This window comes from Bufo bufo, chromosome 3, assembly GCF_905171765.1.
Source record: "Bufo bufo chromosome 3, aBufBuf1.1, whole genome shotgun sequence".
Taxonomy (NCBI): domain Eukaryota; kingdom Metazoa; phylum Chordata; class Amphibia; order Anura; family Bufonidae; genus Bufo; species Bufo bufo.
Window position 1 is genome coordinate 120,750,796 of NC_053391.1, and position 72,089 is coordinate 120,822,884.

The window sequence follows — 72,089 nt, forward strand, 5'->3', positions numbered from 1 at the left end:
GGGAGACCGACTGTCTCCGCTCCCAATACAGTGTCCTGTTGCTGGGGAAAGGAGACTGGGCTCTCTATTCCCTGTAGGACACTCTGCCGCTGGGGGACAGGACCGACTGTCTCTTTTCCCTGTAACTCAGCCTGCCACTGGGGAATGGAGACTGGGCTCCCAATTCCCAATAACTCCCATTGCCGCTGGGGGACAGGACCGACTGTCTCTGCCCCCTGTAACTCAGCCTGCCGCTGGGGAATGGAGACTGGGCTCCCAATTCCCTGTAAATCACACTGCCGCTGGGGGACAGGACCGACTGTCTCTGCCCCCTGTAACTCAGCCTGCCACTGGGGAATGGAGACTGGGCTCCCAATTCCCTGCAGGAGCAGTGGAGAGACCTCGGTCCTGTCTCCACCGGCCACCTGGGGTTCTTCCCAGTAAACATCCACAATATCCTCCCAGCTGAAGGGCTCTGGAACTGGGTCTGACTTCTTGCTGTCCTGCTGAGCCTTCCCAATGGAGTGGAAGAGATCTCGGTAGTCCTGCTCCAGTTCCCACTCCAAGGTTGCTAGGTGAGCCAGGTCTTTCTCTACCTCATGGGGGTCATCCCAATCCTCCCTAGCCTCCCTCTCATAGAAAATGTCCTGAAGTCTGGACACCCAAGTGGCTTACACTCCTAGCAATCAGTCTCTAACAGCATACAGTGAATCCCCCCAAGAACGAGACGAGGCTCCGTGTTGAGGGTCAAGCAGTGGTCACCCAGAGCTGTGCGTTTATTGATCTTATATAACATTGTTACACACTAGTACCACCCACAGGGTTTTGTAAAAACAACCAATAAACACATACAATACAGTAAAACACTCCCACACAAAATCCTCCCCTCTGCCTGTGATACAATTACCTTACACAATGGGTTGATGTAATTATCACAGGCAGGAGAAAACACAATGTCTTCTGTCCTGGAGACAACCAAGGAGTAATTCAATTATCTCTCAGGACAAAAGGAAATCGCCAATACACACGTGGGGACAATAGGACAGACATCACTATTTAAATATACAATGTCCCAGCCATTACAGTAACATAGACATTTAACATATCCCCAGATGGCTTGGATCTGAGCGCTCAAAATATCCAAACAGCGCTCAGATGCCACAAACACAGTCAAATCGCCATGGGGTTTTAGTTTAGCATGGGCTGATGAGAGGGCCCATAATCCTGGGGCAAGAGGCTGGCAACCAGGCCCCTTCAAAACCCAGTGGCGAGGTTAGTTTTGCCACAGAAACCACACGAAAATGACCCCATTTTGGAAACTACACCCCTCAAGGTATTCAAAACCGTTTTACTAACTTTGTTAACCCTTTAGGTGTTCCACAAGAGTTATTGGCAAATGGAGATGAAATTTCAGGATTTCAATTTTTTTACATATTTTCAATTGTAATCCATTTTTTTCAGTAACAAAGCAAGGGTTAACAGCCAAACAAAACTTAATATTTATTGCCCTGATTCTGTAGTTTATAGAAACACCCCATATGTGGTCGTAAACTACTGTACGGGCACACGGCAGGGTGCAGAAGGAAAGGAACACCATATGGTTTCTGGAAGGCAGATTTTGCTGGACTGGTTTATTTACATCATGTCCCATTTGAAGCCCCCCTGATGCACCCCTAGAGTAGAAACTCCAAAAAATGACCCAATTTTGAAAACGACACCCCTTAAGGTATTCAAAACTGATTTTACAAACTTTGTTAACCCTTTAGGTGTTCCACAAGAGTTATTGGCAAATGGAGATGAAATTTCAGAATTAAAATTTTTGGGACAATTTTCCATTTTAATCCATTTTTTCCAGTAACAGCCAAACAAAACTCAATATTTATTGCCCTGATTCTGTAGTTTACAGAAACACCCCATATGTGGTCGCAAACTACTGTACGGGCACACGGCAGGGTGCAGAAGGAAAGGAACACCATATGGTTTCTGAAAAGGCAGATTTTGCTGGACTGGTTTATTTACACCATGTCCCATTTGAAGCCCCTCTGATGCACCCCTAGAGTAGAAACTCCATAAAAGTGACCCCATCTAAAAAACTACACCCCTCAAGGTATTCAAAACAGATTTTACAAACTTTGTTAACCCTTTAGGTGTTCCACAAGAGTTATTGGCAAATGGAGATGAAATTTCAGGATTCCAATTTTTTTTACATATTTTCAATTTTAATCAATTTTTTCCAGTAACAAAGCAAGGGTTAACAGCCAACTGAAACTCAATATTTATTGCCCTGATTCTGTAGTTTATAGAAACACCCCATATGTGATCGTAAACTACTGTACGGGCACATGGCAGGGCGCAGAAGGAAAGGAACACTATATTGTTTCTGGAAGGCATATTTTGCTGGACTGGTTTATTTACACCATGTCCCATTTGAAGCCCCGCTGATGCACCCCTAGAGCAGAAACTCAAAAAAAGTGACCCCATTTTGGAAACTACGGGATAAGGTGGCAGTTTTGTTGGGACTATTTTAATGGTACATTTTCTGAAATTTCATCTCCATTTGCCAATAACTCTTGTGGAACACCTAAAGGGTTAGCAAAGTTTATAAAATTAGTTTTGAGTACCTTGAGGGTGTAGTTTCTTAGTTGGGGTCACTTTTATGGAGTTTCTACTCTAGGGGAGCATCAGGGGGCTTCAAATGAGACATGGTGTCAAAAAACCAGTCCAGCAAAATCTGCCTTCCAAAAACCATATGGCGCTCCTTTCCTTGTGCGCCCGGCCGTTTGGCCATACAGCATTTTACGACCACATATGGGGTGTTTCTGAAAACTACAGAATCAGGGCAATAAATATAAAGTTTTGTTTCACTGTTAACCCTTGCTTTGTTGATAAATTGATAAAAATGGAAAATTTGTCAAAAAATTGCTGTTTTGGCACCGTTTTTTTTTTTTTTACTTAGTTCATTTGAGGGGTTAGGTCATGTGTTATTTTTATAGAGCAGATTCTTACGGACATGGCAATACCTAATATGTCTACTTTTTAAAATTTATTTAGGTATTACACTAAACAAAAACCAAAAAAAACTATTTTGTATCTCCATAGTCTGAGAGTCAGTTTTTTTTAATAGTTTTTAGCCGATTGTCTTAGGTAGGGGCTAATATTTTGCAGGATGAGAGGACGGTTTTATTGGCACTATTTTGGGGTGCATATGACTTTTTGATCGCTTGCTATTAAACTTATGCATCATCTGCATAATGCAGGCATTTCCGAATGGCCTCAAAACGGGAACGTGTCATGGCCATACAGTACAGTGGGGTCTGGTAGAGTACGTCCCCACTCGAATTCTTCCTGACACTGGGTTTTTTGACTAGGCCCATGTGCAGCACGAGGCCCAAAAACGTCCTCATCTCGGCTGCACTGACCGGAGTCCAGCCACCGGACCTAGCCAAAAAGGAGCCCGAGTGTTGAGCAATGAACTGTTGGGCGAACAAGTTTGTTTGCTCCACCATCAGATTCACAAAGTGGTCACTGTAAAAAAAACGAAAAAAGTAATATTCAGTGAAGCCCACTGTGGGAATCTGGATTCCTGGTTGGCCAACAAAGTCAGGAATCATGGGCTCAAAATCTCCAAGACAAGTTCACCGGTAGGGGGCTCAGGTGGACTTATCTGGTGGGCCTGAAAACTAGTACGAGCCCCTGGGCGGCTCAAACTAGTGTGGGCCACAGGGTCCCTGGTATGGGGGTCCCCTTGCTCTGCCTGGTGGCGTCTCCGCCGCCTTGGGGGCTCATCATCATCACTAGATGATGAGGAGGATGCGGATGACAAGAGGAAAGTGGGGTCATCCTCGTCCTTACTGGGGCTCTCTGAGTCGGAAGCAAGCAGGGCGTATGCCTCCTCGGTCGAGAACTGCTGGCGGGCCATATGGGAGTGTGTGTGTAAAACTTTATTTAGTGAGTGTGTGTGTGTATGGGGGGGGGGGACGGGTGTTCACGTTCACTACCCTAACCCACCCTAAACCTAACAGAAAAATAAAAATGTCAAATTAGAGCCTCAAAAATTTGAAAAAAAAAATAATAAAAATGATTCAAACTCGCTGATCAGCAGTCCGAAGCTGATCAGCGGTAGGGTGGGCGATGCGCTAACAGTGGCCGGATGCTAAGAGTGCTGGCCACAGTCAGCACATGCACACACAAAAAAAAAAAAAGCGCTTGCGCCCCCGAAAAATGTGTGTGTGGGGAGGGGGGCAAGCTGCAGCACCCCTGGGGGGTCTAGTGTCGCACAGCTGAGTGTGCTGTCGACCCCATACACCCGTTCAGGGTAAATCCCAAAAATATAACTTTTTTTTTTTTCCTAAAACTATACCTGCCTAATTTAACCTTTCCCTGCAAACTGTGAGTGGCTCACGTGGGGGTGCTGGAGGTGCTGGGGGTGCTGGGATCAGGTGGATGGACAGGCTCCTCTCTCCTCTCTCCACGGAAGTACTCTCCATGGACCCCACTGATCCCTAGAATGAGGGGAGAGAGTAGTGTGCATATCCCAGATTTACTAATTTGTCAGCCACCTAGAAACTGTCTTCAAAAGTGGTGCAAACTGGTGTATTTTGGTGCAAGTAGGGTTTTACCAAACTTTTTCTGACTTTTTTGAAAAGTGGGTGGTATTTAGTGGAGAGGGGTGGAATTCTCATAAAGGGGACGTGGCCTAATATGTATTGTTTTGCACCGAAATTGCACCACAATTGGCGTAAAATTCTGGCTGTTTTCATAAAACACATGTGGATGCATAAAAACCTTGGCTTATGAACATTGCAGAACATTGCAAAGAAAATGTTGCTTTTCCAAACTAAGAACTGATAGAAAAATTTCACACAACTTTTTTACTTCCGGAACTGTGAAATTAGTTGTTTTTTTAACTTAGTTGCTATCTCTTGAGTTTGCTACTATTTGTAATTCAAGGATAGACTGTGTCTACTGCTTATTAGCAGCTCTGGCTCATAGACAAAAATCCTTCTATACAGGGAGCGCAGAATTATTAGGCAAGTTGTATTTTTGAGGATTAATTTTATTATTGAACAACAACCATGTTCTCAATGAACCCAAAAAACTCATTAATATCAAAGCTGAATATTTTTGGAAGTAGTTTTTAGTTTGTTTTTAGTTTTAGCTATTTTAGGGGGATATCTGTGTGTGCAGGTGACTATTACTGTGCATGATTATTAGGCAACTTAACAAAAAACGAATATATACCCATTTCAATTATTTATTTTTACCAGTGAAACCAATATAACATCTCAACATTCACAAATATACATTTCTGACATTCAAAAACAAAACAAAAACAAATCAGTGACCAATATAGCCACCTTTCTTTGCAAGGACACTCAAAAGCCTGCCATCCATGGATTCTGTCAGTGTTTTGATCTGTTCACCATCAACATTGCGTGCAGCAGCAACCACAGCCTCCCAGACACTGTTCAGAGAGGTGTACTGTTTTCCCTCCTTGTAAATCTCACATTTGATGATGGACCACAGGTTCTCAATGGGGTTCAGATCAGGTGAACAAGGAGGCCATGTCATTAGATTTTCTTCTTTTATACCCTTTCTTGCCAGCCACGCTGTGGAGTACTTGGACGCGTGTGATGGAGCATTGTCCTGCATGAAAATCATGTTTTTCTTGAAGGATGCAGACTTCTTCCTGTACCACTGCTTGAAGAAGGTGTCTTCCAGAAACTGGCAGTAGGACTAGGAGTTGAGCTTGACTCCATCCTCAACCCGAAAAGGCCCCACAAGCTCATCTTTGATGATACCAGCCCAAACCAGTACTCCACCTACACCTTGCTGGCGTCTGAGTCGGACTGGAGCTCTCTGCCCTTTACCAATCCAGCCACGGGCCCATCCATCTGGCCCATCAAGACTCACTCTCATTTCATCAGTCCATAAAACCTTAGAAAAATCAGTCTTGACGTTTCAGCTTGTGTGTCTTGTTCAGTGGTGGTCGTCTTTCAGCCTTTCTTACCTTGGCCATGTCTCTGAGTATTGCACACTTTGTGCTTTTGGGCACTCCAGTGATGTTGCAGCTCTGAAATATGGCCAAACTGGTGGCAAGTGGCATCTTGGCAGCTGCACGCTTGACTTTTCTCAGTTCATGGGCAGTTATTTTGCGCCTTGGTTTTTCCACACGCTTCTTGCGACCCTGTTGACTATTTTGAATGAAACGCTTGATTGTTCGATGATCACGCTTCAGAAGCTTTGCAATTTTAAGAGTGCTGCATCCCTCTGCAAGATATCTCACTATTTTTGACTTTTCTGAGCCTGTCAAGTCCTTCTTTTGACCCATTTTGCCAAAGGAAAGGAAGTTGCCTACTAATTATGCACACCTAATATAGGGTGTTGATGTCATTAGACCACACCCCTTCTCATTACAGAGATGCACATCACCTAATATGCTTAATTGGTAGTAGGCTTTCGAGCCTATACAGCTTGGAGTAAGACAACATGCATAAAGAGGATGATGTGGTCAAAATACTCATTTGCCTAATAATTCTGCACGCAGTGTAATGTCTATATGACTTATTATGGACATATGCCACAAATAGGTTGTTGATGTGGGACAAAACCTATAAAGCATGTAAAAAATGTGATACATTCTAATGTAAGTCTGTCAAACCTATGTCAAAAGAAACTCTTTGGCAAATGTTCCACCCATAGTAAGTTCCACTACACTTTTTATACCTCCTAAAAATATATTTCAGTTGACCCCTATCTGCTAGTGTCCCTGATTCGAGTGCCACATTTTATCACGTGCTGCCAAGGGGCATCTTGTATGAGGTCATACACAAGTCAGAGAGCAGCTTGTCTACAACAATCTGTAGGTTTATTGTTGGAAACTGAGGTTCTAAACTGATGCTTGCATGACCATTATGCACAAACATGTTCACAATGACATCTTCACACTTCATTGAGTTTGGACAGAATAAGCCTAAAGCAACCCATATATACAATAGACATTGTTGTTCTGGACGGAAGTACACACATTGGAAGAGATCTGGGCAGTGGGCTTATGAGGAAGTAGCTTGTAACATCTGAGAATGAATAGACAGATGGCAATTTACTGAAACAGGGTAGGAATTTACTGTATAGGAACAAACCGTTTGGTAAAATGTAGCTAAACCAGTAAGAAGAATGCTAAATTTAATTCTAAATAGAATAATGTTAATATTAATAGAAATGTAGTATTAAACCCATTGTCAATCATCAGTCAAAAACCGCAAACTCAGATGGCAAAAAAGGATGAAGCCATACTGGCCTTGCCCATATCTATACAAGAATGAGAACGATGTAACTAGCAAATTTGTTGATCTCTTCATTTAAAAAAAATGCCTATATCCATCTGAAAAGAAAAAAAAAGCTGTAAAATTGCCACTAGGGGTCTCACTTCCTCCTAATGTGCAGTCCTCTGCCTGCCCTGGTAACAGAGACTGAGAGAACGGCAGATAGGAAATGGCTAGCTGATAAAAACTGCTTCTACACTGCTTCTGAATTCAATGGAGTGTCATGCCTTTCTGTAAGTATGATCTTTCACTTCTTATCTGTTTTTTGAGCTCTGGAGTTGCAGGCAAACATTGTGGGAAGTAAGGGAAAGGATGTCACAGCAGTACAGCGCTGGCAGATTTCACAGAAGGGAGATGTGCCTGGCTTCTGAGTAAAATGCATCTAGCTGTGCAGCTGAAACAGGGAATAGTATGGCTGAAAAGAAAAAGACATTAGGTAAGCCCCAAAAAGCACCTATTCCTTCACAGTTATGATTGTACAAAGAAGCACAGCCATTATGCGAACTTGTTTTGAAAACTCGGGTACGCTTTAAACTTTCTGCAGTCATACTCCTTTTGGTTAAATGTCAAGTTCTCACCTGATGAGTTGAATCCGCTAAGCCTTGGGTCTGGAAGAGCAGGTCTTTTGCAGCATGAACAAGATGAGCTGATTCAGCAGGGCAGAAGGGCAGATGCAGCAGACTTGAGAATATGATGCCAAAGGATGGTGTAGCTGAGTAAGTGACATACTGTAGCACAACTGCAAATGCAGCAGGGATATTAGTGTAGCAGAACAATAGTAATCTACTGTATATGCTAAAATTGCCCTTGTTGACAAAGCTTGCATTGGTCAGACAATGTTTCATTAAAATCAAGTTGAACAAACACTGTCAGTGGATTGTATATTTGTAGCAAAAAGAAACAGACGGAGGAGTGAGGAGAAATAAAGAAAAGGTTTGGCGGGACAAGTGTCGCCAAACACTTTTTTGAAAGAAAACATAGGGGAATTTATCATGGTGGGTATTTTTTAAGTTATTCTTGCTTGAGTGTGTTGGCCTACTTTGCAGCAAATTTATCAAATGGAGCATGTGGTTTGATCAATTTGCCTTTTTAAACCTAAGACTTTTGTCTACGATTGTAATTCCAATTTTTTTAATCCACTCCCATACGGGTAGCGTTTGCTAATTAACATAGCTAACCACACCACTGCCCCACTCACTTTTTAAAAGTGGTAAGGGTGGCATAAAACAGCAAAAAGTTGAGCGCTTTTTTTGTGCAAAAGGGTACTTGCAAGTTCTGGCATACACAAATTATACATTTCCCACTAGAAGAGGTTTAATGGTCAGATATGGAGAAGATTACTAAGTGGCCTCTCCCTAAAGAAAAGTATACTGGACTCTTTTAGCCCAAAAGGGATTGAATGAGGACTATAATTTCAATGTATATTTGTAGAATTGGCACTTGTCATTAGTGTTTACATGAATGGTGTACTGTCCACATGTTTTATGAAATACGGTATATGATAGTAATTTTTCATAAGTGTATGTGGTATTAAGAGTTGCTAACACCTCCCTCAGATCTGGGGGTCTAGACTCTTTCCAGTGTCTCACTATCACCAGTTTTGCAATCACTAAAATGTGTCCAACTATAATTCGTTCTGATGGAGGAAATGTATTTATTTTATGCACTTATATAGCGCTACTATATTCCACAACGCTTTACAGACATTAGCATCCAACTGTGCCCAATGGGGCTCACAATCTAAAGTCCCTATCAGTATGTGTTTGGAGTGTGGGAGGAAACCAGAGTACCGGGAGGAAAACCCACATAGACATAGGGAGAACATACACACTCTATGCAGATGTTGTCCTTGGTCAGATTTGAACCTAGGACCCCAGCGCTGCAAGGCACCAGTGCTAACCACTGAGCCACCGAATCTATAGTTAAGAAGAGGAGAGCTAGACCCGGAGAAGCCTCCACTCTATAATGCAATATTTCCGATAGTAAGGAAAAAAACTGCAGTCCAATAAGAGAGGAGAATAAGGCAGGACCATAGAATGTGGTACAAGGTTCCTCTCTGGCCACAGAGTCTCCAGTAATATGGTGAAGTATTTGGGAAGATAGGGTGTAACCTGCTAGGTGTGTAATACCAGCTTAGGAGAGCTTTCATGGCTGCCTCATATTAAGTGGTACACCTGGAGGTTCCAGTAGAGAGTTGCTTTACTACAAGCTTCAGCTGAGAACTCACAGCCCATCTTCTTTTCCAGGTCATAATAGATGTTTTTTTAAGAAATGCTGAGGACTGTAATAATATGTCATATATAGGTCTCATTATTTTAGCCCTGTTATAAAAGATATTAAAAATATCTATAATTGCCTTGTTAAATGAGGGGGAACACCTATCCAAAGATGTAAGGAAATGTTGTATCCACAAGTATTTACAGAAGTCCTTGTTTGTGATTTGGTATGAGTCATGCAAGTCAGTAAAGGACCTCAAGATCCCCTGAGAATAAAATTGTTGGACCATGTCGAGACCTTGGAGTTTCCAGTTGGACAAGGTCATATCCTCCATCAAAATTTACAAGACACCAAAGGAGCTAAGGATATATATTTCCGGGAGGGTCTTCCCATGGAGATGTGGAAGCTACGCCAGAGGGCAATAGAATGATGTACTATATGCAAGGGTCCAAGATTTATATCTGGACTCAGCAAGAGCTAATCAATAAGACCCTTAAATCTTCGAAGGGTATAATGCTTTGTTCTATTTGAACCCAGTGTTTACCTATAGATCTCGGCCACCAGTCCCTCAAAATAGAGAGGTTTGTAGCCATGTAATATTGTCCTCTTCTTCGACTCATGAGTGTGTGCAAAATCCTTGGTTTCTTGTTATCCCGAATGAATGTATTAATAAGCTGTTGAGACTTCTGGAAAAATCTAGTAGGCAAGGGCGACGGAAGAGTATGAAAAATGTATAACACTTTTGGTAGAGTGAGAGTGTAGCTATTCTACCAGCCCATGTCATATTGAGCAAAGGTAGACAGATCATGTTCAATAGTCTTGAAGAGTGGTTCATAATTGTGGGAATGTTGTCGGGATCTAGTAAGATGTATACCTAGGTACTGTATTTCAGTTTCTTGCCAGTGTAGTTGGAAAGTGGATTTCATTAAGTGAAGAGTCTCCTGGGGAAGATTTATGGGTAACACTACTTTCACCCCAGCGTTTTTGCTGGATCTGTCATGGATCAGCAAAAACGCTTCCATCATGATAATATAACCGTCTGCATCCGTTATGAACGGATCCAGTTGTATTATCTTCAACATAGCCAAGACGGATCTGTCATGAACTCCATTGAAAGTCAATGGGGGACGGATCAGTTTTCTATTGTGTCAGAGAAAACAGATCCGTCCTCATTGACTTACATTGTGTGTCCTGACGGATCCGTCTTGCTCCGAACCACATCGCGGACAGAAAAACGCTGCTTGCAACCAAATGGAACGGAATGCATTCTGGTGCATTCCATTTTGTTCAGGTAAGTTTCATTGTCAATGGGGACAAAATGGGGACAGATCTCAATAGCAGAAAGGGAAAGCGCAAGTGTAAAAGTAACCTAAGATCTGAGATTTGAACACATTATTTTTATAATATGATAAGGAGCCATAGTGAGCGATAACTTCTAAGGTGCGTTGTAGTGAAGAGGCTGGTTGAGTCAGTGTGAGGATGATATCATCCGCGTAAAGAAAAATAAGGTCTTGTTGGCCCCCTATGGTGATACCCTTGATTGTTTCATCCAAATACAAATGTTGGGCCAGGGGTTCTATGGTCAAAGCAAAAATCAAGGGAGACAGGGGGCAACCTTGGCACGTCCCGTTGCATATCTTGAATGATTCAGAGACAGCCCAGTTGGAGAAAACTCGATGGGGTGTTGTATAAATGTTGAATAGCAGAAAGGATATCTCCCCTAAATCCCATGAATTGTAATACCGAGAAGGCAAAGGATCAATTTATGCGGTTAAACGCCTTCTCAGCGTCTAAAGTGACCGCCACCATCAGAGTTTTGCTCTTTGCAGCATAGTCCAAGATGTTTAGAACACGCCTGGTATTATCAAATGCCTGCCTGAGTGCAGAAAGTATGGGAAAGGAGCACATTGCTTGTTGGAACAGCTATTCTAAGCAGGGGATACCAGTGTGGAGAATACTTTGCAAAACTCACTCGAGATGCCGTCTGGGCCTGGGGATTTCCCGAAAGGCAACATTTCTATAACTTTAACAATCTCAGCTTTGGTGATAGGAGCACAGGGAGAGCCCAGATATTCTTCCGTAAGAACTTAATTTTGACCTAGCTAGGAATTCTTGTAGGGAAGTGGGAAGTGTATCTAAAGGGGGTTGGTGTTCCCAAATATTGTAAAGGTTGCAATAATATTCATTGAACTGGGCCGCAATATCCCTGGGGTCAGTAAGTTTGGCTCCAGTAGCTGAATGTTTAGGAAAAGGGATTCTAGAGAGTATGTTGAGATTTTTAGTCTAGATGCTAAGAGTTTACCAGCTTTATTGTTTTGGGAATGGTATTGTGCTTTAGTTTTTGTTAGAAAGCGTTCACAGTCGTGCAATAGCAAGGTTCTGAGTTGGTTAAGAATGGTCAAGATAGTTTGAGAGGTAGCATGGGTAGGGCTTTGTTTATTAGTTTTCTCTAGTTTGTCCAACTCTGACAGTAGTGCAGTCTGCTTTTGTTCCCTAGATTTCCTGTCCCTATAACGGATCTTTATCAGTATGCACTGGATATATGCCAACCATTCTGAATATACACTAGAAGCTGTTCCAGAGTTAAATCTGAAGAACTCTGTAGTGGCGGCCTCTATTTCTTTCCCATAACGGGAATGGCCCAAAAGAAAGAGTTGTCTCTTCATATCCTATCAGGATTAGTATTATTTCCTTCCTGAAGGGTAAGTGTGATTGCCGCATGATCAAACCATTTGATCAGGCCAATATCTGATATACAACTCCTATAGATTAGTCTACGGTCTACAAGAAATAGGTCTATACGGGTATATGACCTACGACTCGCTGAAAAAAAGGTGAAATCTCTTTCTGTGCTATGATGCGCCTCCTACAAACATCAAATAGCTCTTCTGAATGTATAAAAGATGGTAACCCGGTATCTGTTTGCCTGGTAGGATTACTAGTATCCATTGAGGTATTTACAAAGCTGTTAAAATCACCGCATAACAAGAGGTGGCCCTGCTAAATCCTATTCATCTTTCTCATAAGTTTATGCAAAAATGATATTTGTCTATGATTAGATGCATATAAATGAACAATGGTGTAAATGTCATTATTAAGGGAGCATACTAGGATCACATAGCGGACTCTTACATCAACGGACTGCGAAATCTGTGTAAAAGCAACTGTATTTCTAGTAGCAATTAACACTCCCTTGTTCTTTTTCTCTGAATGTGAGTGGAGAATGACCGGAAATAAATAGTGTTTCAATCTATGGGCATCTTTCTTAATAATAAGATATCAGTACAAAGCGATATCGCTTCTCTCCACAGCTATGCTCTTTTATGTGGACAATTAGGCTAAATGCACACAATCAGGATTGCGTGTGGATTTTCTGCGCAGAAAATCCGCACCGTAGGTCATGTACATTGTATTGTATGTATGAATATAAAATTCTCAATGCACACGATGCGGATTTTGACCTGCAGTGCAGATTTTAAAATCAGCAGCGTGTTCATTTATTTTATTATTTTATGACCGGATTTTCACCATTCACTTAGTAAAATCCGCATGTGGAAAATCTGCACCAAAATTGATGTGGATTGACCGCACGGATTTTCCTGCGAACACCTGCGGATTTCAGTTCGGATTCTCCACACATGAATCCTGAACGTGTGCATCTACCCTGAAGGTCCTTCAAGTTAAGTGACATACACTGAAGCACCATTAGAATGGCAAAAAAACTGGTAACACAGTGGATCAGGACGGCAAATAGAAAAACAAAGAAACAAAAGAAACGAGGAAATCGGTATGCCAGAAGGAACTATCATGATAGAGAGTCCCAACTAAAGAATAGGGAGAACAGCACTAGGCCGTTAGTTATTATGGTGGTATAGTCCTGGAAAGTTACCAGAAAGAGGATACAAAACATTCCATCTGTACTTGGTGCTGTGAGGTAGTAATTCAGCCCGATGGACCAGTTGTTGCAGGTTTCTTCCACCATTCTGTTTCCCTCCAAGGGGATCTCCTAGGCGGTGCAGGTTCCAATGAATCCATGGTTAAATTCCATGAAGACAGTAGCTTTTTGCCATCTTCCAGTGTCTTAATTGTAGCAGTGCCATCTTAACTGGGTAGCCTTAGCGATATGGCCAGTGTTTTCCTTTGGCGTTGGGTAATAGCAGAGAGATAAAAAAAAAAACTGACAGATTGGAATGGTTCCGGCAATACTTGTACCTTGCGGGCAGTAGAAAGCATAGCCTCCTTGACATGAAAGAAATGCACTCTGGCAAGCGTATCTCTAGGTAATGTTTCAGCCAAACGTGCAGGTCTGGGGACCCGATGAGCCCGATCTATGATCATATCCTGAGCTATTAGATTTGGAAGCAGTGAGTTAAACAGTTTTTGGAAATAAGAAGTGAGGCCAGATGAAGGAACGGTCTATGGGATCCCCCAGAGCTTAATGTTATGGCGTCGTGAGCGGTCCTCCAAGTCAGCAGGTTTAGATTTCACATGCTCTAGCTCATCCGCCATGTCATGAGCATCAGTTATAGTATTTTGGGACTCTGCAAATTTTCTCATTTTCGTTTCGATATGCACCACCTGGATATCCAAAGCTTGGACAGATGCAGAGATGGGTGCTAGCAATACAGCAATGTCCTCATGAAGGAAGGATTTCAGAGCAACTAACATGCGCTTGAGTGTATGTTCAGACACTGGCCTATGAGAAGCAGGTAGTGCTGTTAGGGCATCCACTATATCAGATGTCACCCCAATATCTGGGGGAGGTGTCCCCTCTGCTATTTCTGTAAGCTGGGGAGCCGCAGAATGCATTTGGCCATGAGTTGAATGAGGAGGGCCGGACATGGTCAGCGATGGCAAGCAGAACCAGGCATCATGGCGTGCCGCCTGTCCCAACTCCTGTGTGCGGGGGCTAATGTCCTCTGATGTGAGCGGGAGGACAGATGTGGTTCAAGTCCCAGATATGCCTGGAGGCCGTACTCACCGGCGATTGCTGTGCAGCAGGTGAGGGGGGAAGCGCAGAGTCCAGCAAGAGAGGAGCGAAGAGAGGAGCCCACCGAGATGCCATCTTTACTCCGGTCAGAGTCAAAGAACTGCCGCAGGTCAGAGTCCAGCTTATGTGGCGTCTTCCTGGTTTTCCACATCCTGGTAAGAGATTGTCAGGTGTTGCGGATAGGTGGATGTCAATAATCCTCAATCAGAGGGAAAGTAGCTGGGCTATAAGGATAAACTTGTCGCTAGCAATACCGTAGTGCAGAGCAATATACTGCCCCAGCTGAACCAAATACCACAGTGCAGCACAATATACCGCCACCTGCTGCACAGTAATCAACAGTTTGGCTGTCCTCAGGACACAGATACAGTTGAATTCAGGAGGACACCCGCAACAAGTGCGTAGGAGAGAATCAGTTCATTATGTACCTGGCTGGCCTGCAGCTGTCATGTGTGTTGTCACAGGATGTCACACTTTTGGTCCAGCAGGACCAGAAGCAGCAAAGATGGTAGCTCAAACCTGGATATGGAACACTTTGAATAGGTGTTTTTTTTTTTCAGTTTTTTTTTTCAATTTTACACTGTGGCAGTCCTGTGGAATTCATTTTCCACCCTCAGACAATCCCCTTAAGGCTACAAGCACACGACCGTTGTGTGCTTTGCAGTCCGCAAATTGCAGATCCGCAAAACACGAATGGCGTCCGTGTGCATTCTGCAGTTTGCGGAACAGCGTGGACAGCCATTAATATAACTGCCTATTCTTGTCCGCAAAACAGACAAGAATAGGACAGGTTATTTTTTTTTTGGGGACCACGGAACGAAGCAACGGATGCGGACAGCACACGGAGTGCTGTCCGCATCTTTTGCGGCCCCATTGAAGTGAATGGGTCCACATCCAAGTCGCAAATACCGCGGCTCGGATGCGGACCAAAACAATGGCCGTGTGCATGAGGCGTAAAAGGGATGTGTCATCAATAAAGGACCTATTGTTTAAATGCCATATTCATGCCGCAAACGCATCAGACCCCATTATAGTGAATAGGATCCGTTGGGCATTGGCCGTGTCTGGCATATGCTGGATACAGCAATTTCGTTATCTTGTTCCTATGTCAAAATAGGATACTAGAATTACAAACGCAGATGTGGATATAGCCTAAGCCAGTACTTGGTCTGTACAGATTACTTTACTGCAGTGATCTCCTTATCATTGCAGAGAGGATTACAATGACAGAAAATACCTGTGTATATCGATAACACAGGATCCACCATTCATAGTAGGTGATACTACAACGTATTTACTCCCTTCTGACCCTGCCTGTAATGATATCACCCCTGTGTATAGATAAGTCAGGATCCACCATTCACTATAGGAGATTGTCAGAACTTATCTATTCTTTCCTTGTACAGTGACCTCTGCACAGGACACAAAGCATGCCTAGAAATCTCGGCCCATGTGGCTGCCGTAAAAAAAATAATTCTAAATGGTGTTAGCTCAGGCAAGATGGCCGCCCCCATAATCATGTTCAAAAAATAATATAAAAATATCTGCAATCAGAAAAAACAGATATGAAAAAATGAGATGTGTTTAAACTGGCAAATAAAGTTTTTTGTGACCCATTTCCTTTAAAACCAGCTCAGGCAATATGGCTGCCCCCATAATCATGTTCAGGGAATAGAATAGAATACAAAACCTAAAATCAGAAGAAAAAAAAAAGAATAACTTTCACTGTCTGTTTTTAACAGGCAAAAAACATACTTGACGCATTCCCTTTAAGTAATATTAAATTCAGTAGGCAACAACCTTCTCATAATAGGATGATGTGCATAATGCACTCACTTTATAATTTTATACATTTCGACCCTGATTGATGCTTTAATTGACCTGGAAGCGCACATATATTACCTGGTAAAATTAGCGGCTGTCTTTGAAGCTATCACAATGTCATTATCTTATCCTAGAACGTGGCTGGAGGTACAGTCTGTCTTGCTCCCAGAAAGGAAATATTTGACATGCCATCTATCTAATGAGAAGCAGACATAGATACAGAGCAGTATATTGGAGCCCTCTGATCTCCAGACGGCGGAGTATTTGCACCTGGACACGTAGTGCACCTGCGAGCTGGAAGCACCTCTTTCTTTAAGATTCTTGAAAGGTAGTTTTGTGTATCTCTGTTTCAGATTTACCTTGTCTTCCACATCAAATATGTGTCTATTGGTGTCATAAGTTCACCAACTTTCCACAATAAAGTTGTCCTCAGTTGAAATTTGTGTAAAGGCAAAAAAAAATGAGATCTCTTCAGAAGCTCGAAAAAAAATAACATTGAAAATGGCTAAACCTACCTGCACGTACACATTTGGATCAGAGAGAAGTGATGAGCGGGTACAAGAATGGCAGAACTAATTATTATTGGGTTTTTGGAAAAATGATACCCGTGTAAAAATTACAAAAAATGCTGCAGAAAAAGTCTCAGCCTGTACATAAGTGTGTAGTTCTTTATCATACAGTATGGGGGATAGTACTGAATGGCTTCATGCCACAAAGGAGGCAAAAAAAGTAGTGCATTCTGGTGCATGACAAACATAGGGGTTGGACAACTTTTAAAGGGGTTGTCCAGGTTCAGAGCTGAACTCGGACGTACCCACAATTTCACCCAGGCAGCCCCCCTGACCCAGTTATATCTTTGCTTTTACCACTTCCTGTGAAGAGCCGTCGGTACAGGGAGGATATGTTATCCTGCTCTATAACACGCTGCCTGCAGATTGAATCTTTTGGTGACAGGTTCTCTAACCCCGAGTTGCCCGAGTATGGGTATTTTTTTGTTTGTTTAGTATTGAATTGGTATGAAGTATCGCAATACTTGGAGCCAAAATTGAATCCAAATTCTGGCATCGTGATGACTCGAGTAGGCACGCATTCTCTGGGCTTCCACCACACCCAGAATCAAAACTCCAATTGCAATAACTAGGAGGGGTGTCAACCTACTGTAGGTCATAGTGTGGTTTTTCTGTATATGAAGATTTCATATAGAAAGATCATTTTTGGTGCCAGGAGCGATTCAGAGTTTAAAAGGGAAATGTTAACCATCCTGCTCTGGCAATGGAGTAGTTCTGATGGTGTGTACCAATATGCATCGCCAGCACTTGCAGTTTAAGGCCTCTTTCACACGGGCGTCATGGTTTTGGCCCGAATAAGATGCGGGTGCGTTGCGGGAAAATGCGTGATTTTTTTCGCGCGAGTGCAAAACATTGTAATGCGTTTTGCACGCGCGTGAGAAAAATCGGCATGTTTGGTACCCAGACCGAAACTTCTTCACAGAAGTTCGGGATCGGTGTTGTGTAGATTGTATTATTTTCCCTTATAACATGGTTAGAAGGGAAAATAATAGCATTCTTAATAGAGAATGCTTAGTACAATAGGGCTGGAGGGGTTAAAAAATAATTAATTAGTTAATAATTAATTAGTTAATAAATTAGTTAATAATTTAACTCCCCTTAATCCACTTGTTCGCGCAGACGGCATCTCTTCTGTCTTCTTCGCTGATAATAGGACATTTGATGACATCACTGCGCTCATCACATGATCTTTTTTTACCATGGTGACGGACCATGTGATGAGCGCAGTGACGTCACCACAGGTCCTTTTCCTGTGCACAGCAAAGATGAAGACAGAAGAGAAGCCGGGCTGCGCGAACAAGTGGATTAAGGTGAGTTAAATTATTATTTATTTATTTTTTAACCCCTCCAGCCTTATTGTACTAAGCATTCTGTATTAAGAATGCTATTATTTTCCCTTATAACCATGTTATAAGGGAAAATAATAATGATCGGGTCCCCATCCCGATCGTCTCCTAGCAACAGTGCGTGAAAATCGCACCGCATCCGCACTTGCTTGCGATTTTCACGCAGCCCCATTCACTTCTATGGGGCCTGCATCGTGTGAAAAACGCACAAAATAGAGCATGCTGCGATTTTCACTCAACGCACAAGTGATGCGTGAAAATCACAGCTCATGTGCACAGCCCCATAGAAATGAATGGGTCCGGATTCAGTGCGGGTGCAATGCGTTCACCTCACGCATTGCACCCGCGCAGAAATCTCGCCCGTGTAAAAGGGGCCTAAGGGGTTTTCCAGGAGTTCAATAGTGATGGCATATCCCTTGGATAGGTCATCAATATCTTATCGGTGGGGGTCTGACTCCCGATACCCCAGACGACCAGCTGTTTGAAGAGCTCTCTGGTGAATGGGCCTAGGTGGCTATACCAAGCACAGTCTCTGTACAACGTATGGCACTATGCTGTGAGGAGGCTGCAGTGCCCACCAGAGAGACGTGGTCTGAACGGCATGGGGTGCCGGAAGTCGGGCCGCCACCGATCAGATGTTCTGAGGATAGACCATCAATAGTGAAATCCTGGAAAACACCTCCAATGTGAATGACAAATGCAGGGTGGAGAAAAGGGTAGAGATCGGCCTGTGTCCCCAGCACACCACCCATACTGCTATTCAATGGTCTGGAGATAGTCTTTAAAAAAAGTTGTTGATTACACCAGAAGAATCCAGATACGTTGTTCTCGTAGAGCCGTGTTCCTCAACTCCAGTCCTCAGAGCCCACCTGCCGGTCATGTTTTCAGGATTTCCTTAGTATTGAGAAAGTGATATAATTAGTGTCAGTGCATCAGGACGTACCACAAGTGTTCATTCTGTGGGATATTCTCAAATCAAGACCAGAAGGTGGGCCCTGAGGACTGGAGTTGAGGAACACTGTCGTAGAGTATCTGGTGCTGCTACTCTGACAGAGCAATTGTGCCTATGCAACCTATAATGACTGCTTTTAAGAAATCAATTCTTTGGTCTAGAATTAACCCCTTACATGAATAGTAGCTACATAATAGTGGATATGAGATTGTCTAATGTTAAGAGAAGTTTACTGATAAGCATTTTCTGGTTTAAGCTATTTTCTGCTTTCATAAGTTTTTGGTGCAATTTTTTTTGCAGTTTTGCATATTTACTGCTGTTTTTCGCAGTCAAAACAGCAGCTCAAGAAGTTAGCTGAAGGTGTACGGGAAATATGAGATGCAGGACACACAAGCATATTTTCTCTACTTGGGCTTTTGATCATTAGTTGGCATTTTTTGTATTCTTGGCTCCATTCAAACCAAAACCTTCTCTATACGGGGAAAAACAACATTAAGAAAATGCTAGTGATGAAAACAAATGGCAGAAAAACACCACAAAAAACGCAGCAAAAACAGCTGGTGGCCACAAAAGAACACCCGCTTTTTATAGACTCCAGGGACCGTCGTCAGCTAATTAGCAGTCGTATGCCGTTCATTGACACGTCATCACAGAAGAAGGCAATGATCAAGGAAGTGTATATGGAATGTCGGAATTTCCAGTCTGTTGGGGACAGAAGCTGGAATGGCAAGACTGATCCAAAGAGTCACATATGAATATGTCACAGTTTAAAGGGGTTCTCCGTTTTGGACAATCCCTATTTGTTAGAAGTAATCCACAATGATAATTTGATGGAAGGGTGCCGCATTGTAGGAACACCCACTGATCAGCTGTGATTTGTAGAGAAAACCAACTATAAGGGCAGAATTAGGGCTCATGCACATGAACGTATTTTCTTTCCACTTCTGTATAGTTTTTTTTTTTGCGGACTGTATGAGGAACATTCCGTTTCCATATTTCCGTTCCGCAAAAAAGTAGTGCATGTCCTATTGTTGTCCGCAAATCACGGTCCGAGGCCCCATTCAAGTCAATGGGTCCGCAAAAAATACAGAACGCACACGGAACAAATCCCTATGTCATCCGTATTTCGCGAATCCATACTGTAGAAATGCTATGCCCAGCCCATATTGCTCATGTGTTTGGTTATTAATAAGTTACTGTTTCCGTTCCGCAAAAAACGGTTCAAATACGGAAACCATACGGATATGTTTTGTGCGATAACGGAACGGAAGAGGACTTAAATCAGAGAAAAAACTAACAAAACTCAGATACGGAACAACGGATCCATGAAAAACGGACCGCAGAACAACAACGGTCATGTGCATGACCCCTTAACCTGCAGCGCCAACCAGGATAAGGATAGATAAATGAAGGGCTATGCATTTCTCACGGAAATCAGTGGACTGTCTGTGTAATACATAAGCATGCTGGTTCCTCCAAAACAAGAGACGCATTTCTAGCCGCTCTTCTCTTTAGCTTTTAGTGGGGGTCCTGAATTTGAAAATGACAACTATGATATATATTTGGTCATGGATGAGCATTACAGTCCCCTTCATTCTGGCAATCAGTGAGGATCCCAGCTCACGGACACCACTGATGTAACCTTCTAACATATCATGCAAGGAATCCAAAGCAGAGGTACACTTTGTATACTGTCAGTGTATGTTCTTTATTTCTCTGGGTGAAGGAATTAGAGGCGTTTGTACCTAGTATAGATGAATTTGCCAAATATATAGGACATGACTGGGTAGCTCTCGGCATTGTGTTATTATATAGATTTAGCTATACGACTATAATTCAAATAATGGGACCTGTCATCAGGAAATACAGTGCAATCTGCAGACCAAATGCTACTGAGCAGATTGATATATAGTTTCGTGGGAAAATATTCAATAAAACTTGTAATTTATTCATTTAAATCTCTGTTCTTCCTAAGATGAAGATGGTATTTTCAGCTATTATCAGTGATAGCATGCTCTGTGTAAGTGTGTATACAGAGATAGCTGTTAGTCAATGATAGTTGTACACGGGGAAGTGTTATCAGTGATTGATGGCATTCCCTGTGTACAGTAAATGTATATACAGAGGTAGCTAGCAGTCACTGATAGCTATACACAGGGGAGGTGTTATCAGTGATTGATAGCATTCTCTGTGTAAGTGTGTATACAGAGCTAGCAATCAGTCACTGATAGTTGTACACAGGGGAGGTGTTATCAGTGATAACATTCCCTGTGTACAGTAAGTGCGTATACAGAGATAGATGTTAGTCATCAATAGTTGTACACGGTGGAGATGTTATCAGTGATTGATAGCATTCTCTGTGTAAGTGTGTATACAGAGATAGCTGTCAGTCACTGATAGTTGTACACAGGGAGGTGTTATCAGTGATTGATGGCATTCTCTGTGTAAGTGTGTATACAGAGATAGCTGTCAGTCACTGATAGTTGTACACAGGGAGGTGTTATCAGTGATTGATGGCATTCTCTGTGTAAGTGTGTATACAGGGATAGCTGTCAGTCACTGATAGTTGTACACAGGGAGGTGTTATCAGTGATTGATGGCATTCCTTGTGTAAGTGCGTAAACAGAGATAGCTAAAAAAAAATATATATACATATATATCAATCTGCTCAGCTCCTCCTGCTGATTGCTTTGCATTTTGTGGTGACAGGTTCGCTTTAACAATTGCAGATCTGGTAGAGTATTATAGAAAATAGGAAATGAAGTAGTGTATACAGGCTGTCTCTATTTTATCTCTTCATTTGGAAACTTTCTATGCATTAAATTTTTTTTTTTTCATAAAGGACAATACTATACATATATTTTTGTATGATACAAACATTGGTCATAATAAAATATTTTAAGATTTCCAACTATAAAATACAGAATGTTATTTCCTAGTAAGAACAGTGAATAGCCTTTGCTATGCTCGATGAAGCATCCTGTTGTTTTCTTTCTAAGTCTGGGTCTGAATAAGGAAACACGTGAGTAAAAGGCCTGAGTTTTTGCGTCATAAAGTAATGTTATGTAATAATAGACATTTCTTCCCGGTCTCTACTCTCTGACAATGAGCTGATGACACCTCGGAGATATTTTACAAATTCCAGTCTGACATCCTCAGGATCTTCTTCTAGATTGGAATGTACCAAAGGTAACTTGGCTAAAGCTGAGGCTGTAAACAAAAAGAGAAAGAAGATGAAAACCTTCATGTACTTGTGAAAATTTAAAAGGCCAAAACATAGCAAGGCCAAACAAATGTATTAAACAGGAAGCAAGTGGAGGACAAGGGCAACGTGACACATACTAGTAACTAAAGGGCTTGCCCCATCTCAACATTTATAGCATATCGCTAGAATATCCCACAAATGTCAGATAGGTGCGGGTCCCACCTCTGGGACCCACTCCTATCTCCCGAACAAAGTCCCCCGACTCTCCATTCATCGCTAAGAGAGTTCCAAAAGTCTCAAAGCAGTGAATGGAGTGGATGCCGAGCATGTGCGGTGTGCTCTCCTTCCGTACAGCGGCCTTGTTCTGGAGGTGGGACCCGCACCAGTCTGACATAGCGATATGCCATAGAAGCTGAAATAGGAATACCCCTTTAACTTAAGAATTTTCCTGTTTAACACTACCTAAGAGACCCTTTAAGGAGGACCTGTCATGTCTCCTGACATATCCGTCTAAGTAAATACTTGCATTCCTGATGAAATAACAATACCTGGAGGCATTTCTGGTAGTTACCGAGTGAACACTGACGTGTGAATAAGGCCTCTTTCACATGAGCGTTACGGATTCTCTCAGGGTCTGAGAAACCCAATTCACGTCTATGGAACCAGAGCTTTGTGAAAAGAATATAGAACATGCTGCATTTTTTCCTGAACGCAGAAAAGATCCGTGTAAAACCACGCTCATGTACACAGAACCATTGAAATCAGACCTGACAAAAAAAACTTTGCTCGTGTGAAAGGGGCCTTAGGGCTCATGCACATGACGGTTGTTTTGGTCCGCATCCGCTTCGCATTTTTTCCAGGTCAAATGCGGACTTATTCACTTCGTTGAGGCTGCAAAAGATGCGGACATGTCTGTTCCACAGCACTCGAAAAAAAAATAGAACATGTCCTATTATTGTCCGTTTTACATACAAGGATAGGATAGTTCTGTTATGGGCCAGATGTTCCTTTTCTTAGCCTTAGTTTCTGTGTTGTTGCCTTGTATATAGGGCTGCAAAATAGAGTAATTAGACACAAAAAATTAGCATCGAGGATTCGCTTGTGTCACGTGACCACGGAGCGGGAGTGAAGTGCTTGCTATTATTCCCGCTCCGTGGTCTCCCGCTGGCTCGCAATGCGCTCGGAATAGTCACCTTCCCAGCAGGGGGCCTCCGGACACTCCACAGCACGTACATGGTCCTGCGCTGAACTGACCTCCTGACACGTTGTGTGACGTCAGGCCCAGAGCAGCGTGGAACGATGGAGTGTCGATGGCACCCCTGCTGGAAACATAAGTTGATGACACAGAGGGGGGGGGGGGGGCCAATGACGCTGTGCACTCCAGGTGGCAGGAGGAGGGCAGGTTGTGCTTTCACGGACCGTGCATCCATGGTTTAACTGAAGTGTGGTCCGGCTTTAGGGAAGAATTGGCACAAGGGGAGCAGGGACGATGGCACAAGGGAGAGAGCTGAAGGCACTGGGGGACTGGAGGAGAGCTGAAGGCACTGGGGGAGGGGAGGAGAGCTGAAGGCACTGGGGGAGTGGAGGAGAGCTGAAGGCACTGGGGGAGTGGAGGAGAGCTGAAGGCACTGGGGGAGTGGAGGAGAGCTGAAGGCACTGGGGGAGTGGAGGAGAGCTGAAGGCACTGGGGGAGTGGAGGAGAGCTGAAGGCACTGGGGGAGTGGAGGAGAGCTGAAGGCACTGGGGGAGTGGAGGAGAGCTGAAGGCACTGGGAGATAGTGGAGGAGAGCTGAAGGCACTGGGGGATAGTGGAGGAGAGCTGAAGGCACTGGGGGAGTGGAGGAGAGCTGAAAGGCACTGGGGGAGGGGAGGAGAGCTGAAGGCACTGGGGGAGTGGAGGAGAGCTGAAGGCACTGGGGGAGTGGAGGAGAGCTGAAGGCACTGGGGGAGTGGAGGAGAGCTGAAGGCACTGGGGGAGTGGAGGAGAGCTGAAGGCACTGGGGGAGTGGAGGAGAGCTGAAGGCACTGGGGGAGTGGAGGAGAGCTGAAGGCACTGGGGGAGTGGAGGAGAGCTGAAGGCACTGGGGGAGTGGAACTGAAGGCACTGGGGGAGATGATGGCACTGGGAGATAGTGGAGCTGATTGCATTTGGGGGAACGGAGCTGATGGTACTGGGGCGAACTGATGCACTTGGGCTGATCGCATAGGGGGGAACGAAGGGTGTTGGGGACTGATGGCAGGGGGTCTGATGAGTTTTTATAAAGGAAAGCAGTCTATTAATTTATTTTTTCCTATTAGAGTACTCGATTAATCGTAAAAATAATCGGTAGAATACTCTTTTGCTAAAATAATAGTTATCTGCAGCCCTAACTGTATACGAGGTATAGTGCTTTTCAAGTAACAAAACAGGGTTTCTAGGTAACGTCTCTGGTGCACACTGGGAAAAAATCTATGGTTTGGAAGCAGTTTTCGATGTGCACTTTTTAAAGGGCAGATTTGTACCTATGACACTGGCTGACCTGTTACATGTGCGCTTGGCAGCTGAAGGGATCTGTGTTGGTCCCATGTGTCCACCTTGCTGAGAAAAATTATGTTTAATTATATGCAAATGAGCCTCTAGGAGCAACAGGGGCGTTATCATTACACCTAGAGGATCAGTTCTCTCTGCAAATGCCTTCTGCAATTTGATTGACAGAGGCAGGCAGTGCAGGTCAGCCATAGGTACAGGTCTGCTGACAGATGCCCTTTAACGGTGAAACACGTTTATTTAACCTATTTCACCAATAAAAACTGCAAACGCATTGAAAACCACTGTAAAACCATATTCATTTTTTGTGATTCCCGTTTTGATGCAGTTTTAACTGCAACTCAACAGTTATGTGTGAATATACCCTTACGGGCATATGTACTATGGCTGGTATTTCATCCATTCAAAGATGTACACAGGACGTGGTGCATCTCCTGGCTGTCCGTGCGCCAGAAAATAAGATCTACACCAGCTATGAGCAGGCATAGATTTCAACTATCATTTAGAAGACCACGCTCCCTCCTGCTAAAACCTGCCCACTTCTCTCACCACTTTTGAAAAGTGGAGAAAAGTGTGAAATTATACAATTTAGATATGGCGTGCGCATCATTTGCATCTTTTTTATGCTATAAAAGTGGTGTAAAAGCGATGATTAATCTGCCCCTTAATTAGATCAACTGTACGTGTCCATTATTTCAAGCAAAGAACAGTCATCGCTTCGTTAAAATTACCGTATTTTTCAACCTATAAGATCCCCCCATCTCCGGCGGATCAAGTATGACCCAACAGTTTTATAGAAATGCATTTTATAGATTGTTCATTTGATAAGCACAAAGAAAACAATAAAACAAAAACCTTGTACAATAGCAAATGTTCTGTAGATCCAGATACACCAGTTGCACAGTCTGGCCCACACAGCTAGTAATTGTTTCTAACCTTTCTAATGTTATACTGCCATCTAGTGGTGGAAAGACAGCATTAATAAGCCGTTCTCATGCCTTACCGTGTTAGTTTATGAACATTCAGCATTGGTTAAACAATAATGGTAGTTTGTAATCCCCATATGCTGGCTAGTACTAATCCTATTGATATGACAGGCAGCTGCTGCCAAGGCCAATAAGATAATGGGTTGCATCAAAAGGGGCATAGATGCCCGTGATGAGAACATAGTCCTACCACTTTACAAATCACTAGTCAGACCACACATGGAGTACTGTGTACAGTTCTGGGCTCCTGTGAACAAGGCAGACATAGCAGAGCTGGAGAGGGTCCAGAGGAGGGCAACTAAAGTAATAACTGGAATGGGGCAACTACAGTACCCTGAAAGATTATCAAAATTAGGGTTATTCACTTTAGAAAAAAGACGACTGAGGGGAGATCTAATTACTATGTATAAATATATCAGGGGTCAGTACAGAGATCTCTCCCATCATCTATTTATCCACAGGACTGTGACTGTGACGAGGGGACATCCTCTGCGTCTGGAGGAAAGAAGGTTTGTACACAAACATAGAAGAGGATTCTTTACGGTAAGAGCAGTGAGACTATGGAACTCTCTGCCTGAGGAGGTGGTGATGGTGAGTTCACTAAAAGAGTTCAAGCTGGGCCTGGATGTATTTCTGGAGTGTAATAATATTACAGGCTATAGCTACTAGAGAGGGGTCGTTGATCCACAGACTAAGGCCTCCTTCACACGACCGTTTTTTTTCCGTTTACGGGATGTTTTTTGCGCTCCGTATACGGAACCATTCATTTCAATGGTTCCACAAAAAAAAAGGAATGTACTCCGTATGCATTCCGTTTCCGTATTTCCGTTGAAAGATAGAACATGTCCTATTATTGCCTGCAAGTCACATTTAGTGGCTCCATTCAAGTCAATGGGTCCGCAAAAAAAAAAAAAAACGGAACACATACGGAACGTACTCCGTATGTCTTCTGTATCCGTTCAGTTTTTGCGGAACCAGCTATTGAAAGTTTTATGCTCAGCCCAATTTTTTCTATGTAATAGGCTTATTGCACACGACAGTATATTTTCACGGTCTGCAAAACGGGGTCCCGTTTTTCCGTGACCGTTTTTTCGTCCGTGGGTCTTCCTTGATTTTTGGAGGATCCACGGACATGAAAAAAAAGTCGTTTTGGTGTCCGCCTGGCCGTGCGGAGCCAAACGGATCCGTCCTGAATTACAATGCAAGTCAATGGGGACGGATCCGTTTGACGTTGACACAATATGGTGAAATTTCAAACGGATCCGTCCCCCATTGACCTTTAATGTAAAGTCAGGAGTTAATATACCATCGGATCGGAGTTTTCTCCAATCCGATGGTATATTTTAACTTGAAGCGTCCCCATCACCATGGGAACGCCTCTATGTTAGAATATACCGTCGGATTTGAGTTACATCGTGAAACTCAAATCCGACAGTATATTCCAACACAGAGGCGTTCCCATGGTGATGGGGACGCTTCAGGTTAGAATATACTAAAGGAACTGTGTACATGACTGCCCCCTGCTGCCTGGCAGGTGCTGCCAAGCAGCAGGGGGCAGCCCCCCCCCCTGTAGTTAACACATTGGTGGCCAGTGTGGCCGGCCCCCCCCCTCCCTCCCCTGTAGTTAACTCATTGGTGGCCAGTGCGGCCGGCCCCCCTCCCTCCCCTGTAGTTAACTCGTTGGTGGCCAGTGGTCCCCCCCTCCCTCCCCTGTAGTTAACTCGTTGGTGGCCAGTGGGCCTTCTCCCCTCCCTCCCCCTCCAAATTAAAATCTCCCCCCTATCATTGGTGGCAGCGGAGTGTACCGATCGGAGTCCCAGTTTAATCGCTGGGGCTCCGATCGGTAACCATGGCAACCAGGACGCCACTGCAGTCCCGGTTGCCATGGTTACTTAGCAATTTGTAGAACCATTATACTTACCTGCGAGCTGCGATCTCTGCGTCCGGCCGGGAGCTCCTCCTACTGGTAAGTGACAGGTCCGGCCGGGAGCTCCTCCTACTGGTAAGTGACAGGTCATGTCACTTACCAGTAGGAGGAGCTCCCGGCCGGACCTGTCACTTACCAGTAGGAGGAGCTCCCGGCCGGACGCAGAGATCGCAGCTCGCAGGTAAGTATAATGGTTCTACAAATTGCTAAGTAACCATGGCAACCGGGACTGCAGTAGCGTCCTGGTTGCCATGGTTACCGATCGGAGCCCTAGCGATTAAACTGGGACTCCGATCGGTACACTCCGCTGCCACCAATGATAGGTGGGGAGATTTTAATTAGGAGGGGGAGGGAGGGGAGAGGGCCCACTGGCCACCAACGAGTTAACTACAGGGGAGGGAGGGGGGCCCACTGGCCACCAACGAGTTAACTACAGGGGAGGGGGGGGGGCCGGCCGCACTGGCCACCAATGTGTTAACTACAGGGGGGGGGGCCCACTGGCCACTAATGTGTTAACTACAAGGGAGGGAGGGGGGGGGCCGGCCGCACTGGCCACCAATGTGTTAACTACAGGGGGGGGGGCCCACTGGCCACTAATGTGTTAACTACAAGGGAGGGAGGGGGGGGGGCCGGCCGCACTGGCCACCAATGTGTTAACTACAGGGGGGGGGGGCCCACTGGCCACTAATGTGTTAACTACAGGGGGGGGGGGCTGCCCCCTGCTGCCTGGCAGCACCTGCCAGGCATCAGGGGTCAGTCATGTACACAGTTCTTTTAGTATATTCTAACCTGAAGCGTCCCCATCACCATGGGAACGCCTCTGTGTTAGAATATACTGTCGGTTCTGAGTTTTCACGAAGTGAAAACTCAGCTATGAAAAAGCTTTTATGCAGACGGATCTTCGGATCCGTCTGTATAAAAAGTAACCTACGGCCACGGATCACGGACACGGGTGCCAATCTTGTGTGCATCCGTGTTCTTTCACGGACCCATTGACTTGAATGGGTCCGTGAACCGTTGGCCGTGAAAAAAATAGGACAGGTCATATTTTTTTCACGGCCAGGAAACACGGATCACGGATGCGGCTGCAAAACGGTGCATTTTCCGTTTTTTCCAAGGACCCATTGAAAGTCAATGGGTCCGCAAAAAAAAACGGAAAACGGCACAACGGCCACGGGTGCACACAACGGTCGTGTGCAGGAGGCCATAACTGTATACACCGAACGGAAAAACGGAATGGAAACAAAAAACGGACCGCAAAACACTGAAAAAGTCACACGGTCGTGTGCAGGAGGCCTTATTCTGATTGCCTGATTGGAGTCGGGAAGGAATTTTTTCCCCTAAGGGTCCATTCACACGTGCGTAAGTGTTTTGCGGATCTGCAAAACACGGACACTGGCAATGTGCATTATGCAATTTGCGGACCGCACATCACCGGCACTATAATAGAAAATGCCTAATCTTGTCCGCAATTGCAGACAAGAATAGGACATGTTATATTTTTTTGCGGAAACGGAAGCAAGGATGCGGAAGTGCGGATACGCAAATGTGGATGCGGATCCGCAAATGCGGACAGCACATTCCGGCCCCGTTGAAAATGAATGGAACGGATGCGGACCCATTTTGCGGACGTGTAAATGGACCCTTAAGTGAGGAAAATTGGCTTCTACCTCAGAGTTTTTTTTTTGCCTTCCTCTGGATCAACTTGCAGGATAACAGGCCGAACTGGATGGACAAATGTCTTTTTTCGCCCTTATGTACTATGTTACTATGTCATATGTATTATCATCTCCTAAAAATGTATCAGCAGATTTGTCCGTTTTCCTTGTCTGATCTTACTTTACCCGAGCCTTAGGCCCTGCTCACACTGAGTTTTGTCACGGATTCCACGCCAAGAAATTCTGGCAGTCAGGCTGAATCTGCCTCTCGCTGCTTTCAAGGGAAGGCAGTGCTGCACTTCATGTGGCGGCGGTTTATATCTGCGACCGCTCCAAGAAAGGCCTGTCCGCTCGCAGTTTAGCTTTATTCAATGAGGCTAAACCACAAGAGTGTCCACGACATTCAAATTAAAAAAACATTACACGGCCTGATGGAAAATGAATGGGGCACATACAATCGTTACTACATCGAGCAATATACTGCCGAGAAACTGGACTTTATGATGCCGCAAGAAATATGCGATCACCCGACAAACAAGCAATTATTGGGAATGAGCATTCACACGAACTCTGGCACAATAGAAAACGGATCCGTCCCCCATTGACTTTCAATGGGGTTCATGACGGATCCGTCATGGCTATATAAGACATAATACAACCGGATCCGTTCATGACGGATGCAGGCGGTTGTATTATTGTAATGGGAGCGTTTTTTGCAGATCCATGAAGGATTCACAAAAAACGCTAGTGAGAAAGTAGCCTCAGCCATTTTCCAAACCAAACAACTTTGTGGGAAATGCTAAATCAGCTGGGTGTGCCGGCCTTTTTCGTCCGTAAGCGTTTCCCCTTTTTGTCCGTAAGTGTTTTGCGGATACGCACATCACAGACACTATAATAGAAAATGCCTTTTCTGGTACGCAATTGCGGACAAGAATAGGACATGTTCTATTTTTTTCAGGACCGGAATTGCGGATCCCGAAAAAACGGATGCGGATCTCGAAAATGCAGATTCGCATCCGTTCCAGCCCCATTAAAAGTGAATGGGTCCGCAAATTGCGGAACGAATGTGGACCCAAATTACGGACGTGTGAATGGACCCTTACGCTGGGTTCAGACCTGAGCGTACTGAAGGAGCGCATACGCGGCTCCGAAACTAGCAAACGCCTATTGTCGCGCGTTCCCGGAAGTCTATGTACGGGAACACGCGACCATACGCCCCAAAGAAGCTCCTGTACTTCTTGGGGCGTAGGGCATTTTACAGAGCGTTCGTACTCGCTGTAAAACGCTCAGGTGAGAACCATTCCCATAGGGAATCATTGGTTCTTGCCTGTTGAGTGTTTTACACCGCGTAGGAACGCGCTGTAAAACGCTCAGGTCTGAACCCAGCCTTAGTCCTGATAAACCTCTTTAAGGCTGGTCAAAACACTGCAGCCAGATGTCACTATAAGGCCTCTTTCACACAAACGTGTGGCCCCGTGGTCGTGCTGTGGCCCGCAAAATGCGGGCCGCAATGCACGAGCACAGTCCGTGGGGCAGCCGCAGCGGATCGCGGTTCCCATTCACTTGAATAGGTCCGCGATCCAGCCGTTCCGCAAAAAGACAGGACATGTTCTATCTTTTTGCGGAACGGAAGTACGGGATGAAACCCCAGTGCTTCCGTTCCACACCATTCCGCATCTCCGGATTTGCGGACCCTTTGAAGCGAATAGGTCCACATCCGTGATGCGGAATGCCCGCGGAATAGCACCCGTGTATTGTGGATCCGCAATACGGCAACGGGGCGCACATGCCCATGTGAAAGAGGCCTAAGGGTCCATTCACACGTCCGTAATTTGGGTCCACATTCGTTCCGCAATTTGCGAACCCATTCACTTTCAATGGGGCTGGAACGGATGCGAATCCGCATTTTCGGGATCCGCATCCGCATTTTCAGGATCCGCATCAGTTTTTGCAGGATCCGCAATTCCATTCCTGAAAAAAATAGAACATGTCCTATTCTTGTCAGCAATTGCGGACCAGAAAAGGCATTTTCTATTATAGTGTCTGTGATGTGCGCTCCGCAAATTGCGGATCGCACGTTGCAGGTGTCCGTGTTTTGCGGATCCGCAAAACACTTACGGATGTGTGAATGGACCCTAAAGTCCAGGTGAAATTATTGGAAAGTATACATACACAGCATTTTTGGTTTTGGCACTTTTTTTTTCCCCCCAAGCACAGCATGCTCTGGGTATGGTGTTTTACGTATAGGATTAGTTTAACAGGAACCTAGGTTACAGGTCTGTCTAGTAGGTTAAAGGTAGCTGCTTCAGGTGTAGAAAAAGGTCTAAATGTAAGACAGCTAGGAAGCCGTCTTACATTTAGAACTGGCGGAGGATCCGGCGAAGGTATGAAGAAGCCGGCGCCTTTTCATAACTTCGGAGGAACCACCGCCAGCTTAGGAGTTTTTTTTAAGACTGGCGTCTAAAATGCCGGTCTTAATAAATGTGCCCCTTATTCTCTATTTTTTAGTTGGATTGTAAAACTAATTCCACTTTTTCCACACAGAGCTCCGTATTTATACTATCAAATGAAAGACCCTGGTGTAATGCATGGACGGGCTGGATCTGCTAGACAGGGGGCACTCTTATGTAGAAGCTCTCCATTTTGGCTCATAGAAGAGGTCCTATGGAAAAGGGGGTTGTCAGTTGCTTCAATACCCTCCAAGTGTAGAATAAGATACAGCGGAGGATTCCATAGGACACTTACATAGCTCTGGTTTCTCGGTTTGGTCTCCTGATCCAGGCTTGAGATGTGCGATCAGGAGGCACTGGTTATCTTGGAAGCGCTGCTGATGGATAAAGTTACTGTGCCATATTTCAATCTCTTTCAGGTGACTTGGAATGTCTGAATTAAATACAATAATGACCCCGTGGGAATCCTTCATTAACGCAGGCCAGCAACTTTCAAACCTACCAAAAGAGGAGACAAAATGGTAAGAAGCAAACCGTGGTGAACGTCATCAGCAAACAGCACTTATAGATGATTGCACCCTGGGGACTACACAAGGGACGGGCACTTTTACCCTAAGGCCTCTTTCACACGGGCGTTGCGGGAAAAGGTGCGGGTGCGTTGCGGGAACATGCGCGATTTTTACTCGCGAGTGCAAAACATTTTAATGCGTTTTGCACTCGCGTGTGAAAAATCGCGCATTTTTGGTACCCAAACCCGAACTTCTTCACAGAAGTTCGGGCTTGGGATCGGTGTTCTGTAGATTGTATATTTTTCCCCTTATAACATGGTTATAAGGGAAAATAATAGCATTCTGAATACAGAATGCATAGTACAATAGGGCTGGAGGGGTTAAAAAATAATAATAATTTAACTCACCTTAATCCACTTGCTCGCGCAGCCCGGCATCTCCTTCTGTCTTCATCTGTGAGCAATAGGACCTTTGATGACGTCACTGCGTTCATCACATGGTCCATCACATGATCCATCACCATGGTGATGGATCATGTGATGAGCGCAGTGACGTCATCAAAGGTCCTATTGCTCACAGATGAAGACAGAAGAGATGCCGGCTGCGCGAACAAGTGGATTAAGGTGAGTTAAATTATTATTATTTTTTAACCCCTCCAGCCCTATTGTACTATGCATTCTGTATTCAGAATGCTATTATTTTCCCTTATAACCATGTTATAAGGGGAAATAATAATGATCGGGTCTCCATCCCGATCGTCCTAGCAACCGTGCGTGAAAATCGCACCGCATCTTCACTTGCTTGCGGATGCTTGTGATTTTCACGCAACCCCATTCATTTCTATGGGGCCTGCGTTACGTGAAAAACGCACAAAAAGGAGCATGCTGCGATTTTCACGCAACGCACAAGTGATGCGTGAAAATCACCGCCCGTGTGAACAGCCCCATAGAAATGAACGGGTCAGGATTCAGTGCGGGTGCAATGCGTTCAACTCACGCATCGCATCCACGCGAAATACTCGCCCGTGTAAAAGGGGCCTAAATCATCACTGGGCAGGTCTAATTTCTATGAAAATTAATTTTCTAAAAATTTGCCATGCCAGCACACAATTCAAGGGGTTCAAATGAATTACTTAGACCTTCTTAGTACAGGGAATATAGAATGGCGCCCATTCAAATGACCATGCGACCGTGTAATACTCGGTAGGGCTTAGAATGCCAGAATGATACCGAACAACTCTCAACAATGGCTCACAGAAAAGCCATTGTCCATAGACCATAAGGAAAGCAGAGGTCCAGACTGAAAGAACTCTTTAAAGGAAAAGTGGCACCAGAAATTAGATCTGCCAGTTAAAACCAGATAGTAACACATCTCCTTTTTTCTAATCTGTTTTTACTTTCTGATTACAGATTTTTTATTCTATTTCCTGAACATGATTATGGGGGCAGCCATCTTGCCTGAGCTGTTCTTAACAGCATTTAGAAAGCATTAAGAGAATTGCTTTACGGCAGCTCCATGGTCCATAGACACAATGGTCAGGAGGGGACCTCATTGACTTCTATGGGAGAGTTTTCTAGACAAAGTGCGCAGGATGTCCTGCACATATCACAGAGCTTTTACCATCCCTCATTTCTCTACTAGCGGTGACCAACTGTCATATGTGACCTGTGCAGGGGTCATTGTACAAGGAAAGAATAGAATAGCTCTGGCAATCGCCTATTGTGAATGGTGGATCCTGTCTTATCTGTCATTTTAATTCTGCCTGTAATAAAATCACTTCTGTGTATAGATAAGCAGATAACTGCAGTAAAGTGATCTGAACAAACCAAGAAGTGGCACTTATTGTTAGTTAGGTCCTCTTAAAAAATGAACTGAAAAGAAGGCACAAAACATGCCTAAAACACGTGAAATTGATCAAAACAAATTATATTTCCTTATTCCTGCACAGCTGCATGATGAGGTTTATGATTAAGAATGCACGGAAAAGTTAAAAAAATAAAAATAAATAACATTTGCAGCAGGCTGTTCCGGCAGAGAACGGTTTGCCGGAGTTCGCAGTATCTGGCCTAGCCGCATATTGCTATTCACCGCTGGACCAATTGACTATAATGGGATCCGGCTGCATTCCGGCATGAGTACTGGGCATGAGTACTGGGTTTCAGCCGGACAAAAAGTCCTTATGGTTCTCTGTTTATGACCATGCTGCCCGACCACCTGCAACCACATAAGGGCCATCTAGGTCAAAGTTTCTGGATCAGAGAATTGGGAAGTGCCAGGGGTCCTTCTTCAGGAGCACGAGTAGAAAGGTCACATCTGTTTTAGACCTTTTGTGTGATTCACAGTAACACATTCCCAAGAAAGTAGTGATAAACATTTACTTGTGATCTCCTCCACAGTCCCAAAGCTCCACTTCACATCCAGGTCCTTTGTTTCCATTTACATTTGGGCATTCAAACTCTAGTATCCTGTATAAAATAAGGAAGAAGAAGATCTGGACAATCTGTATTGGAAATCTATCAAGGCAAATATTTATTAAGCAATAACATTGGCAGATCATTCTCCTAGTAAAAAGTCCATTACCGTACAGTCAGCTGAGTCTACACGTTATAATGAGGCTTATTAAACCGCACATCTGTGGAACACTATAACAACCCGCCTGTATAATATACAATGTATTGTGTGCAGTACGTCTAAGCCCTGTCATGTTCCCTGGGAGAACGCTGAACACATGCAGACTATAAAACCGGACGGGAAAAGGCCATTGTTATTGACTCTGTAGTGATCGGCACCAGTAATTCACATTTATTAAAAAAATATATAAATACAGGCAGATACTTATCCATGTATCCGTGTCTGATTGGCTCCAGATTTATTTGGCATTAGGACAACAACCCCAAACATACAGCCAATGCCATTAACCCATTTGTGACCACCAGTATGCCTTTTTACAGTGGCCAAGTCTAAGCTCTGCACAGGTCTCTTGCATGACAGCCGGGCTCCTGCTCTAATGGCTCGGATTGGCAAAAGCGTCGATCAATAGTGACAGCAGCATCTAAGCAGTTTCCGAGGGTGGGGGCTCCCACTATCATGCATTGGCAGTGCCCCAAATGAGAAGGCAGGGTAACCGTGTGCTCACACAGCAGCCAGGGGCCCAATGATGGTCCTCTACGTCTGCCCTCAGTGTATGCTTTTTGCAAAGGCGTAGGGGTAGGCGCTAAGGGGTTAGAGGTTGCAGTGCGACAGCGGCGACCTCTTCTATGGTTACCTGGACACCATCTAAACTGTAGCTGAGGGGAACGGGAAAACTGAATTAGTCTTACCGGTAATTCCCTTTTCACTAAACCTCCATGACGGCACCTTACTAGGAGATCATCCTCCTCCTCCTACCAGGCAGGGACAGGAAGCTTCAAAAGGGCCCACCTCCATGCAATCCTCAGTGTCTTCCGGACTTGACAGGCCCTATATTACAGCATTCATACCACAAAACTTCCATACTTTATAGCTTTAGACTTAATATGTATAATCTAAGCACTGGTTATTCTAAGATTCATATATACACTGCCTGTCCCCAAAAAAAAGTCGCCACCTGGATTTAACTAAGCAAATAGTTATGAGCCTTCTATTGGATAATTACTGCATGGGCGATTATCTTTCAGCTGGCAACAAGTTATTTAACCCCAACTGGTGCAATGAGTTGCTTCTCATTTCTTAAACAACACATCTCGTGGTCTTGGAAAAGATGTTAGTCTGTTTGAGAAGGGTCAAATCATTGGCATGCATAAAGCAGAGAAAACATCTAAGGAGATTGCAGAAACTACTAAAATTGGGTTAAGAACTGTCCAACGCATTATTAAAAACTGGAAGAATAGTGGGGACCAATCATATTCGAGGAAGAAATGTGCCGGAAAAAAAATCCTGAATGATCGTGATCGGCGATCACTTAAACGTTTGGTGAAATCAAATCGAAGAAAAAACAACAGTAGAACTCAGGGCTATGTTTAATAGTGAAAGTAAGAGTGTTTCCACACGCACAATGCGAAGGGAACTCAAGGGATCGGGACTGAACAGCTGTGTAGCCGTAAGAAAACCACTAATCAGTGAGGCAAACCAGGAAAAAAAGGCTTCAATTTGCTAGGGAGCATAAAGATTGGACTCTGGAGCAATGGAAGAAGGTCATGTGGTCTGATGAGTCAAGATTTACCCTGTTCCAGAGTGATGGGCGCATCAGGGTAAGAAGAGAGGCAGATGAAGTGATGCACCCATCATGCCTAGTGCCTACTGTACAAGCCTGTGGGGGCAGTGCTATGATCTGGGGTTGCTGCAGTTGGTCAGGTCTAGGTTCAGCAACAGTATGTTCTCCAAGAATGAGGTCAGCCGACTACCTGAACATACTGAATGACCAGGTAATCAACGGATTTTTTCTTCGCTGATGGCACGGGCATAATCCAAGATGACAATGCCAGGATTCATCAGGCTCAAATTGTGAAAGAGTGGTTCAGGGAGCATGAAACATCATTTTCACACATGGATTGGGTACCAGTGTCCAGACCTTAACCCCATTGAGAATCTTTGGGATGTGCTGGAGAAGGCTTTGCGCAGCAGTCAGACTCTACCATCATCAATACAAGATCTTGGTGAAAAATGTATGTAACACTGGATGGAAATAAATCTTGTGACATTGCAGAAGCTTATCGAAACAATGCCACAGCGAATGCGTGCCGTAATCAAAGCTAAAGGCTTTTTTTGGTGGCAACTTTTTTTTTGGACAGGCAGTGTATAACCAAAAAGAAAAAAAACCTCATTATTGTACCTCATAAATAGGTTTTCTTTTTTAATTTTTTTGTGGGGGGCGGGATGAATATAAGTCGTTATGGAGGTTTTGTGAAAAGGGAATTACTGGTAAGACTAATTCAGTTATTTCCCTCACCTCCATGACAGCACCTTACTATGAGAATTAACAGATTATTCATTTAGGGTGGGAAGACTGCTTGAAGAACTTTTCTTCCATATTTAAGGTCCCTTTTCACATCAATGTCTACTCTATAGTGTTTAATTCAAGTATGAGCGTTGGACCATGTTACCACCCTACATATTTGATCGAAAGAAGCGGATGCCCTTTCCACCCAGGATGTCGATACTGCCCTAGTAGAATGAGCTTTCAGGTTAGAAGGCGGTTCCTTCCTCATTACTCTATAGGCTTCACAAATAGCCGATTTAAGCCAATGCGCTATGGTCGCCCTAGAAGCTTTAACCCCTTTCCTGTTTCCCAAGAACTGAATAAAAAGACTATTGGATTTCCTCCAGGCCTTAGTAACTGATAAGTATTGGAGAATGCATCTCTTGATGTCTAAACTGAGAAAAACTTTCTCTGCTTCAGATCTAGGATTTTCGCAAAATGAGGGAAGAACAACCTCTTTCATTCTATGGAAATCCGACATCACTTTAGGAAGAAAAGAGTCCTCAAACCTCAAAATAATCCTATCGTCTCTAATGGTTAGGAATGGTTCCCTGAAGAGAAAGCTTGTATTTCATTAACTCTGCGGGCGGACGTGATGGTGACAAGGAACACTGTTTTGAGGGTCAAGAACTTAATGTTTACTTCCTCCAGAGGTTCAAATGGGGAAATAGTAAGACCTGAAAGGACTAGGTTTAGGTTCCGAGGTGCAACTATAGGTCTTAGCCTAGGTCTAAGTCTGTCAGTACCCTTCATGAATCTAACAATCCATGGGTGAGCAGCCAGCTTTACATGCAAGAAAGTGCTCAGAGCAGATATCTGCACTCTGAGTGTGCTAGGTTTTAACCCCTTGCTAAACCCTTCTTGTAAGAACTTTAGAATTGCAGGGACATCCCCCAATTTAACAGAAGGATTTTCCGAACACCAGGATATACAGTATATTTCTTCCAAAGTGATTTTTGTCCTACTGGCTAACATAATGCTGACTACTGAATCTGAAAGGCTCCTAGATGTAAGAATTAGCCTTTCAGGATCCATGCTGACAGGCGCAGACTTGTCACCTTTGGATGAGAGAACGGACCTTGTGTTAGAAGGTCCTGGGACCACGGCAGAATCCAGGGGTTCTCCCTGGACATTTTTGTCAGGAGCGGGTACCATGATTTTGTTGGCCAGTCTGGTGCTATTAGAATCACATTTAACCTGTCTTCTCATATCTTTCTTAAGACTCTCTGTATTAGGGGCAATGGGGGAAAGCAATACACTAGATTGGAATTCCACCTCATCGCTAGTGCATCCGTTCCTGCACTTTCTTTGTCCCTTGTATCCAAGGAGTAGTAGATCGGTACCTTTGCATTGTTCTTGTTCGCAAATAAATCTACTTGTGGTAAACCCCATTTATGCACTAGCGAGTTGAATATTTCTTTCTTTAAACTCCACTCCCCTGGATCCAATCTTCTTCAACTTAGAAAGTCCGCCTTGATATTTTGTGTCCCTTTCAAGAAAACGCATTTTCCGCCCCCAAAAAATAGGGATTTTGACTTTTCGGTGGAGGGGGGAATACAGTATTTTTTTCTTGAAAGTGCAGGAAACCGAGGAAAATTCCTGCACTTCTGTATATTACAAAAGCATTATAGAGGGCTATTTGCGTCAGGTGCAATGCCAATTTTTTTTACCATGCCCGAGTTTTGCGGAGGGCAGTGTATGGTAGCAGTACCTGGTCTGACAGATCCACTCCTCCCGTAAACTTATTAAAGTCCTGGATGCACACAGGTTTGGGGACTGATTCTGTGGATCCACGAACTGGGACAGGGGTGTATGGTATCATGCTTGTCTTTGTACTTAACAAGCATCATGTTATCACTGCTAACTGCCCTGCTTTCCCTCACTTTTAGGCCTCATGCACACGACCGTATTTTTTTGCGGTCCGCAAAACGGGGTTCCGTTTTTCCGTGATCCGTGACCGTTTTTTCGTCCGTGGGTCTTCCTTGATTTTTGGAGGATCCACGGACATGAAAAAAAAAGTCGTTTTGGTGTCCGCCTGGCCGTGCGGAGCCAAACGGATCCGTCCTGAATTACAATGCAAGTCAATGGGGACGGATCCGTTTGACGTTGACACAATATGGTGCAATTTCAAACGGATCCGTCCCCCATTGACTTTCAATGTAAAGTCAGGAGTTAATATACCATAGGATCGGAGTTTTCTCCAATCCGATGATATATTTTAACTTGAAGCGTCCCCATCACCATGGGAACGCCTCTATGTTAGAATATACCGTCGGATTTGAGTTACATCGTGAAACTCAAATCCGACAGTATATTCTAACACAGAGGCGTTCCCATGGTGATGGGGACGCTTCAGGTTAGAATATACTAAAATAACTGTGTACATGACTGCCCCCTGCTGCCTGGCAGGTGCTGCCAGGCAGCAGGGGGCAGCCCCCCCCCCTGTAGTTAACACATTGGTGGCCAGTGTGGCCGGCCCCCCCCCTCCCTCCCCTGTAGTTAACTCATTGGTGGCCAGTGCGGCCGGCCCCCCCTCCCCTGTAGTTAACTCATTGGTGGCCAGTGGGCCCCCCCCTCCCCTGTAGTTAACTCATTGGTGGCCAGTGGCCCCCCCCCTCCCCTGTAGTTAACTCATTGGTGGCCAGTGGCCCCCCCCCTCCCCTGTAGTTAACTCGTTGGTGGCCAGTGGGCCCCCCTCCCTCCCCTGTAGTTAACTCGTTGGTGGCCAGTGGGCCTTCTCCCCTCCCTCCCCCTCCTAATTAAAATCTCCCCCCTATCATTGGTGGCAGCGGAGTGTACCGATCGGAGTCCCAGTTTAATCGTTGGGGCTCCGATCGGTAACCATGGCAACCAGGACGCTACTGCAGTCCCGGTTGCCATGGTTACTTAGCAATTTGTAGAACCATTATAGGGGAGGGGGGGGGGCCCACTGGCCAGAAATGAGTTAACTACAGGGGAGGGGGGGGCCCACTGGCCACCACTGAGTTAACTACAGGGGAGGGGGGGCCCACTGGCCACCAATGAGTTAACTACAGGGGAGGGGGGGGGCCCACTGGCCACCAATGAATTAACTACAGGGGAGGGGGGGGCCCACTGGCCACCAATGAGTTAACTACAGGGGAGGGGGGGGCCGGCCGCACTGGCCACCAATGTGTTAACTACAGGGGGGGGGGCTGCCCCCTGCTGCCTGGCAGCACCTTCCAGGCAGCAGGGGGCAGTCATGTACACAGTTCTGTTAGTATATTCTAACCTGAAGCGTCCCCATCACCATGGGAACGCCTCTGTGTTAGAATATACTGTCGGTTCTGAGTTTTCACGAAGTGAAAACTCAGCTATGAAAAAGCTTTTATGCAGACGGATCTTCGGATCCGTCTGTATAAAAACTAACCTACGGCCACGGATCACGGACACGGACGCCAATCTTGTGTGCATCCGTGTTCTTTCACGGACCCATTGACTTGAATCGGTCCGTAAACCATTGGCCGTGAAAAAAATAGGACAGGTCATATTTTTTTCACGGCCAGGAAACACGGATGCGGCTGCAAAACGGTGCATTTTCAGATTTTTCCACGGACCCATTGAAAGTCAATGGGTCCACGAAAAAAAAACGGAAAACGGCACAACGGCCACGGCTGCACACAACGGTCGTGTGCATGAGGCCTTATTCTTTGGTCTATAACATTTTTAGTCAGATGTTTTTGGTTTCGTCTGATAGTTCCGCATGCAACTAGGGATGAAACGATTACTCGATTGAATCAAGTAATTTGACACAAAAAATCCTCAATACAATTTTTTTTTAAATGAATGCCGTGCATGTACGGCCGGAATGCGGTCTGGCACAGCACTCCCCGCCGTTCATGCACGCCATAATGCGTTTATTTTACAACTACATCAAAAGTTCTGATTCAGCCTCTCCAGACGCCACCTCCACGCCCCAGATTACACCGCTGAGGAAGGTCCTGTTGGGCTGAAACGTCCGATGACCCATACTGTGGATACATTTACTATATATATATATACACACACACACACACACACACACACACACATGTCCGGATCAGAACTTTTGATGTCTTTGTAAACTAAATGACACTTTAATTGCATCCATGCTGAATTGATGACCAAGTTCTTTCGCTTGCACCAACCCACCTAAGAAGAGCAGTGCAGAACCCACTTTTGTTCATATACCACATGGTACTGCAGTCACTTCAAGAATGTTCCTTTAAAGTGTTTTTTGGGGTTCAGAATACTGATGGCCTATCCTAAGGATCTTGGATCTCTGGCGGTCCAACCCTCAGCATCCCTCCTCCAACCAGCTCTCTAAAGGGGCCGTGGTCTCCTCATGGTTTACACTAGTCCGTCTACTAGTAATTGCAGGGCAGCATACTGCAGCTTCCTCCCATTCAAGTGACCAGAACAAGTTGTAATACTCCGGACAGCAGTTACTACATATGGAGCCATTTAGAGGGGGGGGGGGGGGGGGTGCAGAGAGTCAGCCCCCACTGATCTGAGACCCTGAGAGGAGTCAGCACAAATGCCCATTTAGTAGGGGCACAAACCAGTACCACTTCAGCGGTGAATCAACCTAATATTACTACAATCTACTGACATGTTCCCATGGTACACCAAGCAGTAGTTCAGGAAAAAAGTTCAGTAACTGCTGGTCCGGTACACTTCTATACGGACCGGTACATTACCTCACACCTTGGGTTGGACTGTATTCTCCACCAATATTTTCTGTGGCATCAGCTAAAAAGTTGGACAAAGTTGTCTTTCCACACTGCAAAAAAAAAAATAAAAAAAAAAATTTAACTTACAAAATCCATGTGAAGCCAACAATCTCAATGGGGGAGGCATTATAATTAAAGGGGCATTCCAGTTATGACAACGTATCCCTTATCGACAAGATAGGGGATGACTATTAGATCGGTGAGGCTCTTACCACTCGGACCTTCACTCATCACAAGAACAGGAACTCTGAACCCTGCGGGGCCCCGTGACATGGACGCAGTGGCAGGTCGGACATGCGCACACAGTAGATCCATTAATCTCTATGGGAGATCCCGAGACGGCATTCGGAGCAATGCATAAGCCTGACGTGCCGCTCCGTTCATTTCGAGGGGCCCCATGAAGTACAGAGTCCCCGTTCTTGTGAGTGGTGGGGATTCCAGTGGTAGTATAGGGATAAACCGGAATACCTCTTTAACCGTGACGTACGGGTGGATGAGGTAATGTATGGAGTGGGCTGCTGCTGTGAGCCCGCTCCATATGCGGCGGGTGCCGGCTGTATCATACAGCATGGCAACCGGCTACAATGACGGGAAGGGCGATCCAGCCAACCCCTGTCATTTAACCCACTCAGGTGCAGCGACATCTGTGAGGTAAGACAGAGGGGTGTGGGTCAGCTCCAATTGGTTACCATGACACTGCTGAAGTCTTCCAAGCCTGCCATGGTAAGCTCCCTGCTGCTGTGTGCACAAGGCACAGCTCAGCAGGGACAGTGTCAAATCCTATTCACCCTAACAGACCTCTATTAGGGTGAATAGGACAAGGGATCAAAAGATAGCTAATAAAAGGTTTACAAAAAAGGTAAAAAAAAATTAAAATTATATTAAAATACGGTATTAAAAGTTTAAATAAAAATATATTAACAATAGAAAAATTAAACATATCAGGTATCGCAGTGTCTGAAAATGTCTGAACAATTAAAATATTTTTTCTTAAATTCCTGTGTGGTGAACGCCGTAAATGGAAAAAAAAAAATGCAAGATTCGCCATTTTTTTTGTCACCTTTCCCTCCCCAAAAAACTGAACAACAGTGATCAAAAAGTTGTACGTACCACAAAATGGTACCAATAAAAACTGCAGTTCGTCCCGCAAAGAACAAGCCCTCATACAGCTCCGTGGACGGAAATATTAAAAAAAGTTATGGTTGTCAGAAAATGGCCATTTTTGTATTGAGTTGCAGAATAAGGCTACTTTCATTGCGTTAATGCAAGTCAATGGGGAAAAAAGCCGGATCCGGCGTTCAGTCAAAGTGTTCCGGATTTTTGGCCGGAGGTAAAAATACAACATGCTACGGTTTTCTGAAAAGCCTGATCAGTCAAAAAGACTGAACTGAAGACATCCTGATGCATCCTGAACGGATTGCTCTCCATTCAGAATGCATGGGGATAAAACTGATCAGTTCTTTTCCGGATTTGAGCCCCTAGGACGGAACTCAGCGCCGGAAAAGAAAAACGCTAGTGTGAAAGTACCCTTAGAACGTCATGTCAGTTTTAGCGCACAGTGAAAGCTGTGCTGTCAAAGCCCCCAAAACCTTGGCGGTATTTTTTTTTTTTTCAACTTAACCGCACAAAAGAATTTTTTTCCCGTTCTCCAATAACAGACATGGTAAATTAAATTGTGCCTTTAAAAAATACAACTTATCCCGCAAAAAAAAATAAGCCCTCGTATGTCTATATGAATGGAGAATTAAAAGGTTATGGCTATATGGAACATGGGGAGGAAAAATGAAAATGCAAAACCAAAAATGGGCCCAGTTAGTACTTAAGGGGTTAGAGGAGAATACCCCAAATTATCCTGAAATGAGGGACCTGTAACATTGATTCAGTGGTGCAGCCCCTAAGGCTGGGTTCACACGAGCAGATGCCGTGCGTGGCATCCGCTCCGTGAAAGAGTGCCAAGACCCGATGCAGACTGCAGAGGCACGGAGCATTAACATGACTGATAATGCTCCGTACCTCTCTGTGATCTCTTTACTACGAAATCACAGCGGCATCCGCTCGTGTGAACCCAGCCTAACAGTGGCACCTGGCCGCCCTCTAAACAGGGAACTACCACACACCCCCATTTAGAAGAAATCTAAACAAAAACATGATTAGTTTTTATTTTAAAAAAAATAATTTTGTTTTTATGTTGGGAAAATGTGATATTTAAAAGTGGTTGGCCAGGATGGAATTTTTTTTATTTTTATTTTTTAAATATCACCCTCCAGACCATTGTAGGGAAGTATACTAAGGCCTCTTTCACACGGGCGTTGCGGGAACACCCGCGATTTTTCCGCACGAGTGCAAAACATTGTAATGCGTTTTGCACTCGCGTGAAAAAAATTGCGCGTGTTTGGTACCCGAACTTCTTCACAGAAGTTTGGGCTTGGGATCGGTGTTCTGTAGATTGTATTATTTTCTCTTATAACATGGTTATAAGGGAAAATAATAGCATTCTGAATACAGAATGCATAGTAAACTAGCACTGGAGGGGTTAAAAAAAATAATAATTTAACTCACCTTAATCCACTTGCTGGCGCTGCCGGCATCTCGTCTGTCTCCTTCTGTGCTGAACAGGACCTGTGGTGAGCATTAAGTACAGTTACAGGACCTTTGATGACGTCACTCCGGTCATCACATGATCCATCACCATGGTAAAAGATCATGTGACGTACCATGTGATGACCGGAGTGACGTCATCAAAGGTCCTGTAACTGTACTTAATGCTCACCACAGGTCCTATTCAACAAAGGAGACAGAAGGAGATGCCGGGCCACGATCAAGTGGACTAAGGTGAGTTAAATTATTATTATTATTTTTTTAACCCCTCCAGCCCTATTGTACTATGCATTCTGTATTCAGAATGCTATTATTTTCCCTGATAACCATGTTATAAGGGAAAATAATAATGATCGGGTCTCCATCCCGATCGTCTCCTAGCAACCGTGCGTGAAAATCGCACCGCATCCGCACTTGCTTGCGGATGCTTGCGATATTCACGCAACCCCATTCATTTCTATGGGGCCTGCGTTACGTGAAAAACGCACAAAGAGGAGCATGCTGCGATTTTCACGCAACGCACAAGTGATGCGTGAAAATCACCGCTCGTGTGCACAGCCCCATAGAAATGAATGGGTCGGGATTCAGTGCGGGTGCAATGTGTTCACCTCACGCATCGCATCTGCGCGGAATACTCGCCCGTGTGAAAGGGGCCTTACTTGCTTCCCGCTTGGTGTATCCCCAGCTATCTTCATTGCGCTTCCAGTATAGATCACAGGCACTGCTGCAGCCAATGGCCGGCCTCAGCAGTGACGTGGCCCCAAGCAGCACATGACACTTGGGGACACATCACCACTGAGGCCTGTCATTGGCTGTGGCAGGTATTGGGGCACAGTGAAGACAGATCTGCTCATTCCCAATCTGCCCTGTGTAAATGCCATTGTTGTGGCTGGAGGGCACTGAGGGGTATAAAACCTGTATGTGCTACCCCTGCCCTGAGCATCTGTAATAAACTACATTGGGGGTTATCTCTGCATCGTCTCAATGTTATATAAAGTCGCCCCTAACCTCAGCGTTAGTTCACACAAGCAGTCCAAATACCGCACATGGTAACAGCAATGCTTATAAAGACGCTTCGGCTCCATAGCCCTGTCCTTACCTCACTGGGTCCAACAATCAGCACCTTGGCCTTCAGCATCCTTCTGCCGGATCGGTGGTCGCTGCTCCAGAAGAGCGGGGGACGGGTAATCCCGATAATACTGGACTACGAGCCCATACAGCGCGGATTACTGCTGCTGCGGCCTATGCGACTACAGCCGCGTCCTCCGTTTCCATAACAACACAGCGGGCGCAGCCATAGGCTGCCGCCGTTTCCAGGGAGACAGTGCTGAGTAAATCTGTTGTGTGATTTTCCCTGGCACGTTCGCCATTATCACAGCCCGCAGCTTTATTTATTCCAGTGCTTTCCTCTTTCAGTGATGATGGGGGTCATTCTAGGTTCAGTAAACTAAGAACCTTAACGGTTCTAATGGCCCCATGTACATAAAGTGGGAAACGGGAAAATATCCAAATACAAATAAACACAATTCTGCCACAGTTTTATGAGCTTTGTTTTTACAGTGTTTCCGATGCGTTAAAACTGACCTGTGACTCTCATTCTCCAGGTCAATAGGATTTCAGCGGTACCACATATGTATAGTTTTTCTTGCGTTTTAATACTGAAAAAAATAAAAACTTTGTAAAAAAAAAAAAAAATGTTCTTTGTATAGCCGTATTTGGAGCCCCAATGCCCCATACGTTGTATTTCGTTATGTGTATGGAGCTGTGTGATGGCTCATTTTTTGAGGGAGGATCTGTACTTTTCATTGATATCATTTAGGGGTGTGTATGACTTTTTGATCACTTATTACTTAATTTTTTTGGGAGGTGAAAAGGCAAAAAAAAAATAATGAATCGGCCATTTTCACTTGTTTCAGTTTTGCTGTTCACCATATGGGATAAATATTTTTATAGTTTAATAGTACTGGTGTTTCTCCCGCGGCGATGGCCATGATGTGTATTTTTTATTGTGTGTGTTTTTTTTTTCCATTTCATATTTTTTTAGATTTTTTAAAAAACTTTTTTCTTCACTTGCTCATTGTCGTCATAGGAAACTATAACAAGCAATCATCAGCTTGCTCCTGTCATAGACTCGAATGCATTAGCATCGGAATCCACGAGAAATACTTGGGCCAGATTTATCATTAGCTCAAGTTAAAATAATGGAGTGAAAAAGTCTCAAATATTTGCGCAATCTCTAAAACTGCGCAAAAATTTGTGACTTTTATTGGCTCTGCGCTATGCTCGCCAGTTTTCTGAAAGTGGGCGTGTTTACTTATGTAAATGAATCTCTAGACAGATTTACTATTGCGACAATATAAAAAAGTCGCAAAAAATTGTGCAATTTCACTCCAGTGAGGACCATGCTTATCTTATGCGACTTTTCAATAGAACATGCAACTTTTTCGTAAAGACTTGCGACTTTGTAAAGCCGCTTACTGAAGGATAAACTGCTACCGTCAAACCACATTTATCACAGTATCAAAGGACCATTAATAAATCTGACTTAGGCCAAAAGTGACTTTGGACATATGTAACAGTGGAGTAAGATGTAAGGCCTCATGCACAGGAACGTTGTTTGTTTCCGTGTCCGTTCCTTTTTTTTACGGATAGGATGCGGACGCATTTATTTCAATGGGTCCGCAAAAAACGCGGACAGTACACCGTGTGCTGTCCGCATCAATATGTCCGTTCCGTTGCCCCGCTAAAAAAATAGCGCATGTCCTATTTTTTTATTGTTTGCGGACAAGGATAGGCATTGTTACAATGGATCCGCAAAAAAAAACGGATGCCATACGGAATGTGCCTTTTTTTTTTGCGGATCCATTGTAACAATGCCTATTTTTTTGGGGGCGAATCAGCAATTTGCAGACCGCAAAACACATACGGTCGTGTTCATGTAGCTTTAGGCCCCCTGCACACTAACGCGTGCTTCCCGTTGCCGTATTACGGACCGCATTTGCGGATCCGCAATACACGGGTACCGTTCCGTGGGCATTCCGCATCACGGATGCGGACCCATTCACTTGAATGGGTCCGCAAATCCGGAGATGCAGAATGGTGCGGAACGGAAGCACGGAACAGAACCCTACGGAAGCACTACGGAGTGCTTCCGTGGGGTTTCGTCCCGTACTTCCGTTCCGCGAAAAGATAGAACATGTCCTATCTTTTTGCAGAACGGCGGGATCAAGTGAATAGGTCCGCGATCCACTGCGGCTGCCCCACGGACTGTGTTTGTGCATTGCGACCCGCGTTTTGCGGGCTGCAGCACGACCACGGGGTGCACACGTCCGTGTGCAGGGGGCCTTAGTGTAATGATAAATCTGGGCCACAGTGTTTCTATGTGTTCCATAGGAACTAATGTGCGGTAGCTCCATTGATGAACACAGAGGCTGCCACACATACACTCCGGCTTCCCCGATCCGCACTGCGGGGGAGCCGGAACACACCTGAAAGGGTGCGCTTCCGGGTTATTGCGCCTGCATATGTCGTGGTCATGTTTGACCATGGCATTTGAGGGTTTAAAAGTATGCAATCGACATTATAGAAGATACAGCGGATGGCTCTCGCGAGAGGGCACTATTTGTAATTTCTTCTGTAGTTCGCAGGGGGGATTGGGAACTAAAAGTGGACCCGGAAAAAATTCGTAAAAGTGGCCCCATGTTGTAGGTAGGTCCAAACTTACAGAAGATGGGGCAACATAATTAGGCAGGACCAACAGAAGAAGGCAGAGCCAGCAATACCATAGTGCAGAGCAATATACCGCCCAGCTGAACCAAATACCACAGTGCAGCAGAAAATACCGCCACCTGCTGAACAGTATTGAACTGTATCGCTGTACTGAGGACACAGATACAGGTGAATTCAGGAGGACACCTGCAGCTGCTGGCCAGGTGCCTAGGAAAGAATCAGATTATTGTGTACTTGGCTGGCGGCCATGAGAAGGGCTTTGGTGGCCCTCCTGGGGATCGGCCCACTGGGAAATTTCCCTGTAGGGTCTATGGCCAATCCACCCCTAGTATCTGGTGTATTAAAAAGGGTTACTTGCTTTGAATTTAATGAGTCCCAGGACAAGTGGACGGCTAGCTGCAAATATAAACATGGGTATGCTTTCTGTGGGGGTAGACAACCCATGTCTAGATGTTTTAAGACCGCAAGTTTGACTGGTTTGTTTCCTCACACTTTCCATTCACGTGTTATTCGCAAGAGGAAAGCGGGAGTTTTTGTGGTATTACAGATTTTCCTGGGAGATAAGTTATTCTGCTTTATATGACTGATGATGTCCAATACACCATTGTCTGTGTGACCGCACTCAGTGTCTGACAGGCTGCATTCCTCACATGATTCTTTAAAAGAGTACAGAAATTAGCCAAAGGAGCAGTAGTTATCGGTGGTGATTTTAACATACCAGTGAACGCCAGTTTAAATACCGTAGTGTAACGGGTTCACACTGAGCGGGTCTGAAGGATCTTCTTAACGACACACACTACCATGATATTTGGAGATACCAACATGCCGGGTAAAAAGATTTTACTTTTATTTTCCCAGTACACTTATCTCAATCTCGTATAGATTATTTTTTGATTTCTAGAGATCTGTTATTCAGGGTAGCCAGGTCGGACATTGGGTTCGCTACTTGGTCTGATCATGCTCCTGTAAGTATTCTGATTGATAATGGAATTCCTAATCCTAATCCACCACAATAGAAGCTTAAAGCGGTTATTCTGAATCAGAGCTGAACCCGTACATACCCCCATTTTCACCCAGGCAACCCCACTGATATGCTTTGCTTTGCCCTGCACTGAATCGCGCAGGGCAAAGGCTTTTTTAGGAGACTTGATGACGTACCGGGCTTTCCATGGGGAAAAATAAGAGGAGGCTTCCGCCTAGCAGTGAGCCCAGTGACGTCACCAGCACTAATGGGTGGGCTTTAGCGCTGCCCTAGCCGTGTATCAATCATAACTTCGGATCACCTTTACAAATGAATAAAAACATTAAAATCATACAAAGACAGCAAGATCGTTCTTATCATTGAAACCCAATCCTCCCATAGCATTGGTTTTAATTATCCATTGGGCTTCCTATCTCCACCTCTCGCGGGTAAATTAACCCTCTCGATGCCTGCACATTTCAACACCTCTTTATTACCTTGATGCACATCTTTAATATGTTCTATGAGGCGCATGGCTCCGATACCTGTTGTAATCGATCTTTTATGTTCTCTAAATCGCCCATATAAAGGTCTATGAGTTTTGCCGATGTAAAATCTCTCACAGGGACAAAAAATCACATACACTACATTAATGAATTGTCGAATTGTGTGTGTTATTTGACCAATCTGAATATGAGTCCCTGTACGTGTGGACTTACACATAGCACAGTGTCCACATTTGAAAATTCCCACGGGTCACCATCTATCCAACCAGGTATTGCCTGTATCAGGAAGATTCGTATTGGTGACTATGGTTTTGGCCCGTTTAAATCTAACAATCGGTTTATTTTTTGTTTTTTCAATCAATTGCTCATCTCTCTGTAGCATATGCCAATTGCTTAAAATCACATTTTTAATGGTCTGGGCCATGGGAGAATATTCAAATGTGAACACTGCCCTGGTGGTATCATTGTCACTATCCCACCATGGTGCGTTTTTTTCTTCTTTTTACATAAATCATGATTTGATCTGCGTGTATGTGCTCTATCATTTGTCGATAATGGAAGATGGATAACCACGCTGTATAAATCAGATTTTGAGATCTCTACTTTGTTGGTCAAACTCTATGTCATTTTTAATAATTCTAGCGAGTCGTACAAATTGGCCGTAACGGACTGCTGCCGCTACATGTGGAGGGTGAAAGCTAATATAATGTAAGAGGGAATTAGTTGAGGTGGACTTTCTATATATAGTTGTGTCGATGTCATCATTAATAATTCTAACTTGCACATCTAGGAATTCAATGGCATGTTCTTCTATTTTGCTTGTGAAACCCATATTCATGTTGTTGTCATTCAAATATTCAACAAACAAACTAAATTGATCTCGATCTCCTGCCCATATAATAAATACATCATCGATGTATCTAAAAAAACTTTTGATGTGTTGCATAAAGGTATTCGTGGTCGTGAATATGTATTTCTCTTCGAACTGCGCCAATAATAGATTGGCAAAAGTACAGGAGACTGGTGTCCCCATAGCTGTTCCAGATATTTGATTATACCACTGTTTGTTTAACATGAAAGTATTGTGTTTCAATATAAAAGACAATGCCTCAGCGACAAACTCGATATAGGATGTATCTCTCCCTATTTTTCTCAATAAATCGCAAATAATTTCTACTCCCAAATCTTGGGGAATCCTCGTATACAAGCTCTCGACGTCAATTGTTGCTAATAAATAACCTTTCTGCCATGCAATATCTTTCAATGCTTCCAAGAAATCATTGGTATCCTCTAAAAACGAGGGATCGCCTTGTAATAATGGGTGCAATAGCCAGTCCAAGTACTGTGATAGCGGTTCGGTAAGAGATCCGATACCTGCAACTATCGGACGCCCTGGCGGGTCTACCAATGATTTATGGATTTTGGGCCTGTAATACCAAACTGGTTTCACAGGATAGAGAAGAAACAATTTTTCTGCTGTCTTTTCGGACAGAACTTTTTGTGCAACATATTTCCACAACAATGAATGTAGAGACTGTTGAAGCTTAAAGGTAGGGTCGATTTTTAAGGGAGAATAAACATTCCTATCCCTGAGCTGTCGTTCGGCTTCTCACATGTATTGATTCTTATCCAGAACCACCCTTGTCAGCTGGTTACACTATAATATTGAACATCCTCGAAAGTCGTTGAAGAGCCGACTTTTCCCCTTTGGTGAGATTAGGTGACACTGTAGGTTATTGTAAAGCTTTGATCTCCTGAATAACTTGTCTTTGAAATAGATCTAAGCTACTGCCAGCTGACAAGGGTGGAGTGTAAGTGGACTTATTGCCCTTTGTGAATTTATCTTGTTCATGAATACTATCTGATGGTACATTCGTGTCACAACCCTGTAGCTCAAGTAAAGTCGTAACTATCTCTTTGTCTATTTGTTCAATATCTCCATCTCTGTACTCATATATTCCCCTCCATTGTCAGTGCGTATTATTCCAGGTTTCCTTTGAAACTTGTTGCTTGTCATAGCTACAAACTCTTGAAGTTTTTCTAATGTCTCACTTTTGTGCTTCATTAGATACGTTATTGTGTACCTAGAATAATCGTCGATGAAAGGCAGTAAATATGTGTTTCCGCCGGGTGTGGTGGTTTTCATTAGTCCGCACACATCACTGTGTATCAGTTCCATGGGTTTAGTGGTCTTTCTCTGACTGGTCTGTGGAAGAGAGGTTCGGGTGGCCTTTGCCTTCATGCAACACGTGCACTTGCTGAGTGTGTGGCAAGGCAATATTTTCATGTCTTCTGATAGACCTCTCTTTGCAAATCCTTTATAGCTTCAGGGTTTCGAAGCCCCAATCTTCTATGCCACAGGTGGATGCACTTGTCATGTGGGTTATGAGTTGCCACTTCAGCCTTCTCATTTTCAGTGACAAGTTTGTACAGATGTTAATTTAACCTTCCTCTTGCTAGAATTTGCTTTCCATTTTGAATTGTGCCTTCATTTCCTCTGAACTGGACAGTGAGTCCATTGCTTGCAAGGGTTTTAACTGATACGAGGCTTCCTTCTAGGCTTGGAACATACAGAACATTCTTTACAAGGATGCTCTGCTTGCCCCCTGATGGCATTTTGCAGTTCAGAAACCCCTGACCATTACGTTCCGCTGTAATACTTTTCCCATTTGCTAGGAAAACTTTGTCTTTTACACTCAAATCAATTTCTGTGAGGAATTTTTTGTCGCTTGTCATGTTACTTGTTGCCCCTGAATCAATGTACCATCTGTGTGAGGTACTATTCTGAGTCACTTTAAAAGTACCACTCCATGATGCACTTTAATTTTCTTTCATGACCGCTATAGCTCTTTCTCTTGTGGGTAACTCCAGCTTTCGATGCTCAGCTTTCCAGTTCTTTTTCAGATGACCAGCCTTTTAGCAGCGAAAACCTACACTGGTTTCTCTTTGCTTTGTTTTAGGCCTTCATGCACCTTCAGAGCTGCCTCTGATCTCTCGTTCTCTTCACTATGCAGATGCTGTATTCATCAATTAATTCTCCCTTAAAGAGGACCTTTCACCGATTCTTACCCTATGAACTAACTATACAGATATGTAGAGCGGCGCCCGGGGATCTCACTGCACTTACTATTATCCCCGGGCGCCGCTCCGTTCTCCTGCTATGCCCTCCGGTATCTCCGTTCACTAAGTTATAGTAGGCGGAGATACCACTCCCTAAGTTATGGTAGGCGGAGTCTGCCCTAGCGCTGGCCAATCGCAGCGCAGAGCTCACAGCCTGGGAGGTTATTTTCTCCCAGGCTGTGAGCTCTGCAATGCAATTGGCCAGCGCTAGGGCAGACTCCGCCTACCATAACTTAGGGAACGGAGATACCGGAGGACATAGCAGGAGAACGGAGCGGCGCCCGGGGATAATAGTAAGTGCAGAGAGATCCCCGGGCGCCGCTCCACATGTCTGTATACTTAGTTCATAGGGTAAGAATCGGTGAAAGGTCCTCTTTAACATATTCTAGCGTCAGTTCAGTTTCCGGTCTAGTTTCATTAATAAGGGCACTGTATGATTCTGGAAGGCTGCATAGCAGTAATACTACATGATTGTCTTTCATTTCTTTACCTATTGCACCCAGCTGGTCCACAATCTCTAGCATAGCCTTTACATGTTCACCCATTTACTGCCCTTTTTCCAGCCTCATCTTATACAGTTTGCGCAGCAGATATAGTTTACTGTTTAGGCTTGCACGTTTATGCAGTTTTTGTAATGCAGGGCACATACCTTTAGCTGTGTTTTCTTTCCTTATATTAATGAGTTGATCATCCTCCACTAACAGGCTTATGACTGCTTTTGCTTGCCTGTTTTTTCTGTCCCATTCTTCCGGGTTGTCATTGGGTCTGTGTGTATCTAGTACCTGCCACAAGTCATCTTTGGATAACAGCATTTCAAGCTTAAACTTCCATAGCTGGTAGTTGGTATTGTTGAGCTTTGCTATTGTAAACTTCATGTCTGAAGCACTTGCCATCTTTCAGTGAATTGGATTCAGCTCTTGTTTCCTCACACAGGATTTGGTAGGATCGTAGATGCAGCACTTACTTGCTTGTAGTTTTCCTTTTTCTAGTGTCTAGAGCTGGGCCCATAACTAGTAGCTTGTGATAAGGCAGAACTTGGTTTACTTGTCTGGATTAAGTTCCAAACATACAAGACATTTCAGAAAACTGTAACAGCAGCCATCTTGGTATAAAGAGAGAGAGAGAGAGAGAAAGAAAGAAACCAACAAGTTTTACACCTATACACAACTGGTAACCTTAACATACAGTGCCATCTACTGGTCAAGTGATATTATCATACAATACTGTATATGGTACATGCTGTTGCATCCCCAACAATATCCATTGCCACTTTATGGCTTACACAAAGGCATACATGAGGGGGATTTATAAAATAGAACAGTTGCACCTGCCTAACTCAGTTGTCACTCACCTATAAGAGATTGCAAATGCTTTTATTCCTATTATTCCTCCCTGTACAACCTTCAAATGGATAAGGTTCACATTGGCTTTTTCAATTACATTACAGCTTTAATGCTTATAACGAAAATAACGGCATTTTAAGATGGAATTCAAAAAGGAAACCTTTAGAGACATTCCGTTTTGATCTGTCATAATAGAGTTCTGTGGCCAAAATGAATGGTTCAGTCCTGTCGAGAGGACTTTCTTTTCTGTCCAGGATAACAGAAACCAAACTGAGCTATTATTTTTGGCCATAGAACTCTATTATCACTGATCAAAATGGAATGCCTCTTAAGGTTTCCGTTTTGAATTCCATCTTACAATTCCGTTATTTTCCGTTATAAGCATGTTATAATGGAAAGCTATAACAGGATTAAAAACGGAGCTGTGAATCCTCCCCCCTCAAGCCACACCCCATTATTCCTCAGCTGCTATATTGTCCTTCTTGGCATCCATTTCTTTACTCTCACTTTCTCAGTCAGAGTGACCCAGCAGCTTTAAATTTGCCTATTTCTCATAAAGAAATGTTATGCTCTCTAAAGCCAACCCCAGCAAATAAAGCTCCTGGGCCAGATGGATATGTTTCCGAGTATTATAAAACCTATCACTCCCACCTCCTCCCTTTTATGATATTGGGATCTATTCTGTCAGAAATGTTGATAGATAGTTAAGGCTGCATGCAGCCTGTTATTGTGGGAGGGGCCAGGTCCCCTTACTTAAACCCCCTCGTACAGCTTACCATCACCGCGCCCGCCGACCAGCACTTCCTGTGACGCACGTCACTTCCGGTAAGCACGCGCCCCAGGTAAGTATCACCACGCGCCTCCCGTGGTGGGCTCCGGTCTTTCCGTCTGCTGGGCCGTCGCCGACCGCTGGCCCCCTCCTCATCATCGCCTTCAGCCGCCGCAGGCTCCCCTCTCCGCCGTCCGGTGGCGTCCGTCCTCTCGCGAGAGGCAGGACGCATGCGCGGCGCCTCGGTATTTGCTCTCGGCTGCACGCTGGCCGCCCGGGGGGGGGGGGGGCCGCACAGAGGGGAGCTCTATCCCCCGCCACGGCCGGGCTGCGCACTCCGGCCGGGGCTGTCTCGGCTGACGGCTGCCATGTCCCCGGTTGGGGGCTGAGTCATGCGGGCACCTTGTCCACCCACTCCGGTGGGGCTGCCGCTGCTGCCGCTCAGCCGGGGTGCTCAGGCAGCCGCCTCCCGCGCTGTCCCGCGGCCACATCTTAGTTACACAAGTGGCCTGGGGCAGGCGCCTTACTCCCCCACTAGGTAGCTTCCTCCCAATTCACGGCTCCTGCAGCCATGGATCCATGGTGGCCAGCCTGCAGTTGCAGGCAGGCCACGTCCCGCTCCAGGCCCGGCCTGGGCCGGCGGGGACGGCTCTCTGGTCATGACCAACTTTTGGGTGGTCTGAGCCCTGGCACGCGCTAAATTGCCCATCACAGGTGGCCAGATGGGCAAGTCACGGGCCACACCCCCTCCACGTCCCACATTGCCCCATTCAGGCCACCGTGCCTGGCCCGGCATGTCCACCCCCTGGCCCCGCTCCTGCCAGGCTGGCTTACGCCACGGTCTCCGTCACACACATTCAGGTCGGATCCGTGGCGCTCCGGGTCCTTCCACGCCCCGGCCTACCCACGGCCTCCCAGCGGGGCCTTGGGGGCTCCGGCCTTGTTGCTCCCTATGATTCACATGTGTGTTCCTTTCCCAGGTGCCAGTAGCGTTCGTGGTCCCCGTCGTACCTTATCTCGACTTCCCTGACGTCAGGTTAGGTCCTGCAGAAAATCGCTGTCGGCCGCTCGCGGGAAAACTCATACTTGAGGGTTCAGGTAGGTAATCTGGGGCTGCTCCTGGCAGTTCCTCTTCCCGACATCCCGGGTTGCCTCCCAGGAGGCACGCGGGGATGTTTTTCTCGCTCTCAACCCGAGACGTTCAGGTGTCTCCTCTGTCCTGCTTAGCCTGAGGCGTTCAGGTGTCTTCTCTTTCCAGGTACCCTGAAGCGTTCAGGTGTTCTCTCTGTCCATCTTGGCCTGAGGCGTTCAGGTGTCTTCTTTCTCCAGGTTCCCTGAAGCGTTCAGGGGTCCTCTCTGTCCATCTTTGCCTGAGGCGTTCAGGTGGCTTCTCTGTCCAGGTACCCTGAAGCGTTCATGGGTCTTCTCTGTCCATCTTTGCCCAAGGCGTCCAGGTGTCTTCTCCATCCTGGTACCCTGAAGCGTTCTGGTATCTTCTCTGTCCTTCCTTGCCTGAGGCGTTCAGGTGTCTTCTCTGTCCAGGTACCCTGAAGCGTTCAGGTGTCTTCTCTGTTCATCCTTGCCTGAGGCGTTCAGGTGTCTTCTCTGTCCTGGTACCCTGAAGCGTTCAGGTGTCTTCTCTGTCCATCCTTGCCTGAGGCGTTCAGGTGTCTTCTCTGTCTCAGCACCCTGAAGAGCTCAGGTGTTTCCTCTGTCCATCTCAGGCGAGACGTTCAGGTGTCTTCCCTGCCAGGGGCCCTGAGGCGCTCAGGTGTCTTCTCCGTCCACGGTGGCTGGTAGCGTCGGGGTCGGCCCTGGGCTCGTCAGCCTCAGGTGCAGCCACCTTCCCGGTAGGCAGCCGGGGCATTCAGGCCACGCATCGCCACGCGTCTCGGTACTCCCAGGCCCTCCTTACCACAGTCCCTAGTCTCCGCCTCCTGGTGCCCTTCTTCCTGGTCCATGTTTTATCCACGTCTCCCTGTCTCCACATTAGACGACACTACGCTGTGTCCACGCGCACCCGCGATGGCTTCCTGTCTCGCGCAGCATTTTGCTCACGTCACTCCTAACTTTTCCAGTCCTCAGGGCCAGCCGGTTCGTTCCCGTCCATCCTCTGACGGTAAGACAAGGGGTTGATTCCACGCTCTCAGGTACGTCATCGCATACGTTCATCCACGACCTTCTTAGTCGGGGTGCACGTCCCCATGACCTCTCCAGCGGCCATATTGTTGTCTCTAATTCCAGGTGTTGCAAGGTCTCTGCTATTTTTGAAGCCATGTCACAGGTCTCTGACGTCGACGACACGTTGTCCCTCCCGGGTACGTCGGTCTCCAGCCAAGGCGGCCCAGTTGCCCTCCGTAGATGGACTGTGCCGAGGCTCGTTGCGGAATTGGCCAAGAGAGGCATCAGACACCCAGCGTCAGCCAGGAAGGCCGAGTTATACCGCCTATTGATGACCGAGCCCAGCGCTCCTGAAAGGGAAGATCCACCCCCAGCCATCCAGCAGTCCCTGGTGCTGTTGCAGGCCTCCTTGGATTCGCTCATCTCGTCCGTTGCCGACATCAGGACCAGGGTGGTGGACTTGGAGTCCAGAGCACCGGCGTCTTCCCAGGCGGTGGTCCCCATCTCCGATCCCCCTCTATTTCAGCTTCCGGCTCCAGGTACGTCCCCGGCTGCTCCGGTGGTGGCTCCTGCGCACTTGGTGCCGGACCACATCAGGAGGGACATCTTGGCGGGCAAGGACGTGAATCTCGCGTCCATCCTGATTGCGTCCCACGATGCCGCAGACAACAAGACTTTTGACTGCGGGGAGGTCTCGGTGGTCCTTCGGGCCAAGGATGGACGTCTCAACCGCAAGCTCTCTGTCGTCGAGTTTGTTTTGGCCTTCGGCCTGTTTAGAGACGTGCTCTGCTCCGCTTTCCCGGCCCGCCGGGAGGAGCTGGACACGTATCTACACAGGGTCACGGGACTTGGGCACAAGTACGGCGGCACGGCTTTTTATGACTACCACCGCTCCTTTTCAGCCAAGGCCGCCGCCGCGCTTGCCCAGTTTCAGTTCTCCGTCAACTGGGCCATGCTGGACATGGAGTTGTTCTGCCAGCATTTCGCCGGTCTCCGGGCCCCCGCTTGTTCGACCTGCCAGTCGATTTTCCACTCTACTGAGTGGTGTCCTCAAACGGCCACGGCCCAATCAGACAAGGCTATTCCAGGCCCCTCTGGGGTCCCCCGCAGTCCCTCCACCACCGATAAGTTGGGTAGACCCATTGTCTACCTTGGCAACAGCCAAGTTTGCAATAACTTCAACTTTGGTTCCTGTCTATTTAGCGGTTGCAGGGCCCTGCACATCTGCTCCATCTGCTTCAGGGCTCACCCCAGGTCCACATGTCCCAAGAAGGCTTTCAAGCGCCTATGACTAGCCGACTGCGACATCGACCTCCTGGCTCTCCTGTTACGGGACCATCCGGTGCCAGGGTTCGTGGACTTCCTGGTCTCTGGCCTCTGCTCCGGGTTTGACACAGGGTTGGTGGCACTACCCCATTCCAACTGGGAGTGCGACAATCTGCAGTCAGCCAGGTCAGATCCCACCGCTGAACAGGAACTCCTGAATTCGGAGGTGGAGAAAGGGTTCCTCCTGGGCCCCTTCAACCAGATTCCTTTCTCTCGCTGGCGGATCAGCCCCATAGGCATCGTGTCTAAAAAAGATTCGAATAAAAAACGTTTGATTTACGATCTCTCCGCCCCCCATGATTCCGTCATCCCCAGCATCAATTCACTCATCCCTTCTGAAGAATTTTCCATGACCTATGCGTCCATAGACGAAGCCATTGCCCTCATCCTTAGCGCCGGGAAAGGCGCCTGGTTGTCTAAAACGGACATAGCGGACGCCTTTAAACTGCTGCCCATTGCCCCTCACCTTTGGCAGTTCTATGGCATCAGGTGGGAGGGCAGGTTCTATTTTGCCAACAGGTTGACCTTCGGCTCAAAAAGCAGCCCGTGGTTATTTGACCAATTGGCGCAGGCCCTGCACTGGATCCTGATCCACCACGGCAGCGCCCCAGCGGTCATCCATTACCTGGACGACTTCCTCCTCATAGAACCTCCGCTATGTCGGCCATCCGGGCTGCTCTCCCTCCTGGAGATCTTTGCCGCCCTTTCCATCCCAATTTCGCAGGGGAAGACCGCGGGGCCGGTCACTTCCATCACCTTCCTGGGTATTGTCCTGGACTCAGACAGAATGGAAGCCAGGCTTCCTGAGGCAAAGCTGTCCCAGATACGGGAAGTCGTGGCCAGGGCCATCACCTCTTCCCAGGTGACCAAGGTCGAGCTACAGTCCATCCTGGGTCGGCTGAACTTTGCCTTAAGGGTCATGCCCCAGGGCAGGGCTTTCATTTCCCGGCTGCTCTCGCTCCTTCCCTCAGCCTCCGAACCCAGCAGCATTGTCCACTTGGACAGGGCTGCCATGGCAGATTTGCGCATGTGGGACAGCTTTCTGTTATCTTGGAACGGGGTCAGCCTGTTTGTCCCCTCATGGTCCCAGTCATCTACCAGGGTGTTTGCTGATGCCGCAGCATCCCGGGGTTTCGCGGCCATCTTCGGGTCCCAGTGGCTGGCTGGCCCATGGCCTCCTCAGGTCAGTTCCGACCCCCAGTCCCTCAGCTCATCACCGTTCCTGGAATGTTACCCCATCGTGGCGGCCGCATCCGTCTGGGGTCACCTCTGGGCGAATTCCAGCGTCATGTTTATATCTGACAGTCAGGACCTGGTGGACATCATCTCCAAAGGCCGAGCTAAGTCGGCCAGGGTCATGTCCCTGTTACGCAAACTGGTCTGGCTGGCCATGACCCATAACTTTCACTTTTCATGTTCCCATATCCCAGGTGCCAGCAACACGGCGGCCGATGCCTTATCGAGGTTCAATTTTCACACCTTCTTTCAGGTATGTCCAGAAGCAGACCGGACCGGGGCCCGTATTCCCGGTTTCAGCGACCTGATGTTGGACTGAGGTCTCTGCTGGCAACCGCCGAGGACCTCAGGCACCGATCCCTTTCGGTCAACACGGCTCGCAACTACGGCACAGGTTGGAACCACTTCCAGAAGTTTTCCAGGGACCATCCCCAACAGGATATGTCCTTCATTGCGTACATCATGGCTTTCATGGCCCATTGCCATGTCAACCTCAAGCTGGCACCCAGCACCATCCGTTTGTACCTGGCCGGGGCACAGCATTTCTTAGCCCTTCAGAACCCAGAAGTACGCGCAGCGTTCACATCCCAAGCCGTCAAGGCCACGCTCAGGGGCATTGAGAAAAATAGTAAAGACTCCAACCCGTCCCGTCGGCCGGTCTCCGGTGAGCTGTTTAGGCAGCTGTCTGCATCCCTAGATGGCAATCCTTTTGGCCATTTCACTAGTCTGGTCATCAAAGCCGCCATGTACCTAAGCTTCTACGGCTTCCTTCGTCCAGGAGAATTTTCAGTTTCTTCCCTGAAGACGATCTTCCTGAAAAAGAAGCAGCTATCCTGGAGCCAGGATCATCTGGTATTAAGCCTGCCTTCCACCAAGACGTCCCAAACCGGTCCTCCCATACTGATCCGTTTCTTCAAGTCCGGGAACGCCTGGTGTCCGGTGGTGGTACTCCAACATCTCCTGGGTTCCACACCATCTCCAGATCCAGAGTCTCCGTTGCTGCCATTCCAAGGGAAACCCCTATCCACGTCACAGTTTGTCTCCCACATCAGATCCCTGGTCGCAGGGTTGGGGGTGGACCCCAAAACCATATCAGGACATTCGTTCCGCATCGGAGCGGCTTCAGCGGCTTCCAAGCACGGGACGCCTCCGCACGTCATCCGTCACATGGGTAGGTGGAGATCTGCCTGTTTTTCCCGGTACATCCCGGATCCGCTGACTGAAACCCGGCAGGTATTCCGTTCCTTGGTTTTGTAACCCTGTTCCACATGCATTAAACAGCAGCACTTCTCCTACCTGGTGTCTTTTTTTGGCCCTCTTTTAGGCAGGCCCACGTCCCGTGGCTCCAGGCACACCCCAGCCACTGTCTAGCCCCCTCCTGTCACCTTACTGACCGTGGCCGCGGCCACAAATAGTTAAGGCTGCATGCAGCCTGTTATTGTGGGAGGGGCCAGGTCCCCTTACTTAAACCCCCTCGTACAGCTTACCATCACCGCGCCCGCCGACCAGCACTTCACCCACCCTTTCCCCCCCCTTTTTTCTTCCTACTCTCCCTAGGGTTGGCCCTCTTTTAGGCAGGCCCACGTCCCGTGGCTCCAGGCACACCCCAGCCACTGTCTAGCCCCCTCCTGTCACCTTACTGACCGTGGCCGCGGCCACAACTACAGTAATAACCTTGCCCAAACTCGGAAAATCTCCCACCTCGTCAGCCAATTTCAGGTCAATATCCCTACTGAATGTGGACCATAAGTTGTTTGCCAAAATTTGGGCAACTCGCATTAACAAACTTCTTCCCTCTTTAATCGCTACTGACCAAGTGGACTTTGTGACCAGGAACGGCACCAGACACATGATTAACCTTTTACAACTTGTAGAGCAGGGCCCTCACACTCTTTGTTTCTTTATATGCAGAAAAAGCATTTGACAGGGTACATTGAGGGTTTCTGGAACAGGTCTTGCGCAAATTTGGATTTCAAGGTCCTATATTATCAGCCATACTAGGTTTGTACTCTAATCCTTCTGCCAAGTAGTGATGAGCGGCAGGGGTCATATTCGAATTCGCGATATTTCGCGAATATTTTGTAGAATATTCGTTGAAAATTCGAAAATTCGAAAATTCACGATTTTTTTTTAATCAAAAAATCGGAAAGATAATGATTGTGTAATATGCGAATTTTCGGAATTCGAAATTTCTGATTCAAATTTTTTATTGCGAATTTTTCAACTTACAACTATTAGACAAAGAAGATTATATCACTATATTAGCTAAATTGCTCTATTCTATTTTTTTCGAATATTCTCTATATTGCTATAACTTTGTTTTTTCGAATATTCGTAATATTCTAAAACAAGAATATATAGCAATATAGCGAATATTCAAAAAAAATGAATATAGAGCAACATTCGCAAACACTACTACTCCTAAAGTCAAGTATATTGCAGCCTTCTTATTGGCCCACAAGCTAGAAGCAGTGAGGGATCATGTGTACTGATAAAAAATAAAAATAAATTGAAAAAAATAAAATCTGAAAAAATTCGAATATTCGAAATTTCGAATATATATAACTATATTCGAAATTTTCGCGAATTTTCGAAGTACCTATATTCGCGATAAAAATTCGAAATTCGAATATTCGTGATCAACACTACTGCCAAGGTGTTGGCCTCTAGCTTCCTTTCCTACACATTTCGAATATCTAATGGTACCTGGCAGGGTTAGGCTACTTTCACACTAGCGTTCTGCTGTCCGCTCGTGAGCTCCGTTTGAAGGGGCTCACGAGCGGAGCAGAACGCTTCCGTCCAGCCCTGATGCAGTCTGAATGGATGCGGATCCGCTCAGACTGCATCAGTCTGGCGGCGTTCAGCCTCCGCTCCGCTCGCCTCCGCACGGCCAGGCGGACAGCTGAACGCTGCTTGCAGCGTTCGGGTGTCCGCCTGGCCGTGCGGAGGCGTGCGGATCCGTCCAGACTTACAATGTAAGTCAATGGGAACGGATCCGCTTGAAGATGACACCATATGGCTCAATCTTCAAGCGGATCCGTCCCCCATTGACTTTACATTGAAAGTCTGAACGGATCCGCTCAGGCTACTTTCGCACTTAGAAATTTTTCTAAGTTATTAATGCAGACGGATCCGTACTGAACGGAGCCTCCGTCTGCATTAATATGATCGGATCCGTTCAGAACGGATCCGATCAAGCGCTAGTGTGAAAGTAGCCTAACCCATCGCCTTTAGTTTTTGCTGTGATTATTGAACCCTTAGCAGAACTTATTCAATCTTGCCCTGAGGTAACTGGGATACGAGTAGGTAATTAGTCGCACGTCATCGGCATATATGCAGATGATGTCATTTTGTCTCTAACTGATCCCCTGATATCTCTGGCGGCAGTTACTCATATTTTGGATAAAATTTCAAAGGTCTCTTATTATCAATTAAATGTCACCAAGTCCAATAAGTGAATAAGTGTGGCTGAATTTTTGGGCCTTGGTTGTGGACTTGAAACAGGATTATGTTAAGTATTCCTCTTTATGGATTACATGGATCAATGTAGCAAATATTCGAATTCTCTCTAAAATGCTGTATCGTTTCCGTTGTATCCCTCTTAAGATCCCCAAACATCTGATTGCAAAGCTTCAGACTGACACACTTAACTTAAGAAGGCATTACATCCCTCTATTAAATCGGGAGACCTCGGAGTACCAGACCTTTATAGATATTATCTTGCCAGTCTTGCTGATCAGGCTACTGAGTGGCGGTCTCCATCCTCCCCTCAGAAATGGATACAATTTGAGGAACATTATACTAGGAAACTGCCACTTTGGACTGTGCAAGCTACGTTCTACATCTGGTCATAAGGTCCTTAGATTTCGTAGCCTCTAATTTTCCTGTAACAGCTTTGGAATACCATATTTCCATCATATCTTATTCTACCAATATCTTCAAATATGTCATTTCATGTCCACAGTGCCTTTCCTAGCATTACAGACTGTCAGTTAACCTTTGAACAGGTTATTTGGGAACTGTGCTATGTCTCGCTCCAAATTGTCACTTGTCTACTCATCCTTTCTATCACTGCAGGGGGGCGTTACTGGGCACTAGAGCAGAGTAATAACGCCCCTCTGGGCACCTTGAGACTTAATTTGCATATCAGAAAAGTCACTTTTTAATAAGAATGAAAAGTTGAATAAAAGAAAGAAGACACATGCAGGAATGAAGGTACTTGATTGCACATTGCTATGTTAACGGTTTTATGTGGTCAAAATAGGTGACAGATTCCCTTAAAAAAATAACAATAGACAAATCACCCCAATATCCTAAGAGAATTAAGTAATGTCATAGGCAACCCCTTATTTCTGATATTTAGTGGTTTAGCAAATGTGGTGTCAATATTCAAAAAGGGTCCAAAAACAGAGCCCGGAAACTATAGGCCGGTAAGTTTAATATCTGTCATGGGTAAACTGAAGGTTTTCAAAGAGATGCTATGTTATCTTCAATGACAATAAACGAATAACACCATATCAGCATGGCTTCATGAGGGATCAGTCATGTCAAACTAATTTAATCAGTTTCTATGAGGGGGTAAGTTCTAGACTTGACAGCGGCGAATCAGCGGCAGGATTCTTTACGGTAAGAGCAGTGAGACTATGGAACTCTCTGCCTGAGGAGGTGGTGATGGTGAGTACAATAAAGGAATTCAAGAGGGGCCTGGATGTGTTTCTGGAGCGTAATAATATTACAGGCTATAGCTACTAGAGAGGAGTCGTTGATCCAGGGAGTTAGTCTGATTGCCTGATTGGAGTCGGGAAGGAATTTTTGTTCCCTAAAGTGAGGAAAATTGGCTTCTACCTCCAGTTTTTTTTCCCTTCCTCTGGATAAAATTGCAGGATAACAGGCCGAACTGGATGGACAGATGTCTTTTTTTCAGCCTTATAGACTACATTACTATGTTATTAGGTATTAGCTGCCTGAGTCTTTGAGGGTTAGTGAAGGAGATTTTCAGGATGTCAGGCCTGTGCTGTCCTCAATTAGAATGTATTCACTATAGACCTAAGGAAAGTGAAAGGAGTTCTGTGAACATTTTAGGGGTAAATTTCTCTTTGATAGTTTCTGATATTAAAGATCTATTTTTTGACGTTATCACCTTTATCAAGCAGAATATGATGCTTTATATGGGGTGTTTTTGATATTTGGCATGCCATAGGTGGGAGAAGACGCGTGCAGCTACTTCCTGCTGTGCGCCATTTTTTACATTAGGCAAAGTTACTATATACATTGAAAATTTATTATTTTGCACATAATTTCCTGTTCTGTAGACATTTTTTTGGATGTAACTGAGAATCTCTATGTGTAAACGTGAACCGCCATCATCCCGTATGCTAATGATGAGAACTACAGTATGACAGGCGTCTACCAGCACTGGTCCTGGGATTGTAGTAAAATTGCATTGTCACGCCGATTAAGGTGATCTCCATAAGGAGATAACAAAGTGCTTAGTTCTTGTTCCTGTAAATTTCTGAAGCAAAACTGTGGGAATCCCCAGGGAAATCCACTGAGGCAAATTTGCCCCAAATTGTGTGGATTTTGGTGAAGAAAAAATATTGCTTTTAGTACCCCTGCAGAAAACAAGCTCCCTTGCCAGATCCAATGACATTGTACACAACATGTTTTACAAATTTGCCTCTGTAGATTTCCCTACTGATTCCTGCAGATTTGCGGGTGCACATTGGCACAAACTGACTGGAATATGTGAACGCAACTTCAGTGCAGTTTATGCTGATTTTATGGTTGCTGCAGTTTATAAGGTCAATTTTTTCATTTCTTATCCTTTTCATTCTAGAAAAAAACATTGCAGCATATGTGGATCACTAGTACCATGTATGTATCATTAGTACCATGTATTTATGATTGCAATTTATTATTCACCTATAGTTTTTTGTGTTTGAACATCATTAGAAAGTTTGGAGCTCCAAATCACCTGTAGGGCCACAAAAATGATTGTGCCTGCCACCAATAAGGGGAGCTCACTACCTATCTACTTTTAGGCTGGGTTCACACGAGCGGATGCCGTGCGTGACATCCGCTCCGTGAATGACAGCCAAGACCCGATGCAGACTGCAGAGGCACGGAGCATTAACATGACTGATAATGCTCCGTGCCTCTCTGTGACCTCTTTACTACGAAATCATAGTTGTCACTGTGATTTCGTAGTAAAGAGGTCACAGAGAGGCACGGAGCATTATCAGTCATGTTAATGCTCCGTGCCTCTGCAGTCTGCATCGGGTCTTGGCACTCTTTCACGGAGCGGATGCCACGCACGGCATCCGCTCGTGTGAACCCAGCCTTACAGCTTCCACTGATCCCAAGATGAGCTGGTGTTAGGTGGATGAGCTTTGTGTCTATTAATTTTCCTATGAAATTCATGTTTCTGTTTTTATTGCAGCTTTAAATACCATCAACACCATCACCATCCTCATCATGCCTCATATATACAATACAGATAAACGGAAGGAGGATTACAGCCAGGTGGAAGATGCAGGAAGAAGCTGTCATTTCATTTCTACATCAAGATTATAAACTGCATTATTATTGTTTTATTAATATGAATTATATTAATTCAACATTAAAAAGTTTAGAAATTGCCACATGATCAATTGTGGGATTTGTCAGAGTTGTGTAATGGAATGGGGAGTACCCTCCGCTGATGCTGCCAGAATTTTTATTTGTTTGAAAGACCCCTCGTCTGCTCCGCTGTGATGCTCTGAAGTCTTGGCGCCCAACATGTTAATGCTGAGCATCGGTACAGAGAGGAGGAGACGGCCGCGTTTCTCAGGGGGCGTCTCCTTCTCCTTGGCTGTGGTGCGGTCCAATAGCAGTGGAGAGCGTCACAGCCAGAGGGAAGGTGAGCTGTTTTTTCACAATGGCTGTGACTCAATCCTCTGCTGTTTATTAAAAAACAAAAAGTGACCCAGCATCTTGCTAAGGGGATCTGTCACTAGTTTATGTTGCCCTTAGTTAGGACACCATAAAACAGATTCTGTTTTCGCCTTTCCATTTTTCCCCCCAGCCTTCCTGGACCCATAACATTTTTATGTTCCTGTACACGTACATGTTTAACTTTGACATTTTGGGATGTAGAGATACCTATGATGTTTATTTTTTATTGCATATTTATTTTTAATGTAATTTCGTATTAGGAAAGGGATTGATTTTAATATGTTTATATATTTTTATTTTATATTATTTTATATTACTTTGTATTTTAAAAAACTTTTTAATTTTTTTTTACGTCACCCTAGGGCAGGGGTGGTGAACCTATGGCACGGGTGCCAGAGGCAACACTCGCACTCTGGAAAAAGTCTATGGTGGACCAATATGCTTCAGACTTTTCCTGCGCATTCATCAGCGCACGGCACGCTATGAACAGCACGGGTGGCACACTGAATGTAGGCAGGTTATTATAGCTAAGGCTCCTTTCACATCACCGTTTCTCCTTTCCGTTCTCCGGCTCCGTTGAGGAGCAGGAGAACGGAAAGGACGGATTCTGCAGATAACTGAGACCTAACTGAGCGTAACGGAGCCTAAAGATCCCATAGACTATAATGGGGTCCGTTCGGTGTCCGCTCAGAACATGATATTTGAGCGGACACCAAACGGACCCCATTATAGTCTATGGGGTCTTTAGGCTCTGTTACGCTCAGATAGGTCTCAGTTATCTGCAGAATCCGTCCTTTCCGTTCTCCTGCTCCTCAACGGAGCCGGAGAACGGAAAGGAGAAATGGTGATGTGAAAGGAGCCTAAATGATAAAGTACATGGAAAATATACTACTGTATATTGGACTGTAGTATTCAGGTTAAATTGTCGTGTTGGCACTCGGTCTGTAAAAGGTTCACCATCACTGCTCTAGGGCTTGTCCCACAGACTTTAGTGATTTAAGACTGCAGTCTATGGAAGATTCAGTGTGTTCCTACTGAGCCCTGATATCTGCAGGCCTCCAAAGGAATTACTGCTGTGGCAACCTGGGATTCTTTAGCAGGACCCAGCCTACCACATCAAATAAACATCTTCCCCGATTGCCATGCAGAGTAGCCGTTTAAGCCTTGGGAGAACATCGCTCCCGGAGAAAGTCATGGTCACAACTGGCCACGACATTTGAGCGGTTAAATGTCTGCGTTCACCAATTGAAACAGCAGAAACCCGACAGCTATGGCACCCTCTGCATGTATGGCAGTGGTCCTGAAGTGGTTAAAAGCCCATTGGCTTTTGCAAAAAGCCAGAGCACTGTCTATCTCTGTTTGGTGTGGACTCTGTGCACATAATCCACTTATTTCTATTTTGTCTTCTTAATCTGTTTACTATCCTAGTGAAATCTCTTATACTCAAACTAGCTGCTTTAAAACATTGCTTCTGTGAGGCAAGAGGCTTTTAAAGAAGTAGCAGACGTTCCAAACTTCTTTATCAGTAATATCCTTTCTTTTGCAGGAGTGCATTTCTAGGTGCTGAGGACTGAAGGGTCTGGTGTTTTGTATGCCCTCCATGGCCTTTTCATGACCCTTGGGCAAATCATCCGGAGAGGTTACTGCTGCACAGGTCCTTGCTACCTAATAGCAAAGAGAATGGGACCAACCAAGGTGAAACTCCTCTCTCCAAGTGCCCCATAGCTGCTGCATAGTCTGCCCCTAGGGTGTGTATGGCATTGTGTAGTGGTGCTGTTAGTGCCATACAGTTGGGGCACATGACCCAGATCTTTGGCCTAGATTGGTGGGAGATCGCTTTTCTCAGCTGACTTACTCCCCTGCCATCTACTGTTCTAGGCAACAAACTAATTTAGGCTTATACCCTATGAGACATTAGGACCACAGACAGGTTATTAGTGGCTGGATGAAGGCAAGGCAATAATGGCAACTCATTGTGCTGTCTGACAGAGGCCCCAGGGGTTGGGTGAGTATCAGGTGTATTATTTTTCGGGGGACAGAGGGGACGCTATTAATGACAGGGAAGGCACATACTATATCTACTGTGTGGGGGAACAATGAAAGATATGAATATTGTGTGGGTGCAAAAAGGGAGGCATTATTAAACTGTAAAGGTGACAATAAGGGTTGGTAATATTACTGTGGTGGGGCACAAAAATGGTACTATTATTGTACGGGCCTAAAGGGTGTCCTGTGGACTGCACTAATATGTGCGAGCTAGCGCATGCGCAGTTTGTTCCCTGAAGCTCATGCCAGCACAGGGAGGGAACACTATGATGACACTGTGCATCCGCTAGCTCGCGCATCGCGAGATTACGGCGCTCTAGCTTTCTGACGTCGGGGAGCAAGGAGAAGATTCTGAGGATGAGGGGCGGTGCTGGGCTCCTTCACGCTGGACTCATCTCAGGGACAGGACTCATCTTAGGGTAATTTGCATATGGATCAAATAGGTTTTTTTTACACAATAAAAGCACTCAGAGCTATGGGGACTGGGTATTGTGGATGTGCTAGCTGTCATCTAGCAACCCATGTCCTCGGCTCTGCACGCAAAATCCAGGTGATAGGTTCCCTTTAAAGGATACTTAAACTTTCACTAAAAACATGGAGGGTACAGCAGCACTTCTCAGAGCGTTCTATAGTTTTGTTCAGGATGAGCACCATATTTTTGAAGCACTTGTTCCACTTCCACACAGAAGTCGGATAAAGTGGGTAATTCTGAGGGCGACTTTTATTTTAATTATCATTTTTTAATTTAGTTTCTTATGCTTAAAAAAAAAATTACATTTGTCAGAAATCCTGGGGCAGTGTGCTTTGCATTCTGCATTGTCTGGGAGTGATTGACTCACGTGCACTGGGAATTTGGTGGGTGGGGGAGCCCATGCTAAACAAGGTAGGAGATGGTGCTGTCTAAACAGTGATCTGCTGCCCAGAACCAATACAGCTGTATGAGGATGAGCAATGGCAGTAGCGATCGTTCGTTCTCATACTGTAGAGATGATCGCTGCATGTAAATACAACACTTCACTCCCACAGAATGAGCAGCCAGTTTTTAAGAAATAAGGAAAAGAACAAACAGCAGGTGGCACTATACAGATACATTTTATTTTAAAAAAATAACTAATAACTTAGTGACTATACAAAATTTTTAATTACTTGCAATTATTAAAATATTCAGGCTGGTTTGAAAAATAAAGAATATTTTTCATGGGATAGACTCTTTAATGCATTAAATATAATAATGTCTTACACAGCTATGGAATTATTATTCTGTAGTGAAGCTCAGCCTATGGAATTAGGATCTTGATACAACTAGACAGTGCTGTATATGGACCTCACATGTATGTCTGCTTCAAACTGCACATTTCCAGAATTCTGCTTCTTACCATATGGTGTAATGTTAGTAATTTGCAGCCCTGACTAACGTCAAGTGTTTCTGATGTGATGTTTACCGCCCCCTTCTGATATCTCGTCAGACTGAGTGATATCCCAGACACCCGTGGTAAAAGCCTACATTTTTCCATTAAAATACCATCTTGTGGTACAATTCCACGAAACACTACAGGAATCTGTGCCTTAGAATTTGACAGCTTTGATGACATTTAATTCAACACATATCAGAGGATGCGACATGAGAAAACGGAGTAAATACCAGCATGAGTTCCTTGTGTTTGAAGCCACAGACACAGCTAGATTAATAATCAAAATCATATGTGCAAGTTGCATTTTCAGCCCCTAGATGGCAGCATATGTACAATGTGAGTTAGGTGATAAATGTGTTCAAAGGTACTAAAAAAAATCTAACTATAACTATAGAGTCATAAATCAACCGGCATGTTTGACAGCAAGATGGCAGCGGGACTTTTTTAAGACCTCTGTACATAAAAAAGGCAGAACAATAAAGTTATAAGTAGATAATATTTACCATGCAATGTTATATAGGATTATAAACATTGCATTCCTTCACTAAGAGCCCCCGTGGGACCAGTGAGGAGTATGCTTTATTCAGCAGAAAGCCTGTATAGAAATTGTTTCCATAAGTCAGACTGTAGACGTGGGCTTTAAGTGTTTGTGACTCGCAACGCTGAACTCAGACAAGCGTTTGCTAAAGGATCTGTTTTATGTTTTCCACGTTGCGATGTCATACACGTGCTGTGTGCGATATTAGACCGCAATAGTCCACTTGTATCATTGTAAATCTAAACATAACGTGGGACTGGCGGCATTTCACAGAAAGAAAGTTATAGCCTCAGTTTACAGAAGTTTCATTGGTCTTTCCTGGGTCCTTTAAACTACATTCAACAATACAGAGCGAATTGATCATTTCATTTGGACCGGTTTTCTGCCATAACAAAATGTTGCAAATTGTGGCACACGCCATTTTTTTTGTGCACAAAACAAAAACTCTTTGTGATTTTATGCAGTTCTTGCCATTTGAAATGTGGGTGGAAAATTTGGCGTAGATATCTTTGTTAATTAGATATGCAAAAAAGGCACAGTCTTACTCCAGAGGGGAGAAGGGGGTTAAAAAAAAGTAGGAAGGCCTCATGTACACGGACGTATCCATTTTGCGACCCGCAAAATGCAGATACTAGCCATGTGGAACTTGCGCTTTCCGTGGGCCCCATTGTCGAAATGCCTATTCTTGTCTGCAAAATGGACAAAAATAGTACATTTACAATAATGAGAGTCAAGGCTGCATGGATGCGGACAGCACACGGATGGTATCTGCATGCTGTTCTCATTATTGCGGCACCATTGAAATCAATGGGTCCAAATGGGATCTGCGAAAAATATGATCATGTGCATGAGATTTAATGCTGCATTTACACTGCCCAGTTGTCAGGCTGATTATCAGGGACGAACATTACTACAAACGCTTGTTCCCAATAACTGGCCTGTGTAAATGTGCTGCTGATCATCACCTGAGGAACAAGTAAAATGCTTTTTCATTGGGTGATATAGTCGTTTATGTAGCACATTAAATGATCATTTCTGTGCAGCAGCTTTTGCTTTGTAAAGAAGGATCTGCTGCCCAGAAACAATAAATCTGCTTTAGGCCTCATGCACACGGCCGTTGTTTTGGTCCGCATCCGAGCCGCAGTTTTGGCGGCTCGGATGCGGACCCATTCACTTCAATAGGGCAGCAAAAGATGCGGACATCCGTTGCCCCGTTCCGTTGCCCCGCTTTGCGGACAAAAATAAGCAGTTATATTAAAGGCTGTCCGTGCCGTTCCGCAAATTGCAGAATGCGCATGGA

General features: G+C 45.2%; 1 protein-coding gene across 2 annotated transcripts; it reads right to left on the reverse strand.

The window, feature by feature from the left end:
- Positions 1-21,812: 21,812 nt before the first annotated feature.
- On the reverse strand, positions 21,813-46,006 carry IFT22 (intraflagellar transport 22). Of its 2 annotated transcripts, none has more exons than XM_040421811.1 (5): positions 45,849-46,006; positions 42,119-42,201; positions 34,843-34,929; positions 32,251-32,453; positions 21,813-22,412 (listed from the first exon to the last, which is right to left on the reverse strand). In XM_040421811.1, exons 1-5 carry the CDS (start codon positions 45,885-45,887, stop codon positions 22,264-22,266), a joined length of 561 nt encoding a protein of 186 aa, XP_040277745.1. In that variant the 5' UTR covers positions 45,888-46,006; the 3' UTR covers positions 21,813-22,263. The 2 variants fall into 2 exon arrangements, with proteins under 2 accessions (XP_040277745.1, XP_040277746.1); XM_040421812.1 differs by having other exon boundaries at positions 42,126-42,201; positions 45,849-45,886.
- Positions 46,007-72,089: the final 26,083 nt, after the last annotated feature.

Bases quoted from the DNA above. Each gene is read 5' to 3' on its own strand.
- IFT22 (XM_040421811.1), bottom strand. From the start codon at position 45,887: ATGCTGAAGGCCAAGGTGCTGATTGTTGGACCCAGTGAG. The intron at 42,202-45,848 runs GTAAGGACAGGG...TTTTTTTTGCAG, and splicing joins TGATTGTTGGACCCAGTGAG to TGTGGAAAGACAACTTTGTC. The intron at 22,413-32,250 runs GTAAGTGTCCTA...TTTTGTTTACAG, and splicing joins AACCGAGAAACCAGAGCTAT to CCTCAGCTTTAGCCAAGTTA.